The following is a 62,145-nucleotide window of genomic DNA, read 5'->3' on the forward strand; positions in this document are numbered from 1 at the left end:
TCACAGCCATGAGGCCAGGGGGATGGGCCTGTCCCGGCCAGGGGCATGGCAGGCTGGCAGTCAGGGCCCGGTGGTGACGTGGAGCAGGAAGGGCTTAGAGTCAGTGCTGCTCCTCTTTCCCCCTCCAGTCGGTGTTTGCTGAAGCAGCTCCCCATTCAACGGAACATCCCCACCCGGGGCCCCTGTCCCTTTTCCGGGTGGGGGGCCAAGGGCAAGACTTCTGGCCTTTGGGGCATCGTGCCCACTCTGCCTGCAGTGTAATGCTGTGCACCTGAGGGCAGCCACCTGCACCCCGCCACACGCTCCCCGGACAGGCCCAGGCTCCTTCTAGCGAGCTTCACATGAACCTGTGTGTCTCAGTTTCCCTGTGCTGCCTGTTTAACAAGGCAGTGGGAGAGGGTTTGCTGTTGCAGAGGACCAGGTGTGACCTCGCCTCGCAGCCGGGACCCCGGACAACAGCCTGGAGATGGGGTCCCCTAACGACCGGTGACCTGGTGACCAGGAGGCCCAGCCCAGCTTGGCAGTCAGCTGGGTCTGGCCAGTGGGAGGACAAAGGGCTGCGCAGAGAGGAGAGAGGGGAACAAAGGAGGAAGAGAGAGGACCTTCCTCCCTCTTCCTCCTTCCTCCTCCTGTGGGGGAGGGATAGCTCAGTGGTTTGAGCTTTGGCCTGCTAAACCCAGGGTTGTGAGTTCAATCCTTGAGGGGGCCATTTAGGGATATGGGGCAAAAATTGGGGATTGGTCCTGCTTTGACCAGGGCGTTGGACTAGATGACCTCCTGAGGTCCCTTCCAACCCTGATATTCTCTGAACCTCTAGGGCGACCTGTTTACCTGGGACGGAGGACAAAGGACAGGAGCCGAGCTGTTGGGGAAGGGGATATAGGATGCTTGGCGGGAAGGAGGGGGCTGCTGGACTGGCGAGGGAGCAGGCAGAGCCCCCCTGGATGCAGGGGAGACCTAGATGTGCTCTGCTGAGGGAGGCCAGGCCTGAGGCCCTGAGAGTTTCCTCTGCTGGGTTCAGACGCTCAATAAACCCTCCTGTGTTACGCTGGCTGAGAGTCGCTCTGGTCTGGAGAACAGGGGGCATTACTCCCTCTGGGCATGGAGGCCCTGGGGGTCCAGAGTGAGGGGACTCCCTGAGGGGGCCCACGGCGAGAGACAGGCGTGTTAAGGCTCAGAGAGGTGCAGTCCCAGGGGCCAGAGGGGCTTAACCCCTGAGAGAGAGTGGACGCCCAAGAAGGGCTGTTGCTCTGAAGGGGGTTCTCCTCAGGGACTATATGGAGCCAAGACAGCACAAGTCCTGTGAGTCTGTGACAGGACCCCAGGGGGTTGGGGAACAGCACCAGAGAAGGGGGAGGAAGGCAGCTCAGCAGGACTGGATGGGGGCACCAGGGGCCTCCCCCACCGTGTTTTGGGTCTGGCCCACATCTGGCCCCTGCAGGCAGTGAATTGGAGGGGCTCACCCAGGCTCCTAGGGGTCCTCAGGATACTTTGGTTCCATTTCCAACCCTTCCCCAGCTCCTGCAGGGGTCAGCCTCCCTGGATCCCTGGGCCTTGGGCTAGTGACATAGGGTTCTCTTCAGGTCTGGTTTGAACACCAGGGATTAGCCACGGCTTCCACGTGCCCATGAGACAGGGAAGCCACCCCAGCCAGCGCCCATAGCACCTGGTTCAAACTCAAATCCTCCCCTCCCTGGGGTGGATTGGAGCTGGGTGCATGCCGTGTTTATTGTGAATACAGAAAGAATCAGAGGAAGCAATCAGTAAAAGCTATAACTTTCCATTCACTCACTCATTCATTCACACACACTCAAGTTCTGCAAGGTTGTTATTATAGTTACCAGCCTAGGAGTTGCTCAGGCCAAGTCACTGGCGAGGCGGCCTGGACACGAGGATGGAGCTGGGCCTTGTCAGATGTGCATCCGATGCTCCTTGAAGTTGGTTGCAGAAAGAGACCCAAAGTCCTCAGTCTTTAGGGTCTGTCTTTATAGGGATCCATTCTCATACAAGTCTACGGGGTTTACCTCGTCATGCTGTTCTCACGTTTGAAGTGATAGCCAATCACGCAGATGGTACAGCAATGACGGTCCTCTTCGGTTCTTCGGCCCCCTCGTCCTTGGGGCGGTTGGGGTGGATTCTGGTGTGTCCTCAGGCTTATCGCCCAGCGCATTCTTCGGCCACACGGTCCTGTCGTTTATTATGATTCTTCGGCCTCAACCTTTTATTACTCATCCAAACAGACAACCCCAATCACACACTCTATTTCACATAACATATTTCCTATCACATCTGCATTTTATTACCAAGTCCTTTAACAAAACCATTCTGAAATCACTGGGGCGCGACAGGCTCCAATAGACCTATTCATACCACGTGTTACCTGTGACAAGAAAACAAGCAGGATAAAAACGCAAGAGTGGGGCTCACCAGATCTCATTCCTGAGTTCGGGAAAACAGTTGTAATAGCAGCTGTCCTTAATGATAATCTTATCACTTTAGAACAAGATGTTTCAGGATGTGCTTCTACAATTAACATAGACCTTGTAAACTGACAGGCATAATTCGATTAGCACAGACTCAGCAAGCTGGGAGGCATATTTCTTTCTAATGGTCAGGCCAAATCTGGGGTCTGTTCTGGGCCAATCTTTCTCACACTCCCCCATAACATAAATGTATTAATTATTACTTTCATCCAACAATGACAGTATCCCCGCCCACCCGGCCATGGGAAGCACAGAACTGGACCGAGTCGTATCAGGGTGGGATCAGGTAGACTGGTTCTCTCTGGGCTGGAACAGAGCTGCAGCCACCTCTGGGGCAGGGCAGCCAGGGAACAGCCGCATGGTGACACCGCATGGGGATGGCTCGTCCGGCGCTGAGATGCAGCCACCGCTGGAGTGGACACTCTAGGCTCCCTTTGACCACGCCTGAGACAAGCTGGTCAGGTGAGTGGGTTGCAGGGTGGGAGGTTATCTCGGCATCCCACGTTCTCCCTTGGAGGACTGGGTGGAGCGCAAACCGGCTGCTTCAAAAGGGTCTGATTTCATGTGGGGGAGCGGTCCTTGCTCCTTTTGGTTGGTTCCCCCTTGCCCCAGTACAGCCCTGGACCCCAGCACTCAGATGGGAGCCGAGCCCCCTGCACTGGGGGACACAAAGACCTTCATGTCCTTAACCTGGAGCTAGGGGCTGGTGCTTGGGGCTGGAGTGATTCCAGGCCAGGCCTTGAGATGCAGTGAGCTGCTCAGGGGAGTCTGGATACAAGGACCAGCAATGCCACAGGACAATACACCTCAAGTTAAACCTCCCTCCCAGCATGGGGGCCATGGCCCAAGGTATGCAAAAGGCTCTGGCAGCAGCTGCTTAGCCTGGGGCCAACACCTGCCATTTCCCACCTAGAGTGGGATAGAACCCAGGAGTCCTGGCTCCCATCCCCCTGCTCTAACCCACCCAATCCCATTCTCCCATCATCCCCCATTCCATTTTGATCAGGTCCCACCTCCACGTGCAGATACTAAAGGGTTAAGCAGCTGCAGATCCCTGTGGCATACAGGGCTGCTTCCCCATTTATTCAACTAATCCCAGCTGGGATCCTCCTTCCTGGGGAGGGAAGAGCCTCTGGCCCAGGGCCTGGCCCATCTCCCAGCATCTACAAGAGGAGGTGTGGGAGGGGCACAGGTGGCTGTAAGCACTAAACCCCACTCCCCTGCTAGAGCTGGGGATAGAACCCAGGAGTCCTGGCATCCAGCCCCAGCCCCCCCACCCCGATTTTAACCACTAGACCCCACTCCTGCCTGGAGCCTGGTGTTCCCCAAGCACATGGGACTGAGGGTATAAAACAGAACACAGGGGCCCCATGCTGGGCCTTTCTCCTGCCCCCACCTTATCATGAAGTGTGGGGGAGTCTGGGGCCTGCACCCCTCTTCCTGGGATTCACTGTGACTCTCAGCCAGCCAGTAAAACGGAAGGTTTGTTGGACAACAGGAACACAGTCTAAAACAGAGCTTGTGGGTGCAACCAGGACCCCTCAGTCAAGTCCTTCCGGGGGGCAGGGAGCTCAGACCCCCGCCCTGGGGTTCCCTGCATTCTATCACCCAGCACCAAACTGAAACCAAAACCCCCCCAGCAGGCTCTCTCCTGCAGCCTTTGTCCAGTTTCCTGGGCAGAGGTGTCACCTCCCCCTCCCCCTCCCAGCTCAGGTGACAGGCTCTCAGGTCTCCCATCCCCAGTGAACCTCCCCTGCCACATTCCCAGGTCAACGCTCCCTGCTGCTGCTGCGTCACACACCTACACTGCAATCAACCGTCACACACCTACACTGCAATCAACCGAGACACTCAGAAGAAGACTGAAGACTCCAACAGAGGAGACTGGCCCAGGTTTCAAGGGTCAAACCTGTGTACTATGAACTTCAATATCCAGTGAGGAAAGAAAAACTGCTTAATCTAGATGTTGCCCAGTCTAATAGGGTTGAGCGTTTAGACTGCGTGCTTACAGAATCATAGAACTGGAAGGGACCTCCGGAGGCCATCTAGTCCAGTCCCCTGCACTTATATTTTCTTTTCTTTCGGTAACTAACTCTGCCTTTTTGCCTATCACTTAATATCACTTAAAATCTCTCTTTTGTTGTCAATAAACTTCTTTAACTGTATATCTTTACCAGTGAGTTTGTATTCAGTGTGTGAAAAATCTGCTCAGGTTTGCAAAGGCTGATGTATAGCCACTTTCCACTGATGAAATGGTGAACCAACTAATAAATCTGCATTACTCGTCTTGAGCAGTGCAAGACAGCATATTCCTGAGGTGCAAGGCTGGAAGCTGGGGGAATTTGGCCTTTCATGGCAGGTGCCTTTCCCTGTGAGATTCATAAGTGGCTCTGGGAGCTTTCAGGCAAGCGAGCTGGGTATGGGGTCTCCCCATGCGGTTGTGCTGAGTGATCACAGCACCCAGAAAGGTTTGCTACTTGTCACGAGCAAGGCACAGTGAGAGACAGCTCAGGCCGGAGAGAGTTTAGGGGGTATAGTGGTCCCCCAGTCCCAGGCTGCAGCCCAGGGATCCCTGCATCACAGGGTTCTGGGCCAAGACTGGGGTCCTAGGCACTCCTGGAATACACCTAATAAATAATGTACAGCACCTAGCACGAGGGGGTCCTGGGCCAAGACTGGGGTCCTCAGCACTCCTGGAATACACCGAACAAGCAGCACTAATGATGTGCAGTGCCTGTGTCTGGGGCGCCTGGGGGCTGTGGCTGTGCAAAAAATAAATGACACGAACGATGCCATTGGCACACGAGGAACTGGGGGTAACAGGGCCAGGGATCAGTGGATGCTGGAAGGTTTCCCCTTGTCAGAGGAGGGAAGGCCTGGAACAACCTACCTCCTAGTCGGTGTCGGGGGCAAAGACCCTCACTAGTCCAAGGGCGGGAGGCACGGGGGGGGGGGGGGGGTTCGATCCTGCTGCTCCCTGCTGGATGGGGTCATGTTCAGGGGCGGCGAGTTATATCTCCACGTGGTGCCTTAGCACCTGCAACATTCAGAGCCCCGAAACCCAGCTCCACCAATATTTGGGGCAGGGTGTCCCCCCCACCGGCCCCACCTGCCACCCCCGAGTGTCCCCCGGCCCCCTCTTGCTGCCTTCCCTGCCCCTGCGCCTCTGCCCTGCAGCTCCATGCTGCCTCCCTGCAGCGACTGCTGCCGTGGGGTCCTAGTGCCCCCATCTCGACTGCCGGGGCAGACTGACTGAGCCTGCCCTTCCACCTCAGACCCTTCCCTCTTCCGGCGGGACCCTCCACCAGCACAGGGCCCCTGCCCACAGCCACCGCTCCTGCCCCATGCTGGGCAAGGGGCAGCCCCACCCCTCACCCCCAGTGAGGCTACAGTCAGGGGCAACAGTGGGGGAGGAGATCACTCGCAGCACCCCCCGGCTCCCACCATGGGGGAGGCAAGGGAGATTCCTGGACCTGAGAGGACCCTAGGAGCACATGCAGTGACAGTGGTGGGGCTGAGTGTGCTGCTGGGGGGCGTGAAAGGGGGCTCCTCCCCCAGAGCTCACTGCTGCCGGCAGGGAAAGGGCTTGGGGGAGTCCTCCTCTCTGGCCCCTGTCCCAGAGCAGCCTGTCTGCACCCCAAACTCATCCCCAGCCCTGCCCCACCCCAGAGCCCATACCCCCAGCCAGAGCCCTCATCCCCCTGCACCCCAACCCTCTGCCCCAGCCCTGAGCCCCCTTCAGCACCACAAACCCCTCATCTCCAGTCCCAGCCAAAGCCCTCATCCCACCACACCCCAACCCTCTGCCCCAGCCATGAGCCTCTCTAACCCCCAAGCTCCCCAGTCTCACACACAGAGTCCTCACCCCCTACACCTCTACTCTTGCCCTGAGCCCCTCCCACACCCCAAACCCCTCATCTACAGCCACACCCCACAGCCCTCACCCTGCACCCCGTCCCTCCACACCCCTTCCCATCCCCAAACTCCTTCCCAGAGCCTGCACCCTGCACCCTAATCCCCTGCCCCAGCCTAGGGCCTGCACCCCAGACCTCCTCCCCCACCCAAACACCCTCCCAGAGCCTTGGGCAGGAGGGGGGCGGAGTTTGGGCAGGGGCAGGTTCTGGGCACCACCAAAATTTCTACAAACCTGCCACCCCATGTCATGATCTGTTCATGGCAAACCCAGAGAACTTAGATTAGAAAACCAAATCCACTTGCTGGAAAGTTGCCACGTCACCTGGTTTTATTTCTTAGAATCCAGAGGCCTGACGCACAGGAACCCAAACTAGAGAGACACAGAGCAGGCTGCTCCTCGAGGCACCGAGGCTCAACTCCCATGCCATGCTCTCTTTAAATACACCTCAGATGAGCCCTGCCGTGTGCGCACTGGCCTCTGCTGGACACAGGCCCAGCCGGCTCTGCCTATTGCAGATGCACTAATGACGCTGCCCCAAGGGGCATCTCCCAGGGCACACTAAGCACAGCAGCACATGGGTGGCGCGGGGCTGGTGTATTGCGGGCACAGACGTGGCGGGCGCAGGGCCGTCAGTCCCAGGGGAAGGTCATGCCCAGACCCTGCATCCGCTCCCGGTAAACGGTGTCGAATCGTTGGCTCTGCGCCTCCGAGAGATGGTTCCTCCAGTCGCCGCAGATCCCTGCAAACCACAGGGACATGGTCTAGGGTGCCCCTCACTCCCAACCCACAGCCCCTGCTCCCCAGTCCTGCCCCTGCAAGCTCTGCCCATGCCCCTCACTCCGGACCTGCAGCCCTGGGTCTCCCAGCCCTGCCTCATTCAGCTCTGCCAGTGTCCCTTAATCCTGGCCCGCAGCCCCCACCCTGGACTCACCTTTCCTCAAGAACTCCCCCTTCTGGTGGTCCATGTACTTGTCATCCAACTGGGAGAAGTTGGACATTTTGTTCCCCTTCATGCTCTGGAAGGAGGCGTTCTCCACCACAGCGGCCATTTGCTCCTCACTCAGCTCCTTCCCCAGGAAGTGGCAGATTCTCCGCACGCTGCCCAGTGGATCCTGGGGGAGGCACCCACTTTCATGAAGGGTGGGATCTGGGGTGACTTTATTATGGTCCATGGGTGCCTCAGTTCCCCAGCTGGAAGGTACTGCTCCCCATTGGGTCCAGACAAACTGACACCTCTGAGGGCAGAGGGCCTTGGCCACAAGCCACGTCGGCTGCCTGGGGCGTGGTTAAGTGTGGGTCAGGCTCACAGGGAGGGGCTACATGTTGGCATGGCCCAGGGGCGGGATTATATGTGGGCATAGCCACAGGGAGGGGCTACATGTGGGCATGGCCTCAGGGACGGGGTTAAGTGCAGGCATGTCCACAGGCGTTGGTGTTATGTGAGGATGAGACCTTAGGTCGGGGCTATGTGTGGGTGCCACCAGGGGGCGGAGTTATGTGTGGGCGTGGCCCAAAGGGCGGGGTTTCCCTACCTGCTGCAGCTCCTCGTAGGTGATGGGGAAGAAGTTCTCGTTCCCCTTCAGCCCCATCCAGCCGGTGACGTGGTCGAACCAGGAGCCATAGGCCACTGTGCAGGGGACAGCGGCATGGTGACCCCAGACCCGGCTCCACCCGGCCCCTCCACCCTGGTCTGCCGGGGACAGCAGGGGCCTGGGAGCTGGGACACCCGGGTTCCATCCTGGCGCTGGGAGGAGAGTGGGGGCTGGAGGTCAGCGGTGTTTGCAGACCCCTGGTTGTGCTGAGGCTGTTTGGGGAGGGGGGCTCTGAGCTGTGCCGGGCTCTGGGCAAAGGGCTGGTCAGAGCTGGCTGGGGATGCACAAACTCGAAGCACTTGTGACTTGCTTGGGACCCAGGCGTTCGGCTCCAGAGTGGCCCCTGCGGGCCCGGGGTGCTGCTCACCATTCCCGCTCAGGAAGTCCTCGAAGAAGGAGTCCAGTGAGCCAGGGTCCTTGAACAGGCGCAGCAGCTTGGAGAAGTGGTAGAGAGAGACCAGGACGTCCTTGGGGCAGCGCAGGGTGTAGATGATCTGGGGAGAGGTGGGGAGGGGGGTCACTGCTGGGGCGTCATGCTACCAATTGGGAGAGGCGGGTGCCAAGTGAACCCAGTGATTAGCCACCCACCCTGGGCCGTCACTTCCCCACCCTCTCTAGAGGGAGAAGGAATCACCCCATCCCACTGGCTGCACTTTCGCACACCCACATTGGTGTAACTCACACCCAGCAGCAGCCCTGGATTCACCCCCCTCCTGATGCACAGCCCTGCCGGTGCCCCTCAATCCCGACCCACAGCCCCCACTCTCCCGCCTCTCACTTTGGCCTTGGAGCGCTGCAGGGACTTGGGGAAGAGCTGCACGGGGAGGTGGGAGCAGATCAGCCGGGGTGGGGGGTATTTCAGGGCAGCCTTCAGCCCATTCTGATTGTCCATCCAGGGCGACCGCTCCCAGTTCAGCACTCTGCGCACCCAGCCGGGGTCCCCGTCACAATGGATCAGACTCAGAATCTCCAGCATCCAGTTAGTGCCTGGGGATGAAAGGGTTAATGGGCCTGAAATAATCCCTCGACTCACTGGGTCCCTCTCTGCTCCCAGAGCTGGGGAGAGAACCCAGGAGTCCTGGCTCCCAGATCTTCTGCTTTAACCTACCAGCCTCCCTTTCCCAGATCTGGGGATCGGTTCCAGGAGCCTGGTTCCCAGCCCCCACACCACATTCACGGAGGTGAATTGACAGTGCTAAAATCCGAAGGTCTTGTTTTGCTGTGTCGGGGTCTCCTGGCCCTGCCGCCAGCTCTGGAGAAAGCCTGTGATCAGAGTGCGTCTGCAGAGAGCCAGCTTAGCGCCAGGTGGGCGAGTTGGGCCCCAGGGAGCAGCCTGCTTTGTCTCGCTGGGGGTATGGGAGCCCGGGCTCTGACATCTAGGAAAGCAGGTCATATGATGTTGCAACCTTCCTGCTACTGGGTTTGGTGTTTCCATCTAATGTCCTTGTGTGTGTCATGAATGCCCCCCCCGCCACACACACCCACACACACCCACACACACACTCCGCTTTGCCCCCGCTCTCCTCTACCTGACTTGGGGTAGGTGACGTTGAAGATGTCGTCGTCCCGCACCTGGAATTCATTCTCCACGTAGCTCAGCGCCTCGGGGGAGTAATTCAGACATGGGAACAGCAACCCCTTGTGGGTGAAGTATTCACGTGCCATGGCAAGGCTGGGACAGAGACAGACCTCCCAGCGTCGGTGCTGGCCCCTGTGTGATACTAGGGGATATTGTGCTGCAAGGGTTCAGTAGGGGGGAGCTGTCGTGCAGGGAGCGGGGCAGGGGCTCAGTAGGGGGCACCGTGCTGCAGGGAACAGGGTGAAGCTGTTACTTGGCTGTCCCATCCCAGAGCCAGCTGCATTTCAGCAACGATTGAGCCGATTCCGTGGCTTGTTCCCGGAATGACTGTAGGGCCCTTGCTGGTGGCTGTGGCTGGGACAACAGCCCGTGCTTGGGGTGGGAGCCCGCTGTGGGGTTCTGCAACAGGCCCAGGCTCTCTGCTCTCCCGCTAGCTACCTTCGGGCCTGGGCAGAGCCAGTGCCATTCAACCTTTGGAGGCCCTGCCAGGTGCTCCCTGCCCGGCACAGTGACATTTGGACCTGAGCTGAGCTGGCACCTTTAATCCCCCAGGGCACTGTGCCCCTGCCCAGCTGTGTCAGGTGCCCGGGTCCTGGTGTGAGAGTGGAGGGGGCAGGCGTGTGGCAAATCCTGTCATCCCCCCCCGGGAGGGGTCGCTTCCATGGCAGCAGATCATCAGCCTCGGGGGTGGGGGAACCATCCAGCCCGAGTCACCCCCCTTCCCTGCTCCACATCAACCCCTCCATGGGGAGCTGGGAGTTCAGGCTCCATGGCCCATTCAGCAGCTCCACGAGGGCGGCCAACAGGGGGCGCCGATTAGTGCCCGTTGTGGGTTTGGGTTTGCAGATGTCTCCACCCCAGGGATACAGCTAATCCCTGCCCTGCCGGACCCAGCCAGCCCTGCCCTGGAGCTGGATCAGAGCTGGGCGCCCTGGCGGGGAAAGGCCCCGTGTCCCATCAAGCCAGCCAGGCCCTGCCCTGGAGCCAGATCAGAGCTGGGCGCCCTGGAGGGGAACACACCCGTGGGCTCTCAGGCAGGGAGAGGGTCAGGCTGCAGACATGGGCCCCTGGGCACCGCCCCTGGGCACCGTCCCTGAGCTGTGTGTGTGCGGGGCGGGATGGGGGTATTTAAGAAGGGCCCTGCTGGGTCAGCCCAGGGTCTATTTAGCTGGGATCCTGTCTGACAATGTCCCGCCCCCCACCCCGGGATGCAGTTAGGGAGTGATCCTGCCGGCTTCTGGTGGTGAGAGGTTTAGGGACTCCCGGCACGTGGGGCTGCGTCCTGCCCATCCTGGCTAGTGGCCAGCGAAGGTCCCATCCTTCAGGTGCTCACCTCATGCTCCGTTGAACCCGTTACCACATGCCCGGCCAGTGAGGGGCCCAGCTTGCCAGTGTGTTGGGTGAAGGGGGGATTCCTTTGCTCTTTCTTTGTTGGGCAACCCCTAGTCTTTGTGTTACTTGTCCCTAGTCACCTTCTCCACCCCAGGCAGGATTCATAGACCTCTGTCATCCCCCTGCAGCCGTGTCTTCTCCCAGCTGAACAGTCCCGGGCTAGAATCTCCCCTCCCACGGATGCTCTGCCATCCCTCTTGGCACTTTTGTTCCCCTTTTCTGCACCTTTTGCAAACCCCTGTATCCTTTCTGAGACGGGGCGTACCCGGGCTTCATAGAGCCAAATTATGCTATTTGCTGTCTTAGTTTCTAGCCCTTTCATTCTGCAGTCAGTAGTGCTGCTATTTCCGAGCTGAGCTCCTTCCCAGCTCTTGGGGGGAGCCCTCTGGGCTGGAGTGAGGGTGCTGTTCAATTTCTCAGTTTGCTCCAACCCTCCACCCTGGGTGGACTAGTCTCCCCAGCTGTCTGCCAGGCCTCCTGCTCCAGAGAGACAGAACCGGCCTGGTGGGTTTTGCATCTTTAGAAAACTGCTTCTCCCCATGCTCCATGCCCAGCTGCCAGAGCCCGTCAGCTTTTCCCTTCTGCACCCCCAATCAGCCCCCACTGGGATCTGACGTCCAGATTTGAACAGATCGTTTTGCCCCCACATGCCACCCTTGCTCTGCTCTCCAGCCTGGGCTGTTCTTCTGGGCCCCTGGCTGGCTCCTTGGTTTTGGGGGCATATCTAGGCTGAGCTGCTCCCAAGGTTGCCCTCGCAAATTGCCCTGGGCTTAGTTCCCCCGTGGGAGCGGGCGGGAGTTCTGTGTGAGGTCTGGGCTTCTCCCAGTCTGCATCTGTAACCACACTGCAGTCACGGGCCAATTCCCCTCCTGCTGCCTGGGTGTAAATCAGGAGTGACGCCATTGCACTCAGGGGGCCAGTTCCCCTCTCGCTGCCCCAGGGTAAATCAGGAGTGACCCCATTCCACTCAGTAGGGCTGCCCCCGCAGCTCCCTGGGGTGGCTCTGGATTTGCCCCCAGCTCGGGCAGTGACTCTGGCTGCTGGGCAAGGGCCGGGATCGCCTCGGGGGCGCAGGGGGCTCTGGGCCGGGGACCCCCAGGGGTCTGGGAATTCCCAGGCACGGGGCTCAGGTACTCACCCCAGCTCCGGCAGGTCTGGGCTGCCTGTCCCGAGCTCTGGCCCAGCCTCCTCCAGGCCCCACCCTGGCCCTGGCATTAACCCTTCAGTGCCCAACCAGCCTGCGGGGGAGGGGGGGAGTTGGGGGCGGGGACAGGATGTATGTGGCTCTGACCCTCTGCTGACCCCCAACATCCCGCCCTGTCCTCCCCCACCGCACTCTCAGCACCTGGGATTTCTGTTGCTTTCTTCCCCCTCCCGACAATCTCCACCTCCTGGCCCCCAGGTGTGTGGTAGATCCAGCCTCCCATGGCCCCGCTCCCCTCCTCAGGACGGGAGGGGGCAGAAAAGGCGGGGGAGGGGCAGTGTGGGTATGGGGCAGGCCAGGGGCGGCTGCACTGGGGGTGGAATTGGGACATCTCTGTTTTGTAGGGAGCCCCTGTGGGAATTTTCTTAACTCAGGAAATAACAACAGGACTTGGCGGTGCCCCATCCCAGCTCAGACCCCCTCCCCTGGCTCCCAGCCCCCCAACTATGGCCCAGCCCCTTCCCCTGGCTCCCAGCCCCCTCCTCCAGCTCTGAGTGCCTCAACCATGGCCCAGCCCCCTCCTCCCTCTCCCAGCTCACAATCCCCTCCACCGCTCCCCCTGCTCCCAGCCCCAAAATCACAGCCCAGGCCCCTCCTCCTCCCTACCCTGCTCTCAGCCCCCCACCCGTCACAGCCCAGCCCCCTTCTCCCTACCCAGCTTCCAGCGCCTCCCCCACAGCTCACCCCCCACTATTATCTACCCAGCTTCCGGTTGCCCTCCTGCTTCCTATGTTAAAAACCAAAGGCAGGTGCAGCATAGAAGAGCTGGTGCAACAGTGTGTTCTCAGGGCCTCGGCAGGCTAGTGCCCTTGTGTAAATCCGGAGTAAATCCATTGGAGTCACTGGGGCCAATCCCCCTCTCGCTCACCCCGTCTCTTATCTCACCCTCCCTGCCCCCAATTCCACTCTTCTGCCCATGGTTGGGCCCATCCATCCCCCCATCCCTAGGGCTGAGAACCCTACATCTGATGGCTGTGCTGAGAACTCAAAGGGTTAAAGCAGGGCCAGACCCACCCCTGCTCCCGCTTGGCTGGGTGGAATCAGACCCCCTGGGTTCCCTGTGCTGGGAAAACAGCTCCTATGCTGAGCGCTGGGCTGGGCATTGCCCCCAGAGCCCTGTGAATCCCCAGGCCAAGAGCCAAGCCCAGCTGGGACCCAGTCACAGGGCTGGGGGCTGCCTCCCCTGGCAATGCAGAGTGACGGTGCTGCCTGAAATCCCCTTAACTCTGCCCTAGATCCATAGGTGCTGGAACTAGCAGTGCGGGGGTGCTGTCGCCCTCTTACCCCCTTTCCCCTGCCCAATCTTGAAGTGGTTTCCCTTATATCCAGGGTTTACAGTTTGGTTCAGTGGCTCTCAGCACCCCCACCGTACAAACTGTTCCAGCTCCGCTGCCTGGATCCCAGCCCAGACTTGGCCCAATGTGTCCTGCGCTTTACAGGATGGACACATGGAGTTATAATGGCAGGGGCAGCATGGTGCAGCCCAGAGAGCCCAGGAGTGGGACCCAGGATTCCTCGGTTCAATCCCCAGCTCTGGGCAGAGAGTGGGGTTTAGTGCTTAGAGTGGGGGGCTGGGAGCCAGGACTCCTGGGTTCTAGCCCCACCTCTGGGAGAGGAGTGGGGTCTATTGCTTAATGTGGGGGCACGCCTGGGAACCAGGACTCCTGGGTTCTATCCTGACCTCTGCTCAAGCCTCCTTGTGATTTTGTGCACAAAATCTGTCCCTCGGTGGCCCCCTCTCTGCAATGGGGCTGCTGCGTAGAGCCTGGAGAGCGAGGATGACCCTGCCCCGCATGAGTAAGAGACCAAAGAATGATACAATTCCCTGACAACAAGCTGCATTGGCACCCAGAAGGCTGAGCGCAGCAGCCCCCCCTCTGGAGAGCAGGCGCTGAAGGGTTCAGATTTTGCCAACTGACTCTTCTGCCAAGCAGGACTGTGGGAGGTTTGGGAGGGTGCACGTGGCCACAGCACAAGCCACAGGGCAGGGAGCGGGGGTGGCCTCCAGCTGCTGGTGTGGTGTTGGGGGGCTGGATTGGCTTGGGGACGGATTGTCTCTGCACTGGCTGGGGGTGCGGGGGCTCCCCCTGAGTGCGTAATGATGGAAAGAGGTGCATGGGGGATGCTGGGTGCCTCATTTCACCTCAGCCTTGTGTCAGGAGCAGGGCCGGGGGGCTGGGCAGCAGTGAGCTGGGAGAGGAGCGCGGCCTGTGACTTGTGGGTTGGGCATCAGGGTTTGTTCCACAGTTTTAATGATCACGGAGGCTGGCAGCCCAGACACTGCCATGCCAAGGGCCTGAGCCGCACATGGAGCTTGTCCAGAGCACTTTTTGTCACTGGTAGGGAAACTGAGGCACGGGGCTGTCATAAATATAAAGGGAAGGGTAAACACCTTTAAATCCCTCCTGGCCAGAGGAAAAACCCTTTCACCTGTAAAGGGTTAAGAAGCTAGGATAACCTTGCTGGCACCTGACCAAAATGACCAAAGAGGAGACAAGATACTTTCAAAAGCTGGAGGGGGTCGGGTGAAACAAAGGGTCTCTCTGTCTGTGGGATGCTTTTGCCGGGAACAGAACAGGAATGGAGTCTTAGAATTTATTAAGTAATCTAGCTAGATATGCATTAGAGTCTGATTTGTTTAAATGGTTGATAAAATAAGTTGTGCTGAATGGAATGTATATTCCTGTTTTTGTATCTTTTTGTAACTTAAGGTTTTGCCTAGAGGGATTCTCTCTGTTTTGGATCTGATTACCCTGTAAGGTATTTACCATCCTGATTTTCCAGAGGTGATTCTTTTTACTTTTTCTTTCAATTAAAATTCTTCTTTTAAGAACCTGATTCCTTTTTCATTGTTCTTAAGATCTAAGGGTTTGGGTCTGTGTTCACCTATGCAAATTGGTGAGGATTTTTATCAAGCCTTCCCCACGAAAGGGGGTATATGGCTTGGGGGGATTCTGGGGAGAAAGACGTTTCCAAGCGGGCTCTTTCCCTGTTATATATTTATTAGATGCTTTGTGGTGGCAGCAATAAAGTCCAAGGGCAAAAAGTAAAATAGTTTGTACCTTGGGGAAGTTTTAACCTAAGTTGGTAAAAATAAGCTTAGGGGTTTTTCATGCAGGTCCCCACATCTGTACCCTAGAGTTCAGAGTGGGGAAGGAACCTTGACATGGTGGCAGAGCAGTGGGATCATTCTGAGATCAATTTGAGATTTTTTGGGGGATCACTTTGAACCAGAAGCAAATATTTTAAAAGGACTTTTTTTTTTCCTTTGGGCTGCTGAAAAGCAGGTTTTTGGCTGAAAGCAGTTAGAGGTTTTTTGTCTCTGCCTGGGGTCCAGAGCAGAGACAAAAGGGAATTGTCTTTTTTGAGCTGGAGTTTTCTCCACCTAAAGGCAGGGTAGTTAACAAGTTTTTCACAGACCTGAAGAGGTTCATTTTTTTTTAGCTAAGAGCAACTAGAGGGTTTTTCTGTCTATTTGCCCAGAGACAAAAGATTTTTCTGTAGGCTGAGAATAACTATTAGAGAACATAGGTATCATATTACAGCACAGCAAAATTTTACAAGCCAAGTGTTTTGTTTTTTTTCAACTCTCAGGTGTAAAGTTAGTTAAAAACAGAGAGGCTAAAATGACAGAATCCAAGGGGGAAAAAGACAAAGAGGCTGCCCACAGGAGAGCTATGGAGGTAAAGGAAAAAGAATGGATGCTTAAGGACCACATGAACAAGTATGAACTGTTTAAAACCAAGGCGAGAGTCAGAATGGGGCTAACACCCGAGCATTCCCGTCATGGGTTCAGAGCCCTAAGGTGGAAACCAGACATCATTTACCCGACATGCCTACCACATTGTGAAACACTGGGATGCCTGGATATCAGGAGCAAGTATTAAATCTCCAGAAGATTTGCCCTTCCTAATGCAAATGGAACAGTTCTTAGAGGTTTCAGAGTAACAGCCGTGTTAGTCCGTATTCGCAAAAAGAAAAGGAGGACTTGTGGCACCTTAGAGACAAACCAATTTATTTGAGCATGAGCTTTCGTGAGCGAGGAAATAGAAAGATACATCCTAGATGGGAAGCCCAAATCTGTAATTGAGGCGGGGGAGATTGGAGCCAAATGGGTGGAGGTGGCAGAGAAGAAAAAAACTGGTCGCAGTTGTAGTGGACACCAGAAGGGACAACCTCAGACCACACCCTACTACCGGGGGCAGCCCAAGGCCCCACCTAACCCCCAAAGAACCCTCCAGACACTTTATCGTCCCGCCACACCGTTCTCCAGCAACCCACCTCACCCCAGTGACCCGTCAGCTGGACGATGTTTTAAATGTAACGAGCCGGGGCATGTAAAGGCCAACTGCCCCAAGAACCCCAACAGATTACAGTTCATTGCACCGGAATCACACCAGAGGTCCTCAGACCCAGATGCCTCCCAGATACCCTCGGAGCGGAGGGAAACTGTAAGTGTGGGTGGGAAGAAGGTCACCGCATGGAGGGCCACCAGAGCACAAGTGTCAGCTATCCATGCTTCCTTAGTGGACCCCAATTTAATCAACCCAGAGATCCAAGTGACGATTCAACCCTTCAAGTCCAACTCTTTCAATTTGCCTACAGCCAAGTTGCCTGCCCAGTACAAGGGCTGGTCAGGAATGTGGACTTTTGCAGTCTATGATGATTATCCCATCCCCATGCTGTTGGGGGAAGACTTGGCCAATCATGTGAAGCTAGCCAAGAGGGTGGGAATGGTCACCTGCAGCCAGGCTAAGCAAGCTGTCACGCCTAGCTCTGTTCCGGAAACTTCTACCAGGACCCGGTCAGAGGTGATGGACCCGGACCCCATGCCAACGTCTGCAACAGCAGTAGTGGATCCAGTCCCAGAGACCCAGACAGAGCCAGTCCCAGAACGGGAACAGGCAGCAGCAGATAACCCTACACCAGAGGCTCAGCCGGAGCCTGAACCCCAACAGAGTGTCCCAGCGGAAAGCGGTTCACAGTCAACGGAAACAGCCCCATCCCCTACATCGCTTCCAGAGGGACCAAGCCTAGGTCCACAATCCAATGAGGAACCGATGTCTCCAGCATCAAGGGAACAGTTCCAGACCGAACAGGAAGCAGATGAAAGCCTCCAGAGAGCTTGGACGGTGGCACGGAGCAACCCACCGCCTCTCAGCTCTTCTAATCGATCCAGGTTTGTTGTAGAAAGAGGACTTTTATACAAGGAAACTCTTTCTGGTGGACACCAGGGAGACTGGCATCCTCAGAGACAGTTGGTAGTTCCAACTAAGTACCGGGTCAAGCTCTTGAGCTTAGCCCACAATCATCCTAATGGCCATGCTGGGGTGAACAGGACCAAAGACCGTTTGGGGAGGTCATTCCACTGGGAGGGAATGGGCAAGGATGTCTCTACTTATGTCCGGTCTTGTGAGGTATGCCAAAGAGTGGGAAAACCCCAAGACCAGGTCAAAGCCCCTCTCCAGCCACGCCCCATCATTGAGGTTCCATTTCAGCGAGTAGCTGTGGATATTCTCAAAAAGAAAAGGAGGACTTGTGGCACCTTAGAGACTAACCAATTTATTAGAGCATAAGCTTTCGTGAGCTACAGCTCACTTCTTCAGATGCATATCGTGGAAACTGCAGCAGGCTTTATATATACACAGAGAATATGAAACAATACCTATTCCCACCCCACTGTCCTGCTGGTAATAGCTTATCTAAAGTGATTTCCAGCACAAATCCAGGTTTTCTCACCCTCCACCCCCCCCACACAAATTCACTCTCCTGCTGGTGATAGCCCATCCAAAGTGATAACTCTTTACACAATGTGCATGACAATTAAGCTGGGCTATTTCCTGCATAAATCCAGGTTCTCACATCCCCCCCACCCCCATACACACACAAACTCACTCTCCTGCTGGTAATAGCTCATCCAAACTGACCACTCTTCAAGTTAAAATCCAAGTTAAACCAGAACATCTGGGGGGGGGGGTAGGAAAAAACAAGAGGAAACAGGCTACCTTGCATAATGACTTAGCCACTCCAAGTCTCTATTTAAGCCTAAATTAATAGTATCCAATTTGCAAATGAATTCCAATTCAGCAGTTTCTCGCTGGAGTCTGGATTTGAAGTTTTTTTGTTTTAAGATAGCGACCTTCATGTCTGTGATCGCGTGACCAGAGAGATTGAAGTGTTCTCCGACTGGTTTATGAATGTTATAATTCTTGACATCTGATTTGTGTCCATTTATTCTTTTACGTAGAGACTGTCCAGTTTGACCAATGTACATGGCAGAGGGGCATTGCTGGCACATGATGGCATATATCACATTGGTGGATGTGCAGGTGAACGAGCCTCTGATAGTGTGGCTGATGTTATTAGGCGCTGTGATGGTGTCCCCTGAATAGATATGTGGGCACAGTTGGCAACGGGCTTTGTTGCAAGGATAAGTTCCTGGGTTAGTGGTTCTGTTGTGTGGTATGTGGTTGTTGGTGAGTATTTGCTTCAGGTTGTGGGGCTGTCTGTAGGCAAGGACTGGCCTGTCTCCCAAGATTTGTGAGAGTGTTGGGTCATCCTTTAGGATAGGTTGTAGATCCTTAATAATGCGTTGGAGGGGTTTTAGTTGGGGGCTGAAGGTGACGGCTAGTGGCGTTCTGTTATTTTCTTTGTTAGGCCTGTCCTGTAGTAGGTAACTTCTGGGAACTCTTCTGGCTCTATCAATCTGTTTCTTTACTTCTGCAGGTGGGTATTGTAGTTGTAAGAAAGCTTGACAGAGATCTTGTAGGTGTTTGTCTCTGTCTGAGGGGTTGGAGCAAATGCGGTTGTATCGCAGAGCTTGGCTGTAGACGATGGATCGTGTGGTGTGGTCAGGGTGAAAGCTGGAGGCATGCAGGTAGGAATAGCGGTCAGTAGGTTTCCGGTATAGGGTGGTGTTTATGTGACCATTGTTTATTAGCACTGTAGTGTCCAGGAAGTGGATCTCTTGTGTGGACTGGACCAGGCTGAGGTTGGTGGTGGGATGGAAATTGTTGAAATCATGGTGGAATTCCTCAAGGGCTTCTTTTCCATGGGTCCAGATGATGAAGATGTCATCAATATAGCGCAAGTAGAGTAGGGGCTTTAGGGGACGAGAGCTGAGGAAGCGTTGTTCTAAATCAGCCATAAAAATGTTGGCATACTGTGGGGCCATGCGGGTACCCATAGCAGTGCCGCTGATCTGAAGGTATACATTGTCCCCAAATGTGAAGTAGTTATGGGTAAGGACAAAGTCACAAAGTTCAGCCACCAGGTTAGCCGTGACATTATCGGGGATAGTGTTCTTGACGGCTTGTAGTCCATCTTTGTGTGGAATGTTGGTGTAGAGGGCTTCTACATCCATAGTGGCCAGGATGGTGTTATCAGGAAGATCACCGATGGATTGTAGTTTCCTCAGGAAGTCAGTGGTGTCTCGAAGGTAGCTGGGAGTGCTGGTAGCGTAGGGCCTGAGGAGGGAGTCTACATAGCCAGACAATCCTGCTGTCAGGGTGCCAATGCCTGAGATGATGGGGCGCCCAGGATTTCCAGGTTTATGGATCTTGGGTAGTAGATAGAATATCCCAGGTCGGGGTTCCAGGGGTGTGTCTGTGCGGATTTGATCTTGTGCTTTTTCAGGAAGTTTCTTGAGCAAATGCTGTAGTTGCTTTTGGTAACTCTCAGTGGGATCAGAGGGTAATGGCTTGTAGAAACTCGTGTTGGAGAGCTGCCGAGCAGCCTCTTGTTCATATTCCGACCTATTCATGACGACAACAGCACCTCCTTTGTCAGCCTTTTTGATTATGATGTCAGAGTTGTTTCTGAGGCTGTGGATGGCATTGCGTTCCGCATGGCTGAGGTTATGGGGCAAGTGATGCTGCTTTTCCACAATTTCAGCCCGTGCACGTCGGCGGAAGCACTCTATGTAGAAGTCCAGTCTGCTGTTTCGACCTTCAGGAGGAGTCCACCTAGAATCCCTCTTTCTGTAGTGTTGGTTGGGAGACCTCTGTGGATTAGTATGCTGTTCAGAGGTATTTTGGAAATATTCCTTGAGTCGGAGACGTCGAAAATAGGATTCTAGGTCACCACAGAACTGTATCATGTTCGTGGGGGTGGAGGGGCAGAAGGAGAGGCCCCGAGATAGAACAGCTCCTTCTGCTGGGCTGAGAGTATAGTTGGATAGGTTAACAATATTGCTAGGTGGGTTGAGGGAACCATTGCTGTGGCCCCTTGTAGCATGTAGTAGTTTAGAAAGTTTAGTGTCCTTTTTCTTTTGTAGAGAAGCAAAGTGTGCGTTGTAAATGGCTTGTCTAGTTTTAGTAAAATCCAGCCACGAGGAAGTTTGTGTGGAAGGTTGGTTTTTTATGAGAGTATCCATTTTTGAGAGCTCATTCTTAATCTTTCCCTGTTTGCTGTAGAGGATGTTGATCAGGTGATTCCGCAGTTTCTTTGAGAGCATGTGGCATAAGCTGTCAGCATAGTCTGTGTGGTATGTAGATTGTAATGGATTTTTTACCTTCAGTCCTTTTGGTACGATGTCCATCTGTTTGCATTTGGAAAGGAAGATGATGTCTGTCTGTATCTGTACAAGTTTTTTCATGCAGTTGATAGATTTCCACTCCATACGGCTAAATGCAGTGCCTTGCATAATGACAGGTTTCAGAGTAACAGCCGTGTTAGTCTGTATTCTTTTCCGAAAAAGACACCCAGAGGAAAGCAGTACATACTGACTTTCATGGATTTTGCCACCCGATGGCCAGAAGCAGTAGCTCTAAGCAACACCAGGGCTAAAAGTATGTGCCAGGCACTAGCAGACATTTTTGCCAGGGTAGGTTGGCCCTCCAACAACCTCACAGATGCAGGAACTAATTTCCTGGCAGGAACTATAGAAAGTCTTTGGGAAGCTCATGGGGTGAATCACTTGGTTGCCACCCCTTACCATCATCAAACAAATGGCCTGGTGGAGAAATTTCATGGGACTTTGGGGGCCATGATATGTAAATTTGTAAATGAGCACTCCAATGATTGGGACCTAGTGTTGCAGCAGTTGCTCTTTGCCTACAGAGCTGTACCCCATCCCAGTTTAGGGTTTTCCCCATTTGAACTTGTATATGGCCGTGAGGTTAAGGGGCCATTACAGTTGGTGAAGCAGCAATGGGAGGGATTTACACCTTCTCCAGGAACTAACATTCTGGACTTTGTAACCAACCTACAAAACACCCTCCAAACCTCTCTAGCCCTTGCTAAAGAAAACCTACAGGATGCTCAAAAAGAGTAAAAAGCCTGGTATAATAAACATGCCAGAGAGCGTTCCTTCAAAGTAGGAGACCAGGTCATGGTCTTAAAGGCGCTCCAGGCCCATAAAATGGAAGCCTCGTGGGAAGGTCCATTCACAGTCCAGGAGCGCCTGGGAGCTGTTAATTATCTCATAGCATTCCCCACCTCCAACCGAAAGCCTAAGGTGTACCATATTAATTCCCTAAAGCCCTTTTATTCCAGAGAATTAAAGGTGTGTCAGTTTGGGGGGGAGGGATAGCTCAATGGTTTGAGCATTGGCCTGCTAAACCCAGGGTTGTGAGCTCAATCCTTGAGGGGGCCATTTAGAAATCTGGGGCAAAAATTGGGCATTGGCCCTGCTTTAAGCAGGGGGTTGGACTAGATGATCTCCTGAGGTCCCTTCCGACCCTGATATTCTATGATACAGCCCAGGGAGGAGATGACGCTGAGCGCCCTGAAGGTGTCTACTACGAAGGGAAAAGTGCTGGTGCTAGGATAACCTCACTGGCATCTGACCAAAATGACCAATGAGGAGACAAGATACTTTCAAAGCCTGAGAGGGGAGAAACAAAGGGTCTCTCTGTCTGTGGGATGTTTTTGTCCAGGAACAGAACAGGAATGGAGTCTTAGAACTTAATAAGTAATCTAATTAGATATGCATTAGAATCTGTTTTGTTTAAATGGCTGATAAAATAACTTGTGCTGAATGGAATGTATACTCCTGTTTTTGTGTCTTTTTGTAACTTAAGGTTTTGCCTAGAGGGATTCTCTATGTTTTGAATCTGATTACCCTGTAAGGTATTTACCATCCTGATTTTACAGAGGTGATTCTTTTACTTTTTCTTCAATTAAAATTCTTCTTTTAAGAACCTGATGGCTTTTTTCATTGTTCTTAAGATCCAAAGATTTGGGTCTGTGCTCACCTATGCAAATTGGTGAGGATTTTTTATCAAGCCTTCCCCAGGAAAGGGGGTGTAGGGTTTGGGGAGGATTTTGGAGGGAAAGACGTTTCCAAGCGGGCTCTTTCCCTGTTATATATTTGTTAGACGCTTCGTGGTGGCAGCAATTAAGTCCAAGGGCAAAAGGTAAAATAGTTTGTACCTTGGGGAAGTTTTAACCTAAGCTGATAAAAATAAGCTTAGGGGGTTTTTCATGCAGGTCCCCACATCTGTACCCTAGAGTTCAGAGTGGGGAAGGAACCTTGACAGGGGCAAAGTCCTAACTCGGCCAAGCTCACCCATCATCCCCGACCCTGGGTGAAAGTGTGACAAAGTGGGGGGTTTCCCTTGTGATGTTGTATGTGAACCTTACTGTTTTGTAAGAATAGTGTGTGTGTCAGTTTCCCCCGTGTATTGCAGCAGTGCCTAGGTGGTGGGAATAAGGGTGTGTGACTTTTGCTGAAGCCCTGGGGACAGGTGAAGAGGCTCCAGCTGCCCGCACATAAGTGGTGGCAGTTGCCCTTCATAACCTGAGACCCAGGAGGGGGATGTGACCAGGTGACACTTTGCCTGGGATGCAAGACAAAGACCGGAGGAGGGACAGTGGGCATGTCAGAGGCTGGGTCCCTGGGCAGTCTCCTGTTGGGGACTCAGAGCGGGGTGTCCAGGGCATCCAGCCCGGGGTGCCCACAAATTGGACTTTGCTGAAAGTCACTGATTCCTGTGCTAACAAGCTCTGTCCTACGCTGTGTTCCTGTCGACGAATAAACCTTCTGTTTTACACTGGCTGAGAGGCACAGCTGGCTACAGAGTGGGGGGGTGCAGGGCCCTCTGGCTTCCCCAGGGGTCCCGACCAGTGGACCCGCCCAGGGGAAGTGCAGGGTGCGAACAGGGGTGCTGAATGCTCCGAGGTCAGACCAGGAAGGCCGAAGCCAAGGAGGCTTTTTGCTCTGGACAGCAAGCCCTGAGGGAAGTCCCACCACCCCAGAGTCCTGGCTGGCTTCATACAGAGCAGTTCCAGAGCATCGGACCTGTGACTCCAGCACAGAGAGGGATTAACCTTTGGCCCACTCCGTGATTAACCGGGGGGATTCTGCAGCGGACGGAGTGTTTTTTCTAACCACTTGGCTCTCAAAAGGATTGTGGGGCCGTTCTGTGGCCTGCGCGAGGCCGGGGGGCCAGACTAGCTGATCCCATTGAGCCCTGCTGGCCTTGCACTCTCTGAAGGCAGACGAGGGAAACTTTAAGCGGCGATCCAGGCTAGCCCCGTATCATGGCAGAGCAGAGGACGTTGGCTGAGCGAAGGGCCATAGGGCAGTTGGTGCGAGGCAAGGCTGTCTCCGCGCCCGACTGCCTGGCAGGTGGGAACTTGGGACAGCCGCCTGCCTCCGTCCCCAGTCCACAGCGATGAACCCCTGGGCCCGCACTGGCCAAGGCCTCAGCTGCCAGGGTTAGTGACCTCCTAAGCAAATGTGCTCTGGAGCCGCGGGGGGGGAGTCCCAGACGTGTCTAATCAAAACGGTGTTTATTTTTCATTGCAGCGATCACTGTGCAAACATATACAACAAGAGAGACTCGCCCCCAAGGCCTGGGGGAGAGGAGCTAATGCAATAAGCTATGTACAGGAGCCCCCGCCCTCCCAGCCGGATTGCGCAGGCTCCCAGGTGTCACCCACTGAGCCGGGCTGGGGGTCGGGGGTCGGGGGGATCCGTGAGAGTTTGTGTAGCAGGGATGCGGCAGGTGTATAGTGTGCTGGTGGGTGGTTGTGTGTGTCCAGGTTAGAATGGGATAGTGTGTGTCCCTGTCCCTGCTGCCCTCTGCTGGAAGGGAGGGGCCCTGCTCTGTGTGTGTGTGTGTGTGTGTGTGTGTGTGTGTGCACGCACACACAGGTGCTGCCCCCTACTGGAAGGGAGGGGCCCTGCTCTGTGTGTGTGTGTGTGTGTGTGTGTGCACGCACACACGGGTGCTGCCCCCTACTGGAGGGGATGGGCCCTGCTCTGTGTGTCCCTCCCTACTGCCCCCTGCTGGAGAGCATGGGACCTGTTCTGTGTGTACATTCACCTCTCTAAGCCAAGCTGTTCCCCCTGCCCTCCCCAATCCCTGCTATGGGGTTCCCACCCCACGTACACTCCTTTGACCAATGCCCAGACCACCTGAGCAGGGTGTGTTCCAACCAGTGCTGTGCTCGCTAGACATGACCCTCCATACTCAGCCCCCTGGGATGCAGGGGGCTCAGCCTGGGGCCCCACATAGATGCAAGGGGAGCCCTGGTCCCTTCCCAGCCCCCAAGGACCAATTGCTGAGGCAGGCAATCATAGGAGGTGGGTCCAGCTGGGAGCAGTGCTACCCATGGGGGTGTTAAGGGGGCGGGGTGGATTTGCTGTTGGCAACCCTGGACCCGGTGCTGGGAGGGAGGCTCCCAGCCCCTGGAGGTGTGGGCACCCACTGGGAAGGGGGCAGCCTGGCAGGGGTGAGGGCAGCACTCCCTACGCCTCTGGGGCTCTGCTGGGGCAGGGGGAGGCTCTGTCCTGGTTTGGGGCATCAGCTCTGGACCCATGTGTCCAGCAGCCCCCAGAGCTGTGTATTAGGATTCCTCCCAGGGTGTGGGTCAGGGTCTACTTCACCCCACGCAGGGCTTTGTCTCAGCCCCCCCAGGGCTGTGTATTAGGATTCCTCCCAGGGCTGTGAGTCAGGATCTAATCCCCCATCACCCACAGGGCTGAGCTGCTGGCACTGGAGAGCCCCAGGCTGATGGGTCTGCTTTTGCCCAGAACTGCAGGGGTTAAGGCCAGGCAGCTCCACCCTGGTTGGCTGATGGTGGCAGAGGGTGTGGCCTATGCAGGCTCTCCCACCATTGTTAACCAATCACAGAGAAGCTCTTTTCCAGCCCCCGCCCCCTTGCTCCGGGGATGAAGAACTCCAGCAGGCCCTGGAGCAGCCATAGCTGTAGAACCCATTGGAGGGTGGAGGCTTAAAGGGCCACGCTGCATTGTGATAGGTGGAGCTAGAAAACCCCCATTGGCAGGTGGAGGCTTAAAGGGCCACGCTGCATTGTGATAGGTGGAGCTAGAAAACCCCATTGGCAGGTGGGGTCTTAGAGGGCCGGTGCTGTATTATGATAGTGGATCTATAAGTCCACCATTGGTGGGTGGTGGCTTAAAGGGCCACACTGCATTGTGATAGGTGGATCTGGCCCATTCCTCCCCAGCCCCCACCCACACTCGCATTTAGGGTGACCAGATGTCCTGATTTTATAGGGACAGTCCCGATTTTGGGGTCTTTTCCTTATATAGGCTCCTATTACCCTCCACCCCCATCCCGATTTTTCACGTTTGCTGTCTGGTCACCCTACTCTCATTCCAGTAACGCAGACAAGGCGCTGTGGGGGTCAGAGGTCGAAGGTCATTGGGTTGCAAGGTCCAGTAGGTCATGTAGGAACAGCTGCCCCTCGTGGCTGGAATGGAGGGGGCAGCGTCTGTCTGGCTTGGGGGGCGAGGGGAGGGCTGGCGTAACTCCGTAGTGCGGGAACCTGGGCAGCAGGGGTCAGTGCTGGGAAACGATCCCGCTGGCCAGGGAGTGAGTCTGCAGAGAGAGACACGGGCATCAGGGGCTGGCACAGCTGGGGTGGGACAGACCGGGGCGGATCCAGGCTGGGGAGGGGGTGGCAATGCCACCCCCCTGCAAATACACTGGAGGGATGATCCCTCCTGCCTCCAGGAGGCCAGAGTAGGAGGGATGGGGGGGTCAGACTGGGGGATCCCACCCCCCTCAGGGAGAATAGACTGAAAGGGACGATAAATGGAGGGACCATCCCTGCCCCACACACCTTCATGGCCTGGTGGATCCAGTCGTGGAAGGCGCCAACCCTGGTGTAGACCCCCGGCTTTTGGGGCAGGGCGCAGCCGGTGCCCCAGCTGACCACGCCGCAGAGCCGCCAGCGGGGGGTGCGGGAGATGCCGTCCTCACACACAAAGGGCCCCCCGCTGTCACCCTGCCGGGAGGGAGACAACAAAGAAGTCAGTGCCCTGACACTGGCCCCTACTGCCCACCTGCCCTGCCCGCCCCGGCCGGCCCCACCTGGCAGGCATCGGTGCCACCCTCGGCATAGCCAGCGCAGAACATGCGGGGGCGGATCTGGTTGCCGTAGTACTCAGGCGAGTTGCACAGTGCGGTGCTGATGATGGGCACAGAGGCCTCCTGCAGGATGCTGGACTGCTGCCCTGGGGGATAAGGGGAGGGAAGAGTGGGCATGGGGTCCCCCGCCATGCCCCCACCTGCCCTGCCAAAACCCAACTGCCGCCCCCCCCAGGGCATCCCGCCCCATCCCAGCTTCTGCCTGCCCCACATCTGCCCCCCACCCCACCCCTGCCCACCCAGCATCCACTTGCCTGCACCCAGCCCCTGCCCGTCTTACTTCTCCCCACCCAGAACCCAGTGCCCACCCGCCCCTGCACCCAGCCCCCACCTACCCAGCACCCACCCCACCCCCCAGAACCCAGCTTCTGCCCACCTAGCTCCCACCCCTGCCCATTCCCCCAGCAACTGCCCTGGCACTTGAACTGTAACTCCCCCCACACACACACACCTGCCCACTATATGCCTCCACCTGAACCCTGGCACCTCACCTGCCTAGCATCCACACCAGCATCTGAACACTGGCACCCATCCCTATAGAGGAGGGACCTCCGGATTGGTGCGCCCCCATGGGGGTGGGCTTTCCTGAACTTGGTTCTTGGGGTCAGGATATCATGGGTTGCTCTGGGTGGCATCTTGGGAAGCCCCTCTCCATGGGCGGAGCCTAGCATTGCTACCCATCCAGTTTTTACCTGGTTTTTGGTTTCTGCGTCTGGGTGCCATTTAGGGTTATCAGGTGCCTGGTTTTGGGGGACCTGACAACCCTAAATGGCATCCAAACCAAAAGCCCGGTTACCATGGGCCGGGGGGAGGCTAGGGTTACTAAGGTCCAGTTTTCAAGCGGAATGCCCGGTCGAAAAGGGACCCTGGAGGCTCCGGTCAGCACCGCTAACCGGGCCATTAAAAGTCCAGTCGGCGGCGCAGCGGGGCTAAGGCAGGCTCCCTGCCTGCCCTGGCTCTGCGCTGCTCCCGGAAGTGGCCAGCATGTCCCTGAGGCCCCTAGGCACAGGGGTGATCAGGGAAGCGCCACACACTGCCAGAGCCCACAGGCATTACCCCTGCAGCTCCCATTGGTCAGGGGGCCAGTGGGAGTTGCGGGGTCAATGCCTGTGGGTATGGGCAGCGTTAAGAGCCCCCTGGCCCCTCTGCCTAGGGGCTGCAGGGACGTGCCGGCCGCTTCCGGGAGCAGCGCGGAGCCAGGGCAGGTAGGGAGCCTGCCTTAGCCCTGCTGCACCCAACCCCCTGCCCCAGCCCTGAGCTTGCTCCCACACCCCAACCGCCTTGTCCCCTGCCCCACCCCAGAGCCTGCACCTCCAACCAGAGCCCTCACCCCCTCCTGCACCCCAACCCCATTGAGAGGATCCAGTGAGCAACCAGAGGGGGAGAAGGGGCGATGAGGGTGGGCCCTGGGGAACAGGTGGAGTGGGGTGGGGCCATGGGGGTCTGGTTACCAGGAATTAGAAAGTTGGCAACCCTAGCGGAGCCTCTAACACAGGTCTCTGTTGCCAAATGGCCCATCTTCCTCCATCCCCAGCCCCCCAGCTGTGTGACCCTGATGAGGGCCCCTCCCCCTGGTTGCCCACAGGAAGGGGCGGGGCCATGTCTAGGGGTGGGGCTGTGCCCCATGGGGATGGGGGCAGTCACACACTCACCGTAGTACTGCGTGTTGCCCCAGCCGGTCACGGTGCAGACCTTGCCGTCCAGGAGGGGCTGCCCCAGCGCCGGGAGGCAGACGGGCTGGACGTCCTCTGGGGAGACAGAGTCTGGGCATGAGGCATAGACAAGGGTTGCACGCCACACAGCCACATGCACAACACACACACCGCACACTATACACACAACACGCACACGACTCGAACCCATCGCGCTATGCACGCAGATAAATGCCCCCCCACACACACACACACGCCACACGCCTTACACGGACCCCACACACTGGTAGGTAAATGCACACCGCGCACACACTACAGACACCCCTCACCCCCACACAACTGCGACACACCCCGGCGTCCCTAACCCGCTCACGCGACCACCCGCGCACAAAGCCCCCACGGGTGGCTCCCTGCAGCGCGAGGTCCCAGGTCCCCGGCCGGGCGCCCCACGCTCCCCACGCACCGGTGAAGCTGAGGGGCGCGGCCAGGTGCACCAGCGCAATGTCGTTGCCATTCTCCTCGCTGTTGGGGTCCAGGAAGGGAAGGTAGCCCGCGTGGTACACCACGCCCGTCACCCCCGCCTGCTGCCCCCTGCTGGACACCTGAGAGATGGCGCCTGAGAAAACCCGCCAGCGGCTCACCACCCGGTTTCTCCTGCGGGGATGGACAGACAGAGACGGTGCATCAGGGGGCTAGGCGGGGCACCTGGGATGGGGCTGCTGCTGAGAGCTGGGAGGCAGGACTCCTGGGTTCTCTCTCTGGCTCTGACAGGAGTGTGGGGTCTCGTGGTTAGAACGTGGGGGCACTGGGAGCCAGGACTCCTGGGATCTATCCCCAGCTCTGGGAGGGAAGTGGGGTTTTGTGGTTAGAGCAGGGGGGCAGGGCTGAAGGCAGGACTCCTGGGTTCCATCCGCGCTTGGTGCTGGGCACTCACTCAGGGAAGCAGTGTGCGGCAGTGACAACCCACTGGCTGGAGATGATGGAGCCGCCGCAGAGGTGGGTTCCGTCATAACGCAGGCTGACCTGCCATGGCCACTTGCCCAGACTGGCGTCCTGGCCCCCCACGATCCGGTCAACAGACAGCTTCCTGCGCCCGCAGTCTGCAGGGGACACGCCAGTCAGTGCCAGCCACCCCCCGCCGCAACCACCAGGGGGAGACAGCACCAAGCCCCCACCCTGCCCCCACAGCCACCCCGGGGGCCTTGGCCACTCCCCCAGCACGGTCCCAGGGGTAACCAGTGGGGCAGCCCCAGGTGACCCCCCTCCCACCCTGACGCCAAGGGAGGTTTCCTGGGTAACTCTGGAGGCTGCATTTTATCCTCTAGCTTCTTCCACGCTGGCTCTTGGCTGTTTTAACTGGAAACTGCAAGCCCAGGAAGTGCCTGTGCAGATCACAATAGGGCCCCGAGCTCGTTCCACCAGACCTCCAGCTGGGGTCAATGGGCCGTAGCTCCACTGGAGTCAATGGGGTCAGATCCCAGTTGGGGTCAGTCGGCCACAGAATCATAGAATCTCAGGGTTGGAAGGGACCTCAGGAGGTCATCTAGTCCCACCCCCTGCTCAAAGCAGGACCAATCCCCAATTTTTGCCCCAGATGCCTAAATGGCCCCCTCAAGAATTGAACTCACAACCCTGGGTTTAGCAGGCCAATTGTCAAACCACTGAGCTATCCCCCTCCCCCAATCCCCCCTCATTCTTCTCTTTTGCAAACTAAACAATCCTGGTTCCCTCAGTCTCTCCTCATAACTCATGTGTTCCAGTCCCCTAATCATTTTTGTTGCCCTCCGCTGGACTCTCTCCAATTTTTCCACATCCTTCGTGTAGTGTAGGGCCCAAAACTGGACACAGAACTCCAGATGAGGCCTCACCAGTGTTGAATAGAGGGGAACGATCACGTCCCTCGATCTGCTGGCAATGCCCCTACTTATACAGCCCCAAATGCCGTTGGCCTTCTTGGCAACAAGGGCACACTGCTGACTCATATCCAGCTTCTCTCCACTGTAACCCCTAAATCCTTTTCTGCAGAACTGCTGCCGAGCCATTCGGTCCCTAGTCTGTAGCGGTGCATGGGATTCTTCCGTCCTAAGTGCAGGACTCTGCACTTGTCCTTGTTGAACCTCATCAGATTTCTTTTGGCCCAATCCTCCAATTTGTCTAGGTCCCTTTGTATCCTATCCCTGCCCTCCAGCGTATCTACCTCTCCTCCCAGTTTAGTGTCATCTGCAAACTTGCTGAGGGTGCAATCCACGCCATCCTCCAGATCATTTAGGAAGATATTAAACAAAACCGGCCCAAGAACCAACCCTTGGGGCACTCCACTTGATACCGGCTGCCAACTAGACATGGAGCCATTGATCCTACCCGTTGAGCCTGATGATCTAGCCAGCTTTCTATCCACCTTATAGTCCATTCATCCAGCCCATATTTCTTTAACTTGCTGGAGTCAATGGGTCCAGATCCCATTGGCGTCAGTGGGGTCAGATCCCAGCTGGGGTCAATCGGCCGTAGCTCCACTGGACTCAATGGGGCCAGACCCCCAGCCCATGTCAGTTGGCCGTAGCTTCATTGGACTCAGTGGAAATTTGAGTTTTTGACAAAGTGAAATTTCTCAGGAAAAGCCTCTGCTCTGGTTGAAAACCCAACGTTCCTGTCCCAGAGAGACTGACGTGTACCCTGGGAGTCCCTGGCTCTGGTACCTCAGGGTGTCTCAGCCCACAGACAAGACCAGGGGACAGGAGGCAACTGAGCTGCACTGCCCACGAGCACTGCGGCCACGTTCAGAACCCAAACGCTCTGCAGTCTGACACTTCCCTGAAAACTGTTAATTTCCCTTGGAAATAAAAAATAAATACTTCAACCAGCTCTAATTTGGGCTGGTTATGATGAGCACTGACTAGAGAGAGAGTGGTATGCATGGGGATGAACCCACAGACAGGTTTGTACAGGAGAGATGAACAGAGGGGTGGCTGGAGAGAAGGAAGGATGGGGGGTGTAGGTGTGGACATGGGTGAATGGAGGAACTGTGGAGGGTGGGTACAGAGGTGGATGGATGGATCGATGGGGGTGTGTAGGTATGGAGATGGATGGGTGGGTAGATGGCTGGCTGGGTATGGAGGTGGACGGATGGGTAGATGGATAGTGGATGGGTGGCTGGCTAGCTGGATACTGGGTGTGTAGATGAATGGGTGGGTAGATGGCTGTCTGTCTGGGTGGGTATGGAGGTGGATGGGTGTATGGATGGAGGGGGTGTGGAATGGAGATGAATGAGGCATGGATGGACAGATAGTGGGGGTGTAGTTGTGGAGATGGATGGATGGGTTGGTATGGAGATGGATGGATGGATGGAGGGGGTGTGGAATGGAGATGGATGGATAGTGGATGAATGGATGGATGGACGGGGTGTGGATTAGAGATGGAGGGAGCGATGGACAGTGGGTGTGGAGATGAATGGATGGATAGGGTGTGTATAGTTGTGGAGATGGATGGGTGGGTAGATGGCTGGCTGGCTGGGTGGGTATGGAGGTGGATGGATGGATGGTGAATGTGGAGATAGTTAGATGGATACAGCCAGCATGGATTCACCAAGGGAAGGTCATGCCTGACTAATCTAATCGCCTTCTATGATGAGATTACTGGTTCTGTGGATGAAGGGAAAGCAGTGGATGTATTGTTTCTTGACTTTAGCAAAGCTTTTGACACGGTCTCCCATAGTATTCTTGTCACCAAGTTAAGGAAGTATGGGCTGGATGAATGCACTATAAGGTGGGTAGAAAGCTGGCTAGATTGTCGGGCTCAACGGGTAGTGATCAATGGCTCCATGTCTAGTTGGCAGCCAGTATCAAGTGGAGTGCCCCAAGGGTCGGTCCTGGGGCCGGTTTTATTCAATATCTTCATAAATGATCTGGAGGATGATGTGGATTGCACTCTCAGCAAATTTGCGGATGATACTAAACTGGGAGGAGTGGTAGATACGCTGGAGGGGAGGGATAGGATACAGAAGGACCTAGACCAATTGGAAGATTGGGCCAAAAGGAATCTGATGAGGTTCAATAAGGATAAGTGCAGGGTCCTGCACTTAGGACGGAAGAACCCAATGCACAGCTACAGACTAGGGACCGAATGGCTAGGCAGCAGTTCTGCGGAAAAGGACCTAGGGGTGACAGTGGACGAGAAGTTGGATATGAGTCAGCAGTGTGCCCTTGTTGCCAAGAAGGCCAATGGCATTTTGGGATGTATAAGTAGGGGCATAGCGAGCAGATCGAGGGACGTGATCGTTCCCCTCTATTCGACATTGGTGAGGCCTCATCTGGAGTACTGTGTCCAGTTTTGGGCCCCACACTTCAAGAAGGATGTGGATAAATTGGAGAGAGTCCAGCGAAGGGCAACAAAAATGATTAGGGGACTGGAACACATGACTTATGAGGAGAGGCTGAGGGAGCTGGGATTGTTTAGCCTGCAGAAGAGAAGAATGAGGGGGGATTTGATAGCTGCTTTCAACTACCTGAAAGGGGGTTCCAAAGAGGATGGCTCTAGACTGTTCTCAATGGTAGCAGATGACAGAACGAGGAGTAATGGTCTCAAGTTGCAGTGGGGGAGGTTTAGATTGGATATTAGGAAAAACTTTTTCACTAAGAGGGTGGTGAAACACTGGAATGCGTTACCTAGGGAGGTGGTAGAATCTCCTTCCTTAGAGGTTTTTAAGGTCAGGCTTGACAAAGCCCTGGCTGGGATGATTTAACTGGGAATTGGTCCTGCTTTGAGCAGGGGGTTGGACTAGATGACCTTCTGGGGTCCCTTCCAACCCTGATATTCTATGATTCTATGATTCTATGATAGCGGGTATGTCAGTGCTGAAATGCATGGGTCGGTAGATGGCTGGCTGGGTATGGAAGTGGGTGGATGGATGGAAGGACGGGGTGTTGGATGGAGCTATGCCCAGGGCTGAGGGCTTCATACCTTGGCAGAGCGTTGCAAGGAACTGGCCCGTCGGGCAGTCGCTGTAAGACAGAAATGTGAGAGGTCAGCGTGAGGGTGGGGCAGGAGGGGATGTGTGGGGGATGTGAGGTGCGTGATCACCCCCCACTGAGCATCTGGGGAAGGTGCCACTCCCACGGATAAGGGCATGTATGCACACCTCAGACTCACGTACGTTCACTGACACAGAGACCGGGCTAGACAGAAAAGGACAGAAAGTAGGTGTGAGCTGGGGCAGCAGGGGGACAGACACACAGCACGGGGCAGCAGGGGGACAGACACACACACACAGAGTTCATTATCATTCATTTATTACGTGATGTTACGATGAACTAACATCATATAGAATCAAGATGTGCTAAATCGATGCAAGTTGTAGGACTAGAGCAGTAGACATTTGCTCGGTAGCCTGAAGGGATATGGATGCATTCGCTATCTAAGTAAACAGGGCTGAAACACCAGGTCTACAGGCTGAGGCCTGTAATATGTCAGCTTAGTCACACTCAGCCAGAAGCTTAAGAAATGCTGGACATAAGTGACCAAAAACGGGCCCTAAGCTACAAGATTCCTGGGAAAGGTGTTGCAATGGGTGGCATTGGGGAAAATTAACAGGAAGAATAATTCTGACGAGAGGACACAGTGTCCTAACCTGTGCCTTTGCCCTAGCCGTAACCCTAACCGCAGGGCTTACGTCATGCTAATGCCACTAAAAGGAACCATAACCAACCTATGGGAAATGGGGAACCCCAACATTCTTGGGGGACACGATACAAATAAGGAAGAAGAGGGTGGACGCCTTCACACGCACACACAGAGTGTTAGATGTGGTCAGAATCACCAGACAAAAGAAGGCTCCCAGACGGGGGGAACTGAGCTTCCTACAGGCATAGGTGCTGACTTTTGGTTTGGCGGGTGGGTGCCCCATCCCGGCGCCGCCCCTTCCCCAAAGCCCCGCCACCACTCTGCCCCACTCCACCTCTTCCTGCCCACGCTCTGCCCCCTCCCCTTAGGTCCTCTCCCCTGAGCATCTCCTGCCCACTGCTCACTCCTTTCTGCCCCCTCCTGCCTTGAAGGCGAGGTGTGTGTGTTTGCGGGGCTCAGCCTCCCCTCAGAACTGGCAGGACACAGACAGACAGACACACACCCAGAGCAGGGCTTAGCCTCTCCCACGGGGTCAGCAGGACACACAGACACGGCAGGGCCCATCCCCTCCAGCAGGGGGCAGCAGGAACAGAGAGAGAGAGAGAGCACGCGCGCACAAGAGCACACAGGGCCCAGCCCCTCCAGCAGGGGGCAGCAGGACACACACACACACAATGCCAATATAAGAGTAACCGGTCCCCAGGGATCCAGCAGCCCAGGCGTGGGGGAAGGGCTGCCCACAGGGTCCCCCTGCCCCATCCTAGCAGCATGGCACCCGCTGCTGAGCCCCCCGCCCTGCCCCACGCACCAGATGGAGACGACCTCACTGAGTCTATGGGCCAGCGGCAGGCGAGACTCGTCCACACAGAAATATCCCGACGTCCCGTTGGCGCCCACGCGCTCCACGTCCAGCTCCGAGTGCCAGAGAGACCTGGGGAGGGGACAGCGTCACCCACAGGCAACCCACCCCTGTCAGAGATCTGCCCCACCGCACAGTGCCCCTCACTCCCGACCCACAGCCCCTGCTATCCCACCCCGGGTCGCCCCCAGTTCTGTCAGTGCCCCTCACTTGTGACCCACAGCACCTGCTAGCCCACCCCTGGGTCCCCCAACCCAGCTCTGTCAGTGTCCCTCATTCCCTACCCATAGCCCCTGCTATCCCACCCCTGGGTCCCCACTGGCTCTGCTGGCGCCCCTCACTCCCGACCCGCAGCCCCTGCTAGCCCACCCCTGGGTCCCCCCCACCCAGCTCTGCTGGCGCCCCTCACTCCCGACCCGCAGCCCCTGCTAGCCCACCCCTGGGACCCCCCCACCCAGCTCTGCTGGCGCCCCTCACTCCCGACCCGCAGCCCCTGCTAGCCCACCCCGGGTCCCCCCCACCCAGCTCTGCTGGCGCCCCTCACTCCCGACCCGCAGCCCCTGCTAGCCCACCCCTGGGACCCCCCCACCCAGCTCTGCTGGCGCCCCTCACTCCCGACCCGCAGCCCCTGCTAGCCCACCCCTGGGTCCCCCCCACCCAGCTCTGCTGGCGCCCCTCACTCCCGACCCGCAGCCCCTGCTAGCCCACCCCTGGGACCCCCCCACCCAGCTCTGCTGGCGCCCCTCACTCCCGACCCGCAAGCCCTGCTAGCCCACCCCTGGGTCCCCCCACCCAGCTCTGCTGGCGCCCCTCACTCCCGACCCGCAGCCCCTGCTAGCCCAGGCTGGTACCTGACGAAGCCCATCTCTGCACAGCTCATTGCAGCCACCAGGGCATTGGAGGAGGTGGAGCAGATGAGGCGCCATTTGCCCGCGCTCTCATCGTACAGTGTGAGCCGGAGGTCCGCCGACCCGACCTGGACTGTGGGGTGGGAGGGGACCGCACTGAGCAAGGGTCTAAGAACGTCGTGGGTCACCCTCCACCTCCCCTCCAGCCCTGGACTAGCACCGCGGGGCCGCCTGTGTCCATGTCTCCCTCCAGTGGCCATCCCCAGCACTGCAACAGCCATCCTCGGGGCTCCCAGCAACAGGGAGGGTGGCTCAGGGCAGGGCTCTGGGCTGTTCACAGACCAGCCAATTTCCTACTAACACCCACAGAGTGGCAGCAGGACCCAGTGGACGAGGGCCCTCTACGGGCAGTCAGGACTCCTGGGTTCTATGTCTGGTTCTGGGAGGGGAGTGGGGGCTGGTGGGTTAGAGGAGGGGGATTCGGGTCCTACCCTGGTGTGCACAAGGGGGAGGGTGTCAGACCCCCATTACTGAGGGGGGGCCAGTAGCTCTCAGTCATATGGCCCTGAGCAGGGGGCTCCACAACTTACCACCATACAGTCCTTCACTGTCACTCCCCAGCACAGATGTCACTGCAAGAGACAAGAGCCTTAGCGTACATGCAGAGCCCAGCAAGCCCAGTAGGGGGCAGCAGGAGGGGGAGCGCCAGGTGCGCCCACGGCCGTGATTGTGGGGAATGAGGCTATGGCATCAGGGAATGTGAGCCGGGGGGTGGGAATGAGGGGCACCGGCAGGGCTGGCAGGTGGGGCTAGCAGGGGGCTACAGGACAGGAGTAAGGGGCATTGGACAGTTGGGGAGGAGTAATGGGGGCTAGCGGGGGCTGCGGGTCGGGAGTGAGGGGCACCAGAGGGTTGGGTGGGGAAAGCCCAGGGCTGGGCTAGCAGGGGGCTGCGGGTCGGGAGTGGGGGGCACTGGAGGGCTGCGGGGGGGGTGGGGGAGTCCAGGGCTGGGCTATCAGGGGGCTGCGGGTCGGGAGTGGGGGGCACTGGAGGGCTGCGGGGGGGGTGGGGGAGTCCAGGGCTGGGCTATCAGGGGGCTGCGGGTCGGGAGTGGGGGGCACTGGAGGGCTGCGGGGGGGGTGGGGGAGTCCAGGGCTGGGATAGTAGGGGGCTGCGCATCGGGAGTGAGGGCCCTGGACAGGGCTGGGTAGGGGGAGTCCAGGGCTGGGATTGCAGGGCCTGTGGGTCAGGAGTGGGGGCCCTGGGGGGCCAGGTTCTTACCAATGGCCCACACGCTGGCCCCGACGCCAGCTAAGAGCAGGAAGCCGCCAGTCACGACAGCCACAACCTTGGGCAGCGACCAGCACGGCACCGTTGGGCCCCCTGGAACAGGAGGGGGGTTAATGGTGCTAGGAACGACCCCCCCTCCCTGGCTCTCAGCACAGGCTATTGCACTGAGTCCCCCCAGCCGGCTGGAACCCCTCAGCCCAGCACACGGCCCTGGGACTGACCCTGGTATCCCGCCCCAGCTCAGCAGCCCCATATCTCACCCTAGAGGAGTCACAGGAACCTGCCTGCCGGTGGCCCCATGAGCCATCCTCCTGCTGTCTGCCCTCCCCCCCCCACCCCCCACTCAGCCAGGCCCATGGGCTCCCGTCATCCTCCCGCCCGGGGTTGCTGTGGTACCAGAGTGATGGAGGGAGGGGAAAGTAGGCCTGGGGACGAAATAGGGGCCTGGACACCCGAGGGGGTGGGGGTGCCAAGCCTCCGCCCCTGTAACCACTAGAACTCCCCCTCCCTCCCTGTACCAGGAATAGAACCCAGGAGTCCTGGCTCCCAGCCTCCTGCTCTAACCACTAGCCCCCCCTCTCCTCCCCTCCCCTCCCCTTTCTGCCAGGCACAGAACCCAGGAGTCCTGGCTCCCAGCCCCATCGTGAAGAGTCAATGAATTCTATGTCCCACAGGCCGAGCGTGGCGGGGTGGGGGTTGGTCCAGGGGGACTTTGCCCTCGGGCAGGGTGCAGTGACCCAGCAAGCACCTGGCAGAGTTGTTCCCATTGCTGGGGCCCCTGCAGGAGAGGCTGGGGCCCCCCCCAGGCATAGCAGGGTCACAGGGGAGGAAACCGGCCCCACGGTGCCACTGACTGGGAGCCCCCACAGCTCAGTTGCCCCATCTAGGGCCAGAGCACCGACCCCTAGACACTGAGTTTTCTGTGTGCCCCTACAGGAAGGTCCCCCAGCACCCGGGGGTCCAAGCTGCAGGCAGTTGGGTGGCAGACTTTGTAGGGGGCTCCATGCTGCAGGGTTGGGGGCTCAGAAGGGGGTCCACGTTGCAGGGGCTGAGGAGGGTTGTTTTGCTCTCATACTCAGTGTTAGCCCCAAAGCCCCACATGGCTCTGGAGGTCTGTGTTCCTGGCAGCACCATCCGGTTTAGTTGACTGATTCCCAGCCCCCCTGCTCTGACCACTAACCCCCCCCCCCCAAGCTGGGATAGAACCCAGGAGTCCTGGGGAGGGGGGTGTCTCTGTGGGGACATGGGTGTGTGGCTGAATCTGTCCCATGGCCAGTGCAGGGCTGAAGGAACGCAGTGCCAGCCCCATGCTGGGCCCTGCCCTGAGCCCAGAGCCTCATAGCCAGGGGCCATCTGGGCTGGAGCTGCGGATGCTGTGCTGGGACAGTCAGGGAATGAGTGCAGGACGGGTTTCTTGATCTCCTCACACCTGGCCTGGGACGATTGACTCCCCCCCGCCCCCCCCCCACACACACCCCGACAGCCCAGCCCAGGTGGGGGGAGGGAGCTGCCAGCCTATACCTGGGGAAGGGGTGAGGGCGGGGTCCAGGGCCTGGCTCAGCCTCACGGCTGCTCCACCACAGGACGAGTGGTGCTCTCTGAAATGTACAGACAGGGAAACTGAGGCACAGAGCAGGGCAATCAGAGCTGGGGATAAAACCCAGAGTCCTGGCTCCCAGCCGCCCACCCCACGATGTACAGGGATAACACAAAGGCTTCTATATCTTCAACTGCACTGAAATAATACAATGGCAACACACTAATTCAACAGCCCTAGTGTCACACAACTGGCCTGTGTGTGTGCAAAGTCACCCTGGGAAGGGGGGGGACACTGGGGCTGTATGTGTGTGTACAGACACCCTGGGGTCACACCCCAGGTTCTGTGGTTCTGTGTGTGTGTTTGTGTGTGTGTAGAGTTGCCCCGGTGTCACACAGTGGGGATATGTGTGTGTACATTCACCTGGGGAGCATAGTGGGGTTGTATGTGTATGTACAGTCGCCCTGTGTTTCACACAATGGGGCTCTGTGCGTGTGTGTACAGTTGCCCTAGGGTCAAATAATGTGTGTGTGTGTGTGGTTGTGTGTACAAGTACAGTCGCCCGGGGGGCACAGTGGGTCTGTATGTGTGTGTACAATCATCCTAAGGTCACACAGTAGGGCTCTGTGTGTGTGTGTGTGTGTGTGGTCGCCCGGGGGGGGTACAGTGGGTCTGTATGTCTGTGTACAATCATGCTAGGGTCACACAACTGGGCTGTGTGAGTGTGTACAGCCGTCCTGGGGTGGCACAGCAGGGGTGGGTGTGTGGGTGGGTGTGAGAGACACAGAGAGCGAGAGAGTGTGTGTGTGTGTGTGACACAGAGCGAGAGAGACAGTGAGTGTGTGTGTGTGTGTGAGACACAGAGAGCGAGTGAGAGTGTGTGTGAGAGACACAGAGAGCGAGAGTGTGTGTGTGTGTGTGAGAGACACAGAGAGCAAGTGAGAGTGTGTGTGAGAGACACAGAGAGCGAGTGAGTGTGTGTGTGTGTGAGACACAGAGAGCGAGAGAGAGTGTGTGTGAGAGACACAGAGAGCGAGTGAGAGTGTGTGTGTGAGACACAGAGAGCGAGAGTGTGTGTGTGTGTGTGTGTGACACAGAGCGAGAGAGAGAGAGAGAGTGTGTGTGAGAGACACAGAGAGCGAGTGAGAGTGTGTGTGAGAGACACAGAGAGCGAGAGTGTGTGTGTGTGTGTGTGTGACACAGAGCGAGAGAGACAGTGAGTGTGTGTGTGTGTGTGAGACACAGAGAGCGAGTGAGAGTGTGTGTGTGAGACACAGAGAGCGAGAGTGTGTGTGTGTGTGTGTGTGTGTGACACAGACAGAGCGAGAGAGACAGTGAGTGTGTGTGTGTGTGTACACAGCCATCCTGGGGTGGCACAGCAGGGCCAGCGATGAGCAGTACCATTAGTTGGAGCCCTCCGTGAGCACAGCTCTCTGGGGGTCCCTGGGCAGAGCCAGACCTGGTGTGATACGCACAGCCCCAGCCAGAGCCGGGGCAATGAGGCCGATCATCTATGGGACAGGGACTGTCTCTCGGCCTGTGCAGCGCCTAGCACACAGCCTCTGACCCACCCCCAGGGAGCAGGTGATAGGGATGGAACTGGCGGGCAGAGGAGACATTAACTCCCAGCGCTGAATTCAGTTGGACACCCTGCTGAAGCCAGCTGCCCCTCTGCCCTGTTGCATCACTTCCCCAGGCACGGCCAGACAGGCTAAAACTCCTTAAAGCAGGGAGGGCTCTTCCCTTGGGAAAATTCCCACTTTTTGTCAAAACTAAAATATCTCCCCCCCATATCAGTTTTCAGTCCCCAAATTTTATTTTTTTTCTTCTCCCAAGGGAAAGTCAGAAAATTCTCAGAGATAGAACCCAGGAGTCCTGGTTCCCAGCCCTGCCTGCTCTAACCACTAGATCCCACTCCCCTCCCAAACCTGGGGAGAGAACCCAAGTGTCCTGGCTCCCAGCCTCCCCCACCACATCCCCTCCCCTCTTCTGCCAAAACTTTTGTTTTCTTGAGAACCTGATTTTCCATCAGAAAAAGAGTCGCAGCCGGGTCAGCCCCACTCCAGGGGAAAGGCTGTGTAAGCGACTGCCCCAGGCACGGAGCAGCCGCCTCAGAGACAGGGGTCACCTCCCACTCCCAGGCTGCAGGGCCATGTGAGCAGCTCAGGCTGTGGTGTCCTCACTGGAAGATGATCAAAACAGCCACTTACCCAAGCTGGGTTCTATTCGGGGCACAACCCCACCCCAACCCCCGCCCCCCAGGGCTTCCCCTGCTCGTACAGCATAGAAACATAGAAGATCAGGGTTGGAAGGCACCTCAGGAGGTCACCTAGTCCAACCCCCTGCTCAAAGCAGGACCAACCTCAACTAAATCATCCCAGCCAGGGCTTTGTCAAGCCGGGCCTTTAAAACTTCTAAGGAAGGAGATTCCACCCCCTCCCTAGGTAACGTATTCCAGTGTTTCACCACCCTCCTAGTGAAAAAGTTTTTCCTAATATCCAACCTAAACCTCCCCCACTGCAACTTGAGACCATTGCTCCTTGTTCTGTCATCTGCCACCACTGAGAACAGCCGAGCTCCATCCTCTTTGGAACCCCCCTTCCGGTAGAATCATAGAATCATAGAATATCAGGGTTGGAAGGGACCTCAGGAGGTCATCTAGTCCAACCCCCTGCTCAAAGCAGGACCAGTCCCCAGTGTTTGCCCCAGATCCCTAAATGGCCCCCTCAAGGATTGAACTCACAACCCTGGGTTTAGCAGGCCAATGCTCAAACCACTGAGCTATGCCTCCCCCCCCCATTGAAGGTAGTTGAAGGCTGCTATCAAATCCCCCCTCATTCTTCTCTTCTGCAGACTAAATAATCCCAGTTCCCTCAGCCTCTCCTCGTAAGTCATGTGCCCCAGCCTCCTGATCATTTTCATTGCCCGCCGCTGGACTCTCCAATTTGTCCACATCCCTTCTGTAGTGGGGGGACCAAAACTGAACGCAATAATCCAGGTGTGGCCTCACCGGGGCCGAATAGAGGGGAATAATCACTTCCCTCGATCTGCTGGCAACGCTCCTACTAATACAGCCCAATATGCCGTTGGCCTTCTTGGCAACAAGGGCACCCTGCTGACTCCTATCCAGCTTCTCATCCAGGCCCTTTTCTGCAGAACTGCTGCTTAGCCAGTTGGTCCCCAGCCTGTAGCGGTGCATGGGATTCTTCCTTCCTAAGTGCAGGACTTTGCCCTTGTCCTTGTTGAACATCCCACCCTGATGGGTCAGATTCCTTGTGACTCTCCCAGGCCACAAACCGCTAACAGGGGGAACTGCTGAGAAAGCACCAGGCCTTGCGGAAGCCACAGACCAGCCTGATCGGTGCTGGGGAAACACCCCTCCAAGCCAGGCAGGGGAGGGAAGAGGGACAGGACCCCAGTGCCCCTCACTGGCACACACAGCAATGACCTGCCAGCCTTGCTGGGGCAATCCCTGCACTGGGATCCCGCCAACCAGCTCAGGAGAACCGTTCCCATCATCCCCTCCGACCAACCCACTGCTGCCCAGCACACGCCCCCGAAATCAGCCAGGCCAAAGTACAGCTTTACTGTTGAGATGAAGGGGGGACTGAAAGCCACAGAAGTGGACAGACGTGGCACGGATGAGTGGATGGATGGAGTCGGAAGGAGGGGTACATGTGGAGATGGATGGATGGAAGGGTACATGGAAGTAAGGAGGGGTACATGTGAGGATGGATGGAGGGAAGGAGGGATACATGGAAGGAAGGTGGGGTACATGTGAGATACATGTGCAGATGGATGGATGAATGAATGGATGGAGGGAAGGAGGGGTACATATGGAGGGAGGAAGGGGTATATGGAAATAATACAGCAGGGCAAAGATCATCCAACAAGTTCTGAGAATGTATTGGAGAATTTTTTTTATTTCAGATGGTGGAGAAAGCTAGTGGGGAGAGGTTGTTCTAGATTTGACTTTGCCAAATAGGGAGGAACTGGTTGAATTTGAAAGTGGAAGGCAGCTTAGGTGAAAGTGTTCATGAAATGATCACGATGAGTTTGTGATTCTAAGGAACTGGGAAAACAGCACAATAAAGATAATGGATTTCAAGAAGGCAGAGACTTTAGCAAACAGAGAGTTGGAGGTAAGATCCCATGGGAAGCAAGTATAAGGGGAAAAAGAATTTGAGAGAGTTGGCAGTTTTTCTTAGAGATGTAATTAAAGGGAACAAGAGCAAACTATCCCATTTCAAAGGAAAGATAGGAAGTTTGACAACAGACCACCCTGTCTTAACCAGGAGATCTTCAATGCTCTGAAACTCAAAAAAGAGAGTTCTACAAAAATTGGAAATTAAGTCAAACTACAAAGGATGAATATAAACAAATAACACAAGTACGTAGGGACAAAATTAGAAAGGCCAAGGCACAAAACAAGATTAAACTAGCTAGAGACATAAAGGGTAACAAGAAAACATTCTACAAATACATTAGAAACAGCAGGCAGACCTGGACAGGGTAGGCCCATTACACAATGGAGAGGGCTGGGGGGAAACAATAACAGAAAATGTGGAAATGGCAGAAGTGATCAATGACTTTGTTGTTTCGGTTTTCACCAAAAAGGTTAATAGTGATTGGATGTCTAACCTAGTGAATGCCAGTGAAAATGTGGTAGGATCAGAGGCTCAAATAGGGAAAGAACAAGTCAAAAATTACTCAGACAAGTTAGCAAAAAGAAAAGGAGTACTTGTGGCACCTTAGAGACTAACCAATTTATTTGAGCATAAGCTTTCTTGAGCTACAGCTCACTTCATCGGATGCATACTGTGGAAAATACAGAAGATGTTTTTATACACACAGACCATGAAAAAATGGGTGTTTATCACTACAAAAGGTTTTCTCTCCCCCCACCCCACTCTCCTGCTGGTAATAGCTTATCTAAAGTGATCACTCTCCTTACAATGTGTATGATAATCAAGGTGGGCCATTTCCAGCACAAATTCAGGTTTAGATGTCTTCAAGTCACCAGGGCCTGATTAAATACATCCTAGAATGCACAAGGTGACTGAAGAGATATCTGAGCCATGAGCGATTATCTGTGAAAAGTCATGGAAGACGGAAGAGATACCAGAGGACTGGAAAAGGACAAATATTAGTGCCCATCTATAAAAAGGGAAATAAGGACAACCCGGGGAATTACAGACCAGTCATCTTAACTTCTGTACCCAGAAAGATAATGGAGCAAATAAGCAATTAATTTGCAAACACCTAGAAGATAATAAGGTAAATAACAGTCAGCATGGATTTGTCAAGAACATATTGTGTCAAACCAACCTAATAGCTTTCTTTGATAGTGTAACAAGATTTGTGGATGCGGGGGAAGCGGTAGTGTGGTATATCTTGACTTCAGTAAAGCTTTTGATACTGTCTCGCATGACCTTCTCAAAGATAAACTAGGGAAATACAACCTAGATGGAGCTACTATAAGGAGGGTGCAAAACTGGCCAGAAAACTGTTCCCAGAGAATAGTTCTCAGTGGTTCACAGTCATGCTGGAAGGGTATATCAAGTGGGGTCCCGCAGGGATCAGTTCTGGGTCCAGTTCTGTTCAATATCTTCAATGATTTAGATAATGGCAGTACACTTATAAAGTTTGTGGACGATACCAAGCTGGGAGGGGTTGCAAGTGCTTTAGAGGATAGGATTAAAATTCAAAATGATCTGGACAAACTGAAGAAATAGTCTGTGGTAAATAGGATGAAATTCAATAAGGACAAATGCAAAGTACTCCACTTAGGAAGGAACAATCAGTTGCACACATACACAATAGGAAATGACTGCCTAGGAAGGAGTACTGCGAAAAGTGATCTGAGGGTCATAGTGGACCACAAGCTAAATATAACTCAACAGTGTAACTCTGCAGCAAAAAAAAAAAAAAAAAAAAAAAGCAATCATCATTCTGGGATCAGGAACAGTCAACATGGATTTACCAAGGGCAAGTCATGTCTGACCAACCTGATTGCCTTCTATGATGAGAGAACTGGCTCTGTGGATATGGGAAAAGCAGTGGATGTGATATATCTTGACTTTAGCAAAGCTTTTGACACGGTCTCCCACAGTATTCTTGCTAGCAAGTTAAAGAGGTACGGATTGGATGAATGGACTATAAGGTGGATAGAAAGCTGGCTAGATCATCGGGCTCAACGGGTAGTGATCAATGGCTCGATGTATAGTTGGCAGCCAGTATCAGGCAGAGTGCCCTAGGGGTCAGTCATGCAGGCCGGTTTTGTTCAACATCTTCATTAATGATCTGGAGGATGGTGTGGATTGCACCCTCAGCAAGTTCGCAGATGACACTAAGCTGGGGGGAGAGGTAGATAAGCTGGAGGGTAGGGATAGGGTCCAGAGTGACTTAGACAAATTGGAGGATTGGGTCAAAAGAAATCTGATGAGGTTCAACAAGGACTAGTGCAGAGTTCTGCACTTAGAACGGAAGAATCCCATGCACCGCTACAGGCTGGGGACCAACTGGCTAAGCAGCAGTTCTGCAGAAAAGGACCTGGGGATTACAGTGGATGAGAAGCTGGATATGAGTCAGCAGTGTGCCCTCGTTGCCAAGAAGGCCAACGGCATATTGGGCGGTATTAGTAGGAGTATTGCCAGCAGATCGAGGGACGTGATCGTTCCCCTCTATTCGACATTGGTGAGGCCACATCTGGAGTATTGCATTCAGTTTTGGTCCCCCCACTACAGAACGGATGTGGACAAATTGGAGAGAGTCCAGCGGAGGGCAACGAAAATGATTAGGGGGCTGGAGCATGTGACTTACGAGGAGAGGCTGAAGGAACTTGGGTTATTTAGTCTGCAGAAGAGAAGAGGGGGGATTTGACAGCAGCTTTCAATAACCTGAAGGTGGGTTCCAAAGAGGATGGACCTAGGCTGTTCTCAGTGGTGGCACATGACAGAACGAGGAGCAATGGTCTCAGGTTGCAGTGAGGGAGGTCTAGGTTGGATATTAGGAAACACTATTTCACTAGGAGGGTGGTGAAGCACTGGAATGGGTTACCTAGGGAGGTGGTAGACTCTCCATCCTTAGAGGTTTTTAAGGCCTGGCTTGATAAAGCCTTGACTGCGATGATTTAGTTGGTGTTGGTCCTGCTTTGAGCAGGGAATTCACCAGATGACCTTTTGAGGTTTCTTTCAACCCTAATATTCTATGATGTATTAGCAGGAATGTTGTAAGCAAGACACGAAAAGTAATTCTTCCGCTCTACTCCACACTGATTAGGCCTCAGCTGGAGTACTGTGTCCAGTTCTGGGTGCCACATTTCAGAAAAGATGTGGAGAAATTGGAGAAAGTCCAGAGGAGAGCAACAAACATTATTAAAGATCTAGAAAACATGACCTATGAGGAAAGGCTGAAAAAACTGGGTTTGCTTAGTTTGGAGAACAGAAGACTGAGAGGGGACATGGTAACAGTTTTCAAGTACATAAAAGGTTGTTACAAGGAGGAGGGTGACAAACTGTTCTGATTAACCTTTGAGGACAGGACAAGAAGCAATGGGCTTAAATTGCAGCAGGGTGGTTTAGGTTGGACATTAGGAAAAGCTTCCTGACTGTCAGGGTGATTACGCACGGAACAAATTACATAGAGAGGTTGTGGAATGTCTGCCACTGGAGGTATTTAAGAGCATGTTAGACAAACACCTGTCAGGGACGGTTTAGCTAGTATGCGGTCCTGCCTTGAGTGCAGGGGACTGGACTAGATGATCTCTCAAGGTACCTTCCAGTCCTACACTTCTATGATTCTGTGTGGGCTGACGGCAGGCTGGAGCAGTGTGTGTGTGGAGATGGATGGGATGTGTGTGGAGATGGATGGATGGATGGGATGTGTGTGGAGATGGATGGATGGATGGGATGGTGTGGAGATGGATGGATGGATGGGATGGTGTGGAGATGGATGGATGGATGGGATGGTGTAGAGATGGATGGATGGATGGATGGGATGCGTGTGGAGATGGATGGATGGATGGGATGCGTGTGGAGATGGATGGATGGATGGATGGGATGCGTGTGGAGATGGATGGATGGATGGATGGCATGGTGTGGAGATGGATGGATGGATGGGATTGTGTGGAGATGGATGGATGGATGGGATTGTGTGGAGATGGATGGGATGCGTGTGGAGATGGATGGATGGATGGGATGCCTGTGGAGATGGATGGGATGCGTGTGGAGATGGATGGGATGGTGTGGAGATGGATGGATGGATGGGATGCGTGTGGAGATGGATGGATGGATGGGATGCGTGTGGAGATGGATGGATGGATGGGATGGTGTGGAGATGGATGGATGGATGGGATGCGTGTGGAGATGGATGGATGGATGGGATGCGTGTGGAGATGGATGGATGGATGGGATGGAGTGGAGATGGATGGATGGATGGGATGCGTGTGGAGATGGATGGATGGATGGAGAGGTATGTCTGGGAATGGATAAATGGATACATGGAAGGAGGAGATGTGTGTGGAGATTGAGGGAGGGGAACATATACATATGATTTGGCTATCAGATCACTTCACCTCCATTCTCCATGAAGAAACCCTAAATCAATAAAGCCTGTAACACCACTGCAGCTGACATCTGATAGCACTGTTAGTATTTATTAGTAAATATTCACCCTTTTAGTCCTTTACTTTCAGCATATTTGATTAATTTATATATCAACTATGCTTTAGAATCTTTATGATATTAACAAAGGAGATGTTTGAATTCTAAGGACCAAAACACTGGGCCTTGTTCTATAAGTAACCCTAGTCAGGTATTCTATCTATTAGGCTTTAATCTAATAATCTGTGGCATCTCCATGCCTATAGAACTCCAGATATCCTTGATTCCCTTAATCAGAGGCTAAAATAGGGAAAGAACAAGTCAAAAATTACTTAGACAAGTTAGATGTCTTTAGGTCCCAAGGCCTGATGAAGTGCATCCTAGAATGCACAAGGAACTGACTGAGGAAATATCTGAACCATTAGCGATTATCTTCGAAAAGTCATGGAAGACGGGAGAGATTCCAGAAGACAGGAAAAGGGCAAATATAGTGCCCATCTATAAAAAGGGAAATAAGGACAACCCGGGGAATTACAGACCAGTCATCTTAACTTCTGTACCCGGAAAGATAATGGAGCAAATAATTAAGCAATCAATTTGCAAATATCTAAAAGATAATAAGGTGATAAATACAGTCAGCATGGATTTGTCAAGAACAAAACTTGTCAAACCAACCTAATTAGCTTTCTTTGACAGAATAACAAGCCTTGATGGAGGGAAGCGGTAGACGTGGTATATCTTGATGTTAGTAAGGCTTTTGATACAGTCTCACATGACCGTCTCATAAACAAACTGGGAAATGCAACCTAGATGGAGCTATTAGAAGGTGGGTTCATAACTGGCTAGAAAACCGTTCCCAAGGAAAGAACAGGAGTACTTGTGGCACCTTAGAGACTAACCAAGTTCCCAGAGAGTAGTTCTCAGTGGTTCACAGTCATGCTGGAAGGGCATAATGAGTGGGGTCCCGCAGGGATCAGTTCTGGGTCCAGTTCTGTTCAATATCTTCATCAATGATTTAGATAATGGCAGTACACTTATAAAGTTTGTGGATGAAACCAAGCTGGGAGGGGTTGCAAGTGCTTTGGAGGATAGGATTAAAATTCAAAATGATCTGGACAAACTGAAGAAATAGTCTGTGGTAAATAGGATGAAATTCAATAAGGACAAATGCAAAGTACTCCACTTAGGAAGGAACAATCAGTTGCACACATACACAATAGGAAATGACTGCCTAGGAAGGAGTACTGTGAAAAGTGATCTGAGGGTCATAGTGGACCACAACCTAAATGTAACTCAACAGTATAACACTGCAGCAAAAAAAGCGAACATCGTTCTGGGATGTATTAGCAGGGGTGTTGTAAGCAAGACACGAGAAGTAATTCTTCCGCTCTGCTCTGCGCTGATTAGGCTTCAACTGGACCATTTTGTCCAGTTCTGGGCACCACATTCCAGGAAAGATGTGAAGAATTGGAGAAAGTTCAGAGAACAGCAACAAAAATTATTAAAGGTCTAGAAAACATGACCTATGAGGGAAGATTGAAAAAATTGGGTTTGTTTAGTCTGGAGAAGAGAAGACTGAGAGGGGACATGATGACAGTTTTCAAGTACATAAAAGGTTGTTACAAGGAGGAGGAAGAAAAATTGTTCTTCTTAACCTTTGAGGACGGGACAAGAAGCAATGGGCTTAAATTACAGCATGGGCGGTTTAGTTTAGACATTAGGAAAAACTTCCTAACTGTCAGGGTGGGTAGGCACTGGAATAAATTGCCTAAGAAGGTTGTTGAATCTCCATCACCGGAGCTTTTTAAGACCAGGCTGGACAAACACCTGTCAGGGATGGTCTAGATAATACTCAGTCCTGCCATGAGTGCAGGGGACTGGGCTGAACGACCTCTCGAGGTCTCTTCCCGTTCTATGATTCTATTAATGTAGATCTGATGCTGACATAAGCATATATAAACCTGGGATTGATGAGGGGTGATGTTTCGTAGGGGAAATCACTAGGGAAGAATGACCATGGGGAAAGGAGGACCCACTGAGAGAGATTATCTTGAACAACGTTGGTCGTCTCCACTGTAAATAATGATGCCTTTACACATCAATTGGTAAAGATTTCCAAGATTTCCTCTGAAAGGAAATCCCATCGGAACAGATGGTTCTGGGCAGGGGGCTGGGACCATGTGCATAGTGGGGGTTCTGAGAGCCACTGAACCAAACTGTAAACCCTGGATATGATGGAAACCGATTCAAGCCAGGGGGTGCAGCAGCACCCCCAGCACCCCTAGTCCTGAGGGCGGGGTTTGTGGCAAGGAGGGGTCTCTTTGTCTATGTATTGACAGAAGGTTTGGAACTTAGTTGGAGGATGAAACTGCGTGTCCCACCAGTTCCAGTGGAGAAGGGACACGGCCGACTCTGCCCCTCACCCCGGGATGGGGCTGGATCTGTTCTTTCTGTGCCAATCTCCGACTGTGGATTTTGGTTACAGAATTCCAGCTGACCCTCTTATGTGACAATCTCAAACTGCCATTAACTTCAGACATGCAACAACATCACCTCTGCCCCTCCTCTGCCAGCTGGGCCAACTCCTCACCCCCACCACCCATGCACTAACTCCCCACCCCTCTCCCGCAGGCTTCACCCGCCTCCCCACCCCCATCTGGCCCTGGCCCTGGCCCTTCTCCCCAGCCTGGGGAGGGGGGGGAGCCGGGAGTGGGGGACCAGCAGGGAGCTCAGTTCAGGCAGCGTGACCCTCTCGTGTTCTCTGCCCAGCCATCTGGCACTGTTAATGATCAATTTCTGCTGCAGTTCGGGGAGTGGAGTGGGATCAGAAAAGAGGTAGAGGGGAGTGTGGATTCAGAAGGGGGCAGACGGGTGTGGGATATAGGATTGGGAGCATGGGATCAGGGCCCATCGGAGGGGTGGGAGCAAGGATTGGGGAGGTGTGGGGGACTGGAGAAGGGGGTGTTGGATCAGGGAAGGGATTGGAGAAGGAGCAGGGACATGGGATCAGGGATCAAGAAGGGTGGGGGTGTGAAATATGGGACCGGGGAAGGGGTGGGATCAGGGATTAGGAAGGGGCAGGGGTGTGGGATACAGGACTGGGGGAGTGGTGAGATCAGGGATTGGGAAGGGGTGGGGTGTGAGATCTGGGACTGCGGGAGGGACATGGGGAGTGGTGGTGGTGTCAGATCTGGGATTGGGGAAGGGGTGGGATCTGGGATTGGGGAAGGGGTGGGGGTGTAGGATATGGGACGGAGGAAGGGGAGGGATGTGAGATCAGGGTTTGGGGGGCAGGGTGGAATATGGGACTGGGGAGGGGTGGGATCAGGTATTCGGAAGGGATGGGAAGGATATGGGACTGGGGGAGTTGTGTGATGGGGGAGGGGTGGGGGGATTGGAGATGGGGGTGTTGGATCAGGAAAAGTAGGAGGGATTGGGGAGGGGGGAGGGGCATGGGTGGGATCAGGGATCCCCCAATCATAGGGGGCACGGCACTGGCTCGGGCAGGGAGTGGGATGTGGGATTGGGGCAGGAGCAGCCCGCGGCCCAGCTCCCCTGCGACTCACTCACCGTCTTTCTCAGCCATCTCCTTGCAGCGGTTAATGATTGACTGGGGCCACTGGGCCGGGCCAGACAGACCCCGCTCCCCTGGCACCCGGCAAGTCCTGCACCCTGGGGACAGAAAGCACAGTGGGGCGGTGACTACAGGGTTCCCAGCCCTGGCTGGCGCCAGTGAAGGACTCCCAGGCTCTGAGATCCCGCCCGGGGACCCCAAATCCCCTGCCTCTGCAGCCTTTCACCCCACAAGCCTGGACACACAGGGATGGTTTGCTGGGAGCTAAGGTACAGCTACCTCTCAGGCGGGGCAGCTGGGGAACAGCTGCACGTAACATCGCAAGGGGACAGCTCACCCGGTGCTGACATGCAGCCACCTCTGGGGTGGGGCCCGATTCTGTGCTGTCCAAGCTCCACGTACTGAGCCACAGCCCCTGCAAGCCCATGGGGCAGGCACTGGCTGTGGGCGCCGCACTGAGGAGAGACAACCACAGCAGCCAGCCAGCCACTGCCGAGCCTGCACTGCTGTTTTGGCAACGGGCAGCGCTGGATAAACCATACCCACATGCGCCTTTCCATCCACCCATCCCCCATCCAGCCACCCTCCCCTTCCCCCCATGCACCCCTCCATCCACCCCTCCATCCCCCCACGCACCCCTCCATCCTCCCATCCCCCAACCAGACACCCACACATCCCCCCCACACGCACCCCTCCATCCACCCATCCCCCATCCAGCCACACTCCCCTTCCCCCCACGCACCCCTCCATCCACCCCTCCATCCCCCCACGCACCCCTCCATCCTCCCATCCCCCAACCAAACACCCACACATCCCCCCCACACGCACCCCTCCAGCCACCCATCCCCCATCCAGCCACCCTCCCTTCTCCCCACGCACCCCTCCAGCCACCCATCCCCCATCCAGCCACCCTCCCCTTCCCCCCATGCACCCCTCCATCCACCCCTCCATCCCCCCCACGCACCCCTCCATCCTCCCATCCCCCAACCAGACACCCACACATCCCCCCCACACGCACCCCTCCCTCCATCCATCCCCCATCCAGCCACCCGGCCCTCCCGCCATACACCCCCCCATCCAGCCACCCCTCCATCCACCCACACATCCCCCCACACACCCCCCTCCATCCACCCACACATCCCCCCCACACACCCCCACACATCCCCCCAGCGCACTCTTCCATCCATCCAGCCAGCCACCTGCTCCTCCCTGCACACACCCCCATCCAGCCACCCGCCCCTCCCCCCAGGCACCCCTAAATCCAGCCATCCCCCAACCAGACACCCACACATCCCCCACACACACACCCCTCCATCCAGGCACCCACCCATCCCGCCCACCCATCTCAGTCCACCCATCCATCCCCCCACATGCCCCTCCATCCACTCATTGACCCCACTCACCCCACCCCCCCATTCTCCCTCACACCCCTCCACCCACCCCACATACCCATCCCCCAGGGGGAGGAGTGATCTGGGTGTGGTGCCCAAGGGGGCGGGAGATTTGGGGCACAGTGCCCAGTGGGGGTCAGAGTGGGGAGCTGAGTGGGGAGCCCAGGGGAAGGGGTGATGTGGGTGCGGTGCCCAGGGAGCCCGGGACAGGGGTGTCTGTGGTGGGGGTGTCTGAGCACCGTGCCCTGGGGGGGGTGCCCGGGGGGGGTGTCCGGGGCACGGTGCCAGGGGTGGGGGAGTCCGGGAGCAGTGCCTGGGGCAAGGGAGACTGGGGCGGCGGGTGCCCGGGGCGGGAGGTCCCTTACCGGCGACACGTCCCTCCCGCTCCGGCTGCCTGCGGGCTCACCGTGCAGCTGGCCGGAGCTCCCCCGAGCTAGGCGGCTGGGCGCGGGCCGGCATGGCGGGGGGCGCCGGGCTCAGCGGGCCGATGGCTCACCCGGGGCGGACGGAGCCGGGGGCCCGGGAGGGGAGGACCCGGGCAGGGCTGCCCAGTGGGCGTGGCAGCTCCAGGACACCTGTGCCCGCCCCCCCCCAGCGCCCCCCGGGGAGGGGGCAGGGGGCCAGGCTACACACAGCACAGGTGGGGGGGGGGACGGTAACTGGAGGGGAGAGGGGGCTAACGGTTGGGGGGCGGGGTCTGGGAGCCAGGACTCCTGGGTTCCATCCCACCTCTGGGGGGAGTGCCCTGCCAGGAAGTCTCTCCCCTCGCCGTCCCGGGGGCTGGCTGGGCAGGTAGCCCCCCCTCCCCCCCGCATTTTCCTGGCAGTGTCGCTTACCGCTGCCGCCTCCCTTCGCTCAATGGGGCCATTGTGTCCTGTGCCCCTCGGGGCTCCCCTTAGCCCGGGCACGGGCTGGGAGGAGGGGAGTGGGGGCGGCAGATGGGAAACCTGCCCTGGCTGGGTCCCAAGCTGCTGGTTGCTAGGCCTGGCATTGTCCAGGGGAGGAGCCCACACTCTACTGTCCCCCTTCGACCCCGGGTATAGAGGGGAAACTGAGGCACGGTGAGATATTCAAGGGTAGAACCCAGGAGTCCCTGCTCCCAGTCTCTGCTCTAACCACAAAGCGGGACAGCCAGCTAACAAGGGCCCCCATTTGTCAATGGGCTCGCAGCAGAGGCTAATGTTGGCTTAACACTAATTTGCAACCCTGGAAAGGCTGCACCACAAAGTGTCTCCTCTTACAGCCCGGTGTAAATCAGGAGGGACCCCATTGCAGTCACTGTGGTGGATCCCCCTCTCGGTAACACTGGTGTAAATCCACTGATGCATCTGACTGCAGCCTGCCCTGTTTCTCTCCCCCCCCACCCCCATTGGCCCCTTTCCCATAGGCAGAAAGGGGCCAATCCTGCGCTCTGGGCCTGCATCCAGCCAGCCCCTGGAACAGGCGCCTGAGGATGGCAGGGACAGGCAGCTCCCAGCTCCCGAGGCCAGAGGGGTTTGCTGACTCGGGTCTCTAAGTGCCTGCTCCAGCTCGGAATGAGCCCGGAGGTGCCAGGAATCAGCCTACTGCCCCCCAAGTCCTGCTGCCACTCTCGATTTGCTCTGGTTAATGCACAGCAGGTTATAGCATGTCTGTGCTAGATTGGGAGGGGAAACTGAGGCACACAGTGGGGGAGGGACTGGCCCAAGGCCGTATGGCAGGCCAATGGCCCAGCTAGGAACAGAATCCAGGTGTCCCGAGCCTTAGTCTAGTTCTCCACCAACTTGGCCATGCAGGACAGAAAGTTATAACCCTGAGAGCCCAGATCAGTTGGAATGAAATGACCAACACTGGCCACTAGACAAGGTCAAGGTCCCACCAGCCACTTATCAGGGGCATTTCAGTATCCAGGGCAGGCAAGCGAATCTGGGAACCTTCGAGGGAACCCATTTCCCATTAGAGAGATTGGGGCCCCCCATTGTGCCAGGCACTGCACAGACCCCGACTGAGATCAGGGCCCTGTTGTGCCAGGCTGTCATAAATATAAAGGGAAGGGTAAACACCTTTAAAATCCCTCCTGGCCAGAGGAAAAACCCTTTCACCTGTAAAGGGTTAAGAAGCTAGGATAACCTCGCTGGCATCTGACCAAAATGACCAATGAGGAGACAAGATACTTTCAAAGCTGGAGGGGGGAGAAACAAAGGGTCTCTCTGTCTGTGGGATGTTTTTGGCCAGGAACAGAACAGGAATGGAGTCTTAGAACTTAATAAGTAATCTAATTAGATATGCGTTAGAATCTGTTTTGTTTAAATGGCTGATAAAAAAACCTGTGCTGAATGGAATGTATATTCCTGTTTTTGTGTCTTTTTGTAACTTAAGGTTTTGCCTAGAGGGATTCTCTATATGTTTTGAATCTGATTACCCTGTAAGGTATTTACCATCCTGATTTTACAGAGGTGATTCTTTTACTTTTTCTTCGATTAAAATTCTTCTTTTAAGAACCTGATGGCTTTTTTCATTCTTCTTAAGATCCAAGGGTTTGGGTCTGTGTTCACTTATGCAAATTAGTGAGGATTTTTATCAAGCCTTCCCCACGAAAGGGGGTGTAGAGTTTGGGGAGGATTTTGGGGGGAAAGACGTTTCCAAGCTAGCTCTTTCCCTGTTATATATTTGTTAGACGCTTGGTGATGGCAGCAATAAAGTCCAAGGGCAAAAGGTAAAATAGTTTGTAGCTTGGGAAAGTTTTAACCTAAGCTGGTAAAAATAAGCTTACGGGGGGTTTCATGCAGGTCCCCACATCTGTACCCTAGAGTTCAGAGTGGGGAAGGAACCTTGACACAGGCACTGCACAGACCCCTAACTGAGATCAGGGCCCCGTTGCACCAGGAGCTGCCCAGACCCCGACCGAGATCAGATGCCCCCACTGCACTGAGTGCTGCACAGACGCTGTTGTCAGATATTTGGCTGCATGTGTGCATTCTCCGTGTGTGCTGCCCCAGCTCTGCACAGACAGCCGGCACAGCAGACCTCGAGCGAACCGCCCAATGACCACAAGTTCCGTTAAGGTTCGAAGGGACCAGGCCAGGTTTATTGTCAACAAAGCATGGTACTAGCACCTGGCAGACTCTACGTGCAATCCATCCCATCATCCAGATCATTAATTAACTAAAACTTGTATGCATGTGACAATGGACAGCTCAGTGAATGGTGGGACTTTTCATTCCGCCTTTGGCTGGACAAAGATACTCCCTCTGAGATACATCTTTATACCCTGATACATACAAGTTACATACTGCTTCTGACATAGTCACTGCCCCCTGCCGTGGCTAGTTATTAACCATCACCATGTAGATGTTGGTTTGATCAGAACATTTCTATTGCATACTGTCATCCTGACCTTATTTTTTAAGGAGGGGCCAGTGTGTTCCTGTTACTCTTGGGGAATGTTTTTGTACCATCCTTGATATTGGGATGTTCTTGTACCACTTGATATCAGGCTGTGTTTCCATGAGTGCTCTGTGCCTAGCACTTCTTAGCAATGTGTATTTCTGCAATATCAGCCCTGTTCTTGAGAGATTTGTGAGCAGGTCCTGCCTCATACCAGGCCTCTGATACAAGGGCTTATGTCTCAGGCTCTCTTCCTACTGCATTCCCCTACTTTTTGTCTTTTTATGCAGAGGATGTTTACCCATCGTCCCAGAAAAGCATAATGCATGGACTGAAGATGGCCCAGTGGACTAAACACTGTTATGTGACCACCTTACTTTTCCATTCACACATGCATAGAATCACAGAAGATCGGGGTTGGAAGAGACCTCAGGAGGTCACCTAGTCCCACCCCCTGCTCAAAGCAGGACCAACCCCAACTAAATCATCCCAGCCAGGGCTTTGTCAAGCTGGGCCTTAAAAACCTCTAAGGAAGGAGATTCCACCACCTCCCTAGATAACCCATTCCAAGGGCACACTGCTGACTCATATCCAGCTTCTCGTCCACTGTAATCCCCAGGCCCTTTTCTACAGAACTGCCACTTAGCCAGTCTGTCCCCAGCCTGTAGCAGTGCATGGGATTCTTCCATCCTAAGTGCAGGACTCTGCACTTGTCCTTGTTGAACCTCATCAGATTTCTTTTGACCCAATCCTCCAATTTATCTAGGTCACTCTGGACCTTATCCCTACCCTCCAGCATATCTACCTCTCCCCCCAGCTTAGTGTCATCCACGAACTTGCTGAGGGTGCAATCCACACCATCCTCCAGATCATTAATGAAGATGTTGAACAAAACTGGCCCCAGAATAGACTCCTGGGGCACTCCACTTGATACCAGCTGCCAACTAGACATCAAGCCATTGATCACTACCCGTTGAGCCTGACAATCTAGCCAGCTTTCTCTCCACCTTATAGTCCATTCATCCAAGCCATACTTTTTAAACTTGCTGGCAAGAATACTGTGGGAGACCATATCAAAAGTTTTGCTAAAGTCAAGGAATAACACATCCACCACTTTCCCCATACCCGCAGAGCCAGTTATCTCATAGAAGGCAATCAGGTTGGTCAGGCATAACTTGCCCTTGGTGATTCCATGTTGACTTCCTGATCACCTTCCTCTCCTCCAAGTGTTTCAAAATGGATTCCTTGGGACCTGCTCCATGAGTTTTCCAGGGACCATGACTGAGGCATGGGGTATAATCTGTGAGTGACATAAGGAGTCCTTTATACTTTGTTGGTGGTTGATGATATGGGCTTTGGTCAGGATTATAATATGCATATTTGTTTATGTTTGTACCTTATACATTTTTATAGGACATATTTGGTTTAACACACGCTGCAGAGTATTAAAGTATACAGATGTCCAACAGCCCTTACAAACTGTATAAATTCAAGCATTTTCTTTTAAAAGATTAATAAGCATTTGATTATTTCTTATAAAGATTATTCTTTACTATGGCAGTGTCGATAGCTAGTTTTGTTTGTTGGTTTGGTTTTTAACCAGGTGTTGTAATTTGGCTTTTTTGGTTTGTCATTGCATGTAGCAACACATTCCCATCAGTGCAATTACCGTTATGGCTTGTATTCCCAGCAGTGTTACACGAAGTGTTTGGATGCTTGGGTGTCGAGTAACATCCTCTGGGATTGCCCACCAAGTTGTTTCCTGTTTGCACGCCTTCTACTTCTTCTATTGGATAAGAAGGGCTGTGGGTATTAAGGCTGCCTTAGTTCTTGCCACCAACTCATGTATGTCCAACTGTAATTGCTCCACTGGGGGAAACAATTCAATCAATAAATGTTCTAGGTTGCCAGGAGGAGTAACAATATCGAGTGCTGACAGTCCTTGCTGGCCAAAAGGCCTGGGTTCCGATTTGGACTGCGCTAGTGACTTGCACACAAAATCCTATATTGATTCCAGGACAAATGTTTCCATGTATAGAAAAACTGGAATATCCCAGAGCACATACCCATCTTGTATTCGTTCTACCTCATTGACTAATTCTTTTTGTACCAGTAAGCAGAGGCGCCAACTCCATGGGTGCTCCGGGGCTGGAGCACCCACAGGCAAAAATTAGTGGGTGCTCTGCACCCACCGGGAGCCAAGCTCCCCTGCCCCACCGTCTCCTCCTCCCTTGAGCGTGCCGTGTCCCCGATCCTCCACCTACCTCCCAATGTTTCCTGCCCGGCCGCTGCCAAACAGCTGTTTGGCAGCGTTAGTACGCTCTGAGAGCGGGGGAGGAGCGGGAATGTGGCGCGCTCAGGGGAGGAGGTGGGGAGGAGGCGCGGCCGGGGCGGGGATTTGGGGAAGGAGTTGGAATATTGGCAGGGAGGGGGCGGAGTTGGGGTGGGGACTTTGGGGAAGGGGTGGAAAAGGGGCGGGGTAGGGGCGGGATCTCATTGAAGGGGTGGAGTGGGGCCGGGGCCAGGGGCAGAGGAGGGAGTCAAGCACCCACGGGAAAGAAGGGAAGTCAGCGCCTATGCCAGGAAGGCCAAGTCTCTTTTTGTGTTGTTGCAGCATTCATACAGCCATCATCCATTATGTTTTGTACAACAAGCCTGATTAATTTTTAAGCCAGTGTCAGTTACTAGGCGCACCATGGGATCATGCTGTACGTCAGTATTAGCTACCAAATGGTAGCAACAGTATTAGCTACTGTTGGCATAGTAAACTTTGACTGGATCTCGCATCCACCTTGGGATGGCCATCATGATCTGAAGGCTTTGACTGTCATTATGATCCAAACTTGAAACCTTACCAAATGTAGCAAATTGTAAAAACACTGGCACAATATTATTTACCCCTTGCTCCTGTCTGTGTTTTGAAATGGCTGTGCGGGCCAGGATTCGGGGCCAATCGTCTCATTTTAATAGTAATAAGCTTTGCTTTATGATTTCAATTATTCTATCACCACAGGCCAGTGTCAGTGCACCCGTCCTCGTTCTTTTCCATGCTGTTAATAATTGACAGGACAGTAGAATTTAGGTGGCTGAACCCTTGAGCAATTGAATTGAACCCTTGGTAATTGCATGTTGATCCAGCAATCGGCTGGTAACGCCTCCTCCAGTTTTGACTGCCTTACCTATTCCATTAACGATGCTGTTTATTTTCAGATTGAGATTTTGGATATCTGCTGAACTCCAAATCATAGAATCTCAGGGTTGGAAGGGACTTCATGGGGTCATCTAGTCCAACCCGCTGCTCAAAATAGGACCAATTCTCAATTATTTTTTTTTGCCCCAATCCCTAAATGGCTCCCTTGAAGATTGAGCTCACAACCCCAGGTTTAGCAGGCCACTGCTCAAACCACTGAGCTATCCCTTTCTCGCTCCTCAGATGGGCATGCCAAGACCTGAGCCTCCCAATACAGTCCCCATAAGACCTCTTTTGTTTTCTCCTTTGCTGCAGATATGGTGCAGATATGGCCTGGAGATTTAAGTTTAGAAAATCTGCATCATTCATTTGAAATGGCCAGATGCAGCCAGAGACAGTCCCTGCCCCAGCTGAGATCAGGGCCCCGTTGTGCCAGATGCTGCCCAGACACAGCCAGAGACCATCCCTGCCCCAGCTGAGTTTGGGACCCTTTGTTGTGCCAGGCGCTGCCCAGACAGACTGAGAGACAGTCCCTGCCCCCAAAGAACTTGCAATCTGAACAGCTGAGACAGAAGCTGTCTTTGAGGGGAAACTGAGGCACAAGGTGGGGGGAGGGGAAGAAGTAACTTGGCTGAGGTCACACTGTGGCCACACTGGTAGTTGAACCCTGGAGTCCTGAGTCCCATCTTAGTACAGCACCCACTAGTTCATGGTGCCTCTCAGTGAGTGACAAGTCAGGGCTAAATTGAAGTTGCCCGTGTCTTTTTCTTGTCAGAGAATCTCAGGGTTGGAAGGGACCTCAGGAGGTCATCTAGTCCAACCTCCTGCTCACAGCAGGACCAATCCCCAATTTTTGCCCCAGATCCCTAAATGGCCCCCTCAAGGTTTGAACTGACAACTCTGGTTTTAGCAGGCCAATGCTCAAACCACTCAGCTATCCCTCCCAACCACTGAGCTATCCCTCCCATTGTTGTATTGTCTGGCCCAGAGGAAGTCCGTCTGGTCGCTGTGCGTGGGTGTGTAGCTAGGCATGCGGGCCAGGCTGGCTGACGCTCCTGCAAAGGGCTCAGTGCAGACCCACGCACCGCAGAAGGGAACGGCACCATTCCCTTTCCTACCTTGACTTTTTTTTACCCTAGGAAATCAGCTCTAGTCAAAGCTGGGAGCCCCCGTGGAGAGCAGTGGGGCTGGCAGGATGACAGACTCCCAGCCGGTGCCCAGAGCGTGAGCCGGGAGTGAGTGGGGTTCCCAACTGTTAAACCTCTGCTTCCTGGTGAACTCGATGTAATGCAGAAGCTTGGGCTAAAGGCCACCGACTACGGCTGGGAAACCCAGGCCGGTTGAACCTCACAAGCCTAAGGCAACCGTGCTGCTTCTGCCAGCTGCTGAGTGGCTTGGAGCCCCAGTCCCCCTTGTAAAAAGAGATAGCGTTCCCTAGTAGATAGACCAGGACCTGCCACTCGCCTGCTGGGGACCTTGGCCTTGAGAGCTGCTGCTGCTAAGAGCTAGGAATTATTATAATTATTATTATGGCTGGAAGGGGGAGATCCATAACACGAAAACTTGGATTATGCCTTTTTTGTGCTTTTCTTTTCTGCCCGGAAACTCCCCCGCTCCAAAAAAGGCTTGTTTCCTGCTTCTCTTTGAGCTTAGAGACGCCTGGCACTCCCTGGTTGTTCTGGAGGCGGCTTGGGAGCCCCTGGGATGAAGCGTTGGGACTTTTCTCAGCCCATCTGCGAAACATCTGGGTTTTTATCAGAGTGTTTTTCTCCCAAGTGTTCATCAGGAACAGTCCATTTCCCTAGCCCTGGGATTGCAGACCTGACGCGGAGCGCTCTCCCTACGCGGTCCCATTGCAGGAAGGATGCTCTGTGCTCTGTGCTCAGAGCCCTGGAGGCAGACCAGGAAACCCAAACCATGGGGCTCTTCACCCTGGTGGGGTTAAAGATGATGGGGCTGGCATAGCACAGAGCTAAAGCAACCTGTCCAACTATTGACCTGGCCCCAAAGTCTCCATCTGACCCTTCTCTCTGAACCCAGCAGAGCTCTGCACCCCGGGTTCTCAGCTCAGGCATGGGCGCGGGCTGCTTTCCCATTGCCGGCCGGGCTGAAGTTCTGAGTGGGGGTGAGATGTCACTGGCTCCATTTTGCCGAGCCCTCATGGGACCTTCTCACTGGCCCTTTGGAAAGCTGGTGCGCTGGGGACAGCCTCTGCAGCACAGGTCCCTTCCCAGGATGCTGGGGATCCCTCCCTCGGCAGCCGGTGCCACTAAAGGACCCAGCGTTCAATGCTGGCCTTTCCCGGCTGGCACAGGAAACAGGTCCTCACGGCTGGCCGCTCAAGGGGACAATTCAGACTAGAAATAAGGCGTCAGGTTCTAACAGGCAGGAGAATTAGCCATTGGGATGACTTGTCAGGGTTGTGGTGGCATCTCCTATGGGTGGGCTCCTAACCCCAGGGTTAGGGTTCCTATGGGTAGGCCACTTCGAGTTAGGGTTGGCGTTCTTACGGGTAGGGCTCCCCACCCTAATGTTAGTGTTCTTATGGCTAGGGCTCTCTGACATAGGGTTAGTGTTCCTATGGGTAGGCCACTTGGAGTTCGGGTTAGGGTTCCTATGGGTAGGCCACTTGGAGATAACGTTAAGATGACTATCAGTAGGGTTCCCCACCATAACATTAGGGTTCCTATGGCTCGGGCTCCCAGCCCCACGGTTAGGGTTCCTATGTGTAGGGCTCCCCACCTTAGGGTTAGGGTTCAGATGGCTAGGGCTTCTCACCCTAGGGTTAGAATTCATATGGGTAGGCCACTTGGAGTTAGAGTTAGGGTTCCCATGGGTAGGGCTCCCCACCCTAGGGCAAGGGTTCCTATTTCTAGAGCTCCCCAAGCTAGGGTTAGGGTTCCTTTGTGTAGGTCACTTGGAGTTAGGGTTAGAGTTCCTATGGGTAGGGCTCCCCCTCCCTCCCCACCATAGCATTAGGGTTCCTATATGTAGGACACTTGGAATTATTGTTAGGGTTCCTATGGGTAGGGTTCCCCACCGTAGCATTAGGGTTCCTATACATAGGGCTCCTGGACTAAGGGTTAGGGTTCCTATGTGTAGGCCACTTGGAGTTAGGGTTAGGTTCCTATGGGTAGGGCTCCCCGCCCTAGGATTAGGGTTCTTATGGGTAGGCCACTTGTATTTAGGGTTAGGTTACCTGTGGGTAGGGCTCCCTACCCTAGTGTTACAGTTCCTATTGCTGGGGAACTTGGAGTTAGGGTTCCTTTGGGTAGGCCAATTTGAATTAGGATTAAGGTTCCTATCGATAAGGCTCCCTGACCTAGGTTGAGAGTTCCTATGGGAGGGCTCCCCTCTTAGAGTTAGGGTTCCTATGGCTAGGGCTCTCTGCCCTAAGATTAGGGTTAGTATGGGTATGGGTCCCCGCCATAGGGTTAGGGTTTCTATGGGTAGGTCACTTAGAGTTAGGGTTAGGAATCCCATGGGTAGGGCTCCCCCCCATTGCATTAGGGTTCCTATACATAGGGCTCCCCGCATATACTTAGGGTTCCTTTGGGTAGGCTACTTGGAGTTAGGGTTAGGGTTCCTATGGGTAGGGCTCCCTGCTCTAGGTTGAGGGTTCCTATGGCTAGGACTCACTGCCCTAGGATTAGGGTTGTATGGCTAGGCCACTTGGAGTTAGTGTTACGGTTCATATGGGTAGGGCTC

At 55.0% G+C, this 62,145-nt stretch overlaps 2 protein-coding genes across 12 annotated transcripts; both read right to left on the reverse strand.

Annotated features, from left to right (window-relative positions):
- Positions 1-6,704: 6,704 nt before the first annotated feature.
- Positions 6,705-12,327, reverse strand: LOC140902578 (sulfotransferase 2B1-like). 4 transcript variants are annotated; one of them, XM_073322803.1, is made up of 7 exons: positions 12,308-12,327; positions 9,521-9,663; positions 8,770-8,978; positions 8,359-8,485; positions 7,932-8,026; positions 7,331-7,511; positions 6,705-7,138 (listed from the first exon to the last, which is right to left on the reverse strand). In XM_073322803.1, exons 2-7 carry the CDS (start codon positions 9,654-9,656, stop codon positions 7,029-7,031), a joined length of 858 nt encoding a protein of 285 aa, XP_073178904.1. In that variant the 5' UTR covers positions 9,657-9,663; positions 12,308-12,327; the 3' UTR covers positions 6,705-7,028. The 4 variants fall into 4 exon arrangements, with proteins under 4 accessions (XP_073178904.1, XP_073178902.1, XP_073178903.1 ...); XM_073322801.1 differs by lacking the exon at positions 12,308-12,327 and adding an exon at positions 12,101-12,201; XM_073322802.1 differs by lacking the exon at positions 12,308-12,327 and adding an exon at positions 12,101-12,201 and having other exon boundaries at positions 9,521-9,796.
- A 3,839-nt stretch (positions 12,328-16,166) lies between these two features.
- On the reverse strand, positions 16,167-52,788 carry HPN (hepsin). Of its 8 annotated transcripts, none has more exons than XM_073322777.1 (13): positions 52,718-52,788; positions 50,487-50,588; positions 36,768-36,869; positions 36,077-36,118; positions 35,490-35,619; positions 34,588-34,710; positions 33,120-33,160; positions 29,098-29,263; positions 28,627-28,817; positions 28,164-28,259; positions 26,455-26,597; positions 26,204-26,368; positions 16,167-20,705 (listed from the first exon to the last, which is right to left on the reverse strand). In XM_073322777.1, the coding sequence occupies exons 2-13, from the start codon at positions 50,500-50,502 to the stop codon at positions 18,168-18,170; spliced, it is 3,753 nt and encodes a 1,250-aa protein (XP_073178878.1). In that variant the 5' UTR covers positions 50,503-50,588; positions 52,718-52,788; the 3' UTR covers positions 16,167-18,167. The 8 variants fall into 8 exon arrangements, with proteins under 8 accessions (XP_073178878.1, XP_073178877.1, XP_073178876.1 ...); XM_073322776.1 differs by lacking the exon at positions 52,718-52,788 and adding an exon at positions 52,288-52,557; XM_073322775.1 differs by lacking the exon at positions 52,718-52,788 and adding an exon at positions 52,247-52,557.
- Positions 52,789-62,145: the final 9,357 nt, after the last annotated feature.

Source organism: Lepidochelys kempii, chromosome 24 (genome assembly GCF_965140265.1).
Source record: "Lepidochelys kempii isolate rLepKem1 chromosome 24, rLepKem1.hap2, whole genome shotgun sequence".
Classification (NCBI taxonomy): Eukaryota; Metazoa; Chordata; order Testudines; family Cheloniidae; genus Lepidochelys; species Lepidochelys kempii.

Coding starts and splice junctions, on each gene's coding strand:
- LOC140902578 (XM_073322799.1), bottom strand. CDS start 12,177: ATGCCAGGGCCAGGGTGGGGCCTGGAGGAGGCTGGGCCAGAGCTCGGG. Junction 8,979..9,520: donor CGTCACCTACCCCAAGTCAG/GTAGAGGAGAGC, acceptor TTTCATCCCCAG/GCACTAACTGGATGCTGGAG. Junction 8,486..8,769: donor TGCAGCGCTCCAAGGCCAAA/GTGAGAGGCGGG, acceptor ACCTCTCCCCAG/ATCATCTACACCCTGCGCTG.
- HPN (XM_073322773.1), bottom strand. Junction 34,711..35,489: donor GCAGAGATGGGCTTCGTCAG/GTACCAGCCTGG, acceptor TCCCCTCCCCAG/GTCTCTCTGGCACTCGGAGC. Junction 33,161..34,587: donor AGTGAGGTCGTCTCCATCTG/GTGCGTGGGGCA, acceptor TCTGTCTTACAG/CGACTGCCCGACGGGCCAGT.